The sequence below is a fragment of the Cibotium barometz genome, chromosome 38 (genome assembly GCF_041138505.1).
Source record: "Cibotium barometz isolate CiBa-2024 chromosome 38, ASM4113850v1, whole genome shotgun sequence".
Taxonomy (NCBI): Eukaryota; Viridiplantae; Streptophyta; class Polypodiopsida; order Cyatheales; family Cibotiaceae; genus Cibotium; species Cibotium barometz.
This window is the reverse complement of record NC_141083.1, coordinates 22028709-22100797: the sequence shown is the minus strand read 5'-3', so window position 1 is coordinate 22100797 and position 72089 is coordinate 22028709. Positions and strand designations below refer to the sequence as shown.

General features: G+C 42.9%; 2 protein-coding genes across 4 annotated transcripts; one reads left to right on the top strand and one right to left on the bottom strand.

Annotated features, from left to right (window-relative positions):
* Nucleotides 1-13156: 13156 nt before the first annotated feature.
* On the top strand, nucleotides 13157-23092 carry LOC147616483 (uncharacterized). 3 transcript variants are annotated; one of them, XM_086777551.1, is made up of 3 exons: nucleotides 13157-13356; nucleotides 21347-21448; nucleotides 21632-23092. In XM_086777551.1, the coding sequence occupies exon 3, from the start codon at nucleotides 21736-21738 to the stop codon at nucleotides 22639-22641; it is 906 nt and encodes a 301-aa protein (XP_086633677.1). In that variant the 5' UTR covers nucleotides 13157-13356; nucleotides 21347-21448; nucleotides 21632-21735; the 3' UTR covers nucleotides 22642-23092. The 3 variants fall into 3 exon arrangements, with proteins under 3 accessions (XP_086633677.1, XP_086633675.1, XP_086633676.1); XM_086777550.1 differs by lacking the exon at nucleotides 13157-13356 and adding an exon at nucleotides 20841-21245; XM_086777549.1 differs by lacking the exon at nucleotides 21347-21448 and having other exon boundaries at nucleotides 13158-13356.
* Nucleotides 23093-24545: 1453 nt separating this feature from the next.
* LOC147616482 (uncharacterized) lies at nucleotides 24546-39249 on the bottom strand. Its single transcript, XM_086777547.1, has 10 exons — nucleotides 39055-39249; nucleotides 38747-38970; nucleotides 37648-37723; nucleotides 30934-30973; nucleotides 29243-29301; nucleotides 29128-29165; nucleotides 28941-29004; nucleotides 25613-25666; nucleotides 25093-25191; nucleotides 24546-25002 (listed from the first exon to the last, which is right to left on the bottom strand). Exons 1-10 carry the CDS (start codon nucleotides 39247-39249, stop codon nucleotides 24952-24954), a joined length of 900 nt encoding a protein of 299 aa, XP_086633673.1. The 3' UTR covers nucleotides 24546-24951.
* Between the last annotated feature and the right edge of the window lie 32840 nt (nucleotides 39250-72089).

Sequence of the window (72089 nt, the reverse complement as noted above, 5' to 3'; positions counted from 1 at the left end):
GTTGTCCTTTCTCTTTCTACTAGCAAACTCTATTGGCGAGGGGCACTGGCAGTCCTACTCTGTGCATGAGCTATTGCCTCCTCACCTGGGTCCGCGAGTCATAAGATTCCACCACTTCCCCGTACATCCCAAGATCCAGATGAGGGGCTCCTCCTGTCCCCTACCTGTGAAATGCTCTGCCCTTGATTCTCCACCTTTTCGTCCAACTGGTTCATAAAATGTGCAATCTCGTTCCAGTTGGATGATTGCACTACTCTCGCTTGTTTAGCAACCTAGATTAAACTCCTCATGTGTCTGAGGGCCGTCTCTTTGGAAAAATTGGTGCCTCTTTGCTCCTTCTCACCCCGGAGCCTTTGTTGCATCTCTTCTTTTTCTGCTTTTTCTCGTTTCACCCATTCATGGAAGTCTTGGATCATCTTTTCTTTGTTCCGCACTTCCATGGCATGAGCTTTTCTCATAGCATCCATCTGTTCCGATCTCTTTTTTAGATCGGCATGAGCTGTCTTGTCAAAGCAACATTTAACTCATTAATCGTCACTTTTTTCCCTTTTTCTCTTGTGACCCTGGTTGCAATTGTTCCCACCTCCTTCTTTAGGGCTTTGATTGTCTCCCCGTCTTGTCTTTGATGCTTCTTATATTCTTCCACTAATCCTTTGTATTCTTCAATTTGGGCCCTCAGGGGGGCAGCTTCATCATTGGCCCTTTCTTCCAACCTTTTAGTTGCCACCCACGCATGCTCTTGCAGCTCATCATAGGGGATTATGTCCATTGATGTCCCTTTGTAAATTACTAGCTCCTTCCAATTCCCTTCGGAGTGCTCAACCGGTTTCTTGCCACTCTTCTTTAAAAGCATGAATCACTTTTTCCAGCCCTCTACCTCTGTTTCAACTGCTCAATCTTTGCCTGTAACTCTTTTTCTATAGTAGTTTCTCCCCTGCTGTGTCTTGCCTCCATGCCCATCTGGCTGTCTCCAGCAGTCCCCACAGCTCCTGTCAGGTGTGTTCTCTCGCTGGTTCTGTAGTATCTGGATTTTTGGATCCCTCGTTCGAATTCTTGCCTTGAGTCTAGAGAGGAGCTATTTTCTTGCAGGTAAGTGTGGGGGGGCTTGCATGGCCACTATTAACTTCCTCAAATATTCCCCCTACACCTCCTTTAAGTCCTCTATCACATGGTGCTCCCATTGCTCCATTTTATCTGCCTCTAGCTCATAGCCGTCAGGGAAATCTCCAGCGTCCAGAATAGCCACCGGGCTTCCGCCTTGAATAGCTCCACTTTATCCTTATATGCCCTGGCCTGTACTTCTCTTATGATTATCAAGTGCTCTTCCCTGATCATATTCAACTGGCCTTCAACCCTTGCTTGGTTTACAATAGCCATGTCCACCTCCTCTTGTAGCTGCATGTTTGTTTGTTCTATCCAAACCAGGGCTTCCCTCAGTACTCCCATTTCTTGTTTTATTTCTTCACCTACCTTTTGGAGCCTTGCTAATTGTGTTTGCATTTCCTCCATGCGGGCCGCTTCTGTTCTTCTTCTTCTTAGCTCCTCCTGGAGCGGTTCCTATTGACTTCATAGATCTTAGATGGTGGCCTCCTTTTGCCTGACTTCAGCCTGTAGCATAGTTATTTCCTTGGCCCCATTCATCATACACATTTGCAAATAGTTGAGTCTCCCCTGCACCCAACTTACATCAATATTTTCTAGAAAAATGGTAGGACTAGGTTTAGATGGCTCTACATGTGGTTGCTCGAGGTGGATGGGCTCTGTCACCACGATCCCCTTCTGTTAAGGTTCTGTGGTGGTGCTTTCCTGTTGTAAATGCAGGCAATGCGTTGAGGGGGCTTCTTGCTATTGTTCCTAGAGCTTTTGCAAGAGGATGGACTTCCCGATCCCGACAAATTCCTCCTTGAGTTCTCTGCTACTCTTCTCCTCTGCTCCCATCTTTCCTTTCTTCCCCTTCTTCTTTTCACCAAACTCGAATTCCCTCTTCCTTTCGGACGGTGTCTGTCTTGAGCTCCCCTCTTCTTGGCGCCTTGCAATAGTTTCTTCCTTGTTCTCCATGCTCTTCTTTTGACCTGCTTCCTCCTTGTTCTCTATGCTCTTCTTTTGGCATGCTTCCTCCTTATTGCTCTTTTATTCTTGCCCAGCTCCACCTATGCTTTAAATAATGTTATTATGTAGGGACCAATCTTCGTCTTAGTGTTCAGGTGGCTGACTTTTTCAATTTGATCCTTTATGTTATTGTACATGACCTCCATTATTGTACATGACCTCTGCCCAAGCCACCTTTGTTCCTGCTTCTGCTGCTTTCACTAGTCTGTATGCCTTCCTAGACATGCAATATGGCTTGTGGGTGAGATTGATCATCTCCACCACGATGCGCATACACTTCTACCGGTCCTCATCTGCCCTGTGATCTTAAATTATTTTGCCCTTCCGTCCAAAGGACCAAATTCCTTCATGAGGTCATCTTTGTCTTCTGCCTTGATCTCTCCCTCACCTGGAAGCTTGAACACCTCGACCATGTAGAGGGGATCAAAGGCCCTCTTCTCCCCCGATGAAAGTGTAATTGTATCTGTCTTCTGTAGCTACTCTAGCTACTCCACTACTTTATAGTTCTGCTAGAGCTCCTCCCATGGCAGCTTTGCGAACTTTTTGAGCCCCATCCTTTCCAGCCATTGTGCATGTTTATCCACCTCCTTGTACATCGTGGATGATAGGGGCTCAAACTCTAACACCATGTCTTCTTCTTCAAGAACACTGGGATGGCTTGGAAGAACGTAAAAAAATGAGTAGGGTTTAGTAGGAAGAGAGTTGAGAGCAGGAAGAGAGTCAAGCGTGCGGGGTAGCTTTTCAAAAGTTGATTTAGAAACTATGCGTTTGATGGAGAGGCATTCAGCCATTGTCGTGAGGTGCACCCTTCCCAAGGGCGGCCATAATTGCTTCATCTTTCCATGATTGCCCCAGATCTCCCTCGTTATTTGACCATCAATCCCTTTTGCGCTCTTTTTGAGGTCATTAATGGCCTTTACATGTCCATGCTCTCCTTTTTGTGGCAGCAACCTCAACTTTCCCGTTTGCACCATGTTGCTACCACCTGGCTCCTCGGTATCTGTACACACTATACACATTGTTATCATATTTACACATGGTTGATTTAATTTTGGGCTATTCTCTTTAGCATTTTTAAAATCTTTGGAATCTTGTCCTTCTTCTTGATCCTGGCCGGACACGGATTCTTGTTCCTCAATCAATTCTAGACCAGGATTCTGATTCTCTTCTGGACACTTTCTCCCTTCATCTGTCATCTTTCCAATAGTAGGGCTTTAGCCTGTATCCATTTACCAGCTTCCTGAGTTTTTCCCCATCCAAACTTGCCAGCTCAAAAGTTCATGTCCCCAGCTTTGTGACGATCCTGTATGGGCCCATCCACCTCATTCTCAATTTTCCTAGGCGGGTCCCATTCTTGATGTAAACAACAGTACTGCATCTCCTTCCTCAAAGATATTGAACCTTTGTGTTCTTATCCACCTGCAGCTTTCTTCTCTTTTACACAATCTCTACTGTCCAGGTACTGTGCAGTCTTCTTTCATCATCATGCTTCACAAGCTATTCAATCTTGTGCATCTTTGATTCTTTCAGGGAGAGCCTTTCAGCACTACTATTCTAAGACTCCGTGTTAAGAACTCCATGGGCACTACTGCTTCTAGTCCATACACCATACTAAGTGTGTAAGTCCTGTTGCATTCTTATAAGCTATCCACCATAATGCCAAGTGCAGTTTCTTGTCCTAGTCATTCCTATTCTCATTTACTGTCTTGATCAAGATTCCCTTGAGGATCTTGTTGGTGGACTCTACTTGCCCATTGGCTTGTGGATAGTAGACTGTCGACTTCTTGTGTATTATCATGTGCTTCTCTGTCAGTTCCTGATCACTTCATTGATGAAGTGAGCCCCTTGATCATTGACTATCTCTATAGGGCATCCAAATCTTGTCATTATGGTTTCATAAAGGAACTTTGCTCTACAAATCACTTCTTCCTCTAATCTCTTGACATGTACTGCAGAAAGGACAAGTCAGACACACGAATTGTAGCATTTTGTCATACTAGCTGGATCTTTCTCCTTCTGTGAGGAAGAGCTATGCATCTAGAAATCATCTTCCACCCCTTCTGGCTCTTCTCTTGTTTCCAGTCATGACATGAAGTCTGCATGCTTGTTCCTAGGGGTGTGCCTTATGTTGGACTCAATTCCTACGACAAGAGCATCCATCTGGCCAACTTCCTACTAGGCCTGGTATGTTTATTAAGTATAAGAGAGCTTTGTGATCTACATGAAACTCAAACATCTTACCCAGCACAAGTAGTGCTGCCTGAACTTCTTAATGAAGTAGATCATTCCCAGTGACTCTTTCTCTGTGGTGGAGTAGTTCTTTTTTGATCTGGATAGTCTCTTTCTTGCATAGTACACTGGTATGTGCCATCCCTCATGTGCTTCCTACATCAGGTCACTGCCAATGGCCACATCCGAGGTGTTGACAAACAAATGGAACACCAGGTCATAGTTGGTGGGCTGCTGAACGATGGGTGCTACTGATAGTATCTTCTTTAAATTTCGGAATGCCTCTTGACAGGATCTAGACCAAACATTTTCTGCGTCCTTCCTTTTTCTTAAAAAAATATATAATTTAACCCTCTCAATTAATTGTTAACTCTTTATTGTTTTTCTCTTTTGAATACTTCAAAATTACTAACACTTCTACTTGTTTTTCCTTTTTTGGACAGTCCACATTCTAACTTCTTCTTCTCACTACCTTTATTCTTGTTAACCTTTTAAAAAAATTCATCTATTCTCCCTCTCGACAATCTTATGCACCATGATATTTTTTATTTATTTATTTTTTAACGAGAGGAATCAGGTTTTTGTGATCCTCTTTGCACCTTTGGGGGCCTATAGCATTCTCACATTTTGTCGCATAATTTGATCACTCATCTTTGTATCCGCACTCCACGTAGATATAAGTGGATCATACTCTTACATTTTATACACACCATTTGTGTGCACATAGACACAAAAAGGTGGCCCATGCACCTTGATCACACATGGGCATTTTTTGCTCGATTATTTTTGTAATCTAGCATGGATTCATTAGTCTCAATACTTTATCAGCTACCTATCCCCCATGACCACACTTGCATCACTAGTTTCATGCAAATTATTTGACATTATGAGGATATTTAGGATTTGATTCCATTCTTGTAGGTGGCATGGGAGGATCTTGCTTGTGTGATCTTTGGGGACACATGGTCCGCCTATCATGATACAATGTATAGAGGCTCTTTATTGTATATGGCTCATTCATGCAAATTATTTGACATTATGAGGATATTTAGGATTTGATTCCATTCTTGAAGGTGGCATGGGAGGATCTTGCTTGTGTGATCTTTGGGGACACATGGTCCGCCTATCATGATACAATGTATAGAGGCTCTTTATTGTATATGGCTCATTATGGCCTTCGATTTTACCTCTTACTACTCTAGGCTCACATAGATTTTTTCTATCAAGAGCTTCACATGGATGTGTTACACCATGACACATATCTTGTGCCCTCGAGTGAGGTAGCATATGCGTTGACTAGCACACCCATTAGGTATCCAGATTATCTTACATCGGTGGGGTTGATCTGCATTTTCCTCATCCACATCGTATCATTTGGACCCAATGTCTATGGACACTATAGGAGCAGAGATAACCTTAACACCAACTATTTTCCATCCTATGGCTTGCTCTTTTTATTAGGATGACTTCTCTCTAATTAGTGATACATCCATTGAGGAGAAGCCTCTTGGTACACATTGTGATTCCATGCCTTGTCTGGAGTTATCAGCTCCACATGCATCATCAGTAGGCCTTATGATACATGGTACTTATACGTCTATGGCCTTTGCTAGAGCACCATCTTTAGCCACTTTCATCTGGGATCTAAGATCCACTTTGGATGCTCCTTGGACCATATCCTCACCATCGACATATGCTTCATCGGCCACCCCTTTTACATTGCAGTTTGCTAGGGCACCCACCTTAGAATCATATGTTTGGGATCCATGCATACACTCATGGGCACCTATTAAGTTCCTTATCTTCATTTGGGATCCTAGTGGATGGGCTACACATTAGAGGTGAGGGATCACCTCTCGACCTTCCTATACCTCCTCCTTTGACGTAAGCTTCATTAACACATCTTTTGATCTTCTTCAGCTGATTATGTTTCATCATTTTATTTCTTTTTTGTACTTTCCCCCTTGTACTTCCACCTTAGACATACTTTCCCACATTTAACGGGATCGGCGTGCGGATATATATCTGAGGTGGGGAACGTTAACCCCTTCTGGGGGTAACATTAGACATACTTTCCCACATTTAACGGGATCAGCGTGCGGATATGCATCTGAGGTGGGGAATGTTAATCCCTGGGGGTAACACCTAGGCTAACATGAGCCTCGTTCACCACTCTAGGTGTACATGTACATTGCACACATTATATTATTTATTTAGTGTTACACATTACACACATTATATTATTTATTTGGTGCACATAGTCTAAGGTATTTGCCTTATGTAATAGGGATGATGGGCTTGTCCACACCTCATTGGTTGTATTTTGTGTGACTCTGCTATGCTTTCCATGTGGCATATGGATAGCCTTGTTTTTGCTATTTAATAAGAGCATGTGTGAGGGAGGGCTCATTCCCCTCTACCCTAGAGTTGGAATCAACTCTTGTGTCTCGTCCTTGAGTGAGAGTGTGAGCTTCCTCTTGTGCAAAGTCTTCTCTTGTTCTCCTTACCCTCTTGTTAGTTCTTATGTGTGTGTGAAAGAGTGTGTTGCAAGGGTGGAAGATCTCTTGTCCCTTCTTCTTGCCATGTAGCTAGTGAGAAGGTGTGAGGTCGTGTTTTAAGAGGGAGGTTTGTGTGCTTGAGGGTTTGCATCTTGCTTGGAGGAAGATGGGGAGAGTAACTATCCTTTCTTGGGTTCCTGATTCTTAGGATTTTTCATGGTGTTTGGGAGAGAGGGTTATGTCAAGGGATTTGTATAGTTGTGTGTAAGCTTTGATAGATTGCTTTGTGTGTTTGCTTCTTTATTTGTTTATTTCATTGATTAGGGTGTTAGGGAGTGATAGATTGCTTTGTGTGTAAGCTTTGATAGATTGCTTTGTGTGTTTGCTTCTTTATATGTTTATTTCATTGATTAGGGTGTTAGGGAGTGTAGGTTTTCTCCAACCCTCACTCTCTCTTCATTGATTAGGGTGTTAGGGAGTGTAGGTTTTCTCCAACCCTCACTCTCTCTTCATTCCTCTCCCGGAGAGCTTGTGTGAAAGATAAGAATTTGGGGCTCATGCCTCCTATGCATCTGGTGTGTGCGAAACAATGTGTAACCTTTTTGCGCGTGTTCGCATGCCGATGAAAGATGCATAGGAGGATTGAGCCCTAAATGCTTGTCTCTCACACAAGCTTTCGGGGAGAGAAATGAAGAGAAAGCGAGGGTTGGCTCTATTAAAGGGTTACAATTTGAAAATGTATTAGGTAGTTAAAGAGAAGAAACCTGAATGAAATTAAACTAAACTCTAATATATAAATTTTATAAGTGCTTTGGGTAATCAAATAAGTTAAGCATAGACATGAATATCAAAAACCCATAAAGGAGATTAGCCTTATTATACACAAGTTAAATTTTTTTAGGGGGGATGAATACTTTACATCACATAAAAAATCTTAGCAAAATCATCTTTACTAAACCTAAGATTTATATGAAATATATGAGACTTATGAAATTATAAGAGGTATAAGCGGGCATCTTAATGCCTTTCTTTCCTGCGAAGGGCAAGAGGAGAAGGGGTGACTTACCTTCTTGGAAATAGTCTGGTGGAGGCTTCACAGAATGCTTGTAGTTAAAAATTCTTATGGGGGATGAATACTTTATAGCACGTAAAAATCTTAGCACAAACACCTTTATTAAACTTGAGATTTATATGAAATAAATGAGACTTCTAAAATTATAAGATGTATAAGTGGGAATCTTAAAAAATGGGAAAAACTAAGTCATTTAATGAAGAAGACTTTGCCATCAAAGGAGCTCTTAAAGTTTTAAAAAATGTATACAAGTGGTAAAGTGGGTGGGATGGCTGTGTGCCTTGCTTTAAATAGCTAGGAACGATATGCTATTTTTTGAGACCACTAAGGCAGAAGGGAGAGTCTCCTTTTTTTAACAAGAACTATTAAAGTTTTTATAGTATTCTTGTGGTCCTTGCTTTAAATAGCTAGGGTAGAAGGGAGAGTCACCTTGCTTTAAATAGCTAGGGTAGAAGGGAGAGTCACCTTTTTTAAACAAGAACTATTAAAGTATTTATAGTACCCTTGTGTTCCTTGCTTTAAATAGCTAGGGAGATATGGTATTTTTTGGACCACTAAGACAGAAGGGACCATGATTGTTATTTTTTATAGTGGCATCTTATTCCCATCAATGCTTGGTAATGATGCTGACTCACATCTCCATCCAATATTATTGAATTCAGCAATATAGTATTTATTTCATCACCTTCATGGTAATGCCCAAGTTTGTTGATGGGTACTTTTAGAAAGTTGGTGTATGCTTAGTGGGACACTATGGTCACTATGGTTTGGTTTTTGAGCCAGGCTTGGCACCCACTTAAATCTTTCTTTCTATCAAGTTACAAAGATCCTTCCATAGGTTTGGTTTGCCTTGTAGGCAAAGACTCTGATGATATCACTAGAAGGATACCTGCTCTTGCTAGGAGGTATGATTGGACCCACATTTGTATACAGTAGGGTGAGCATCCTTTTTTGGCCCCGCATTTATACAGTAGGGCAAGCATCTCTTTTTTCCCAAGACATGCTCAGTTCCTTATAAAGATCTAGGTCAATTTCATACTCTTCTCTGGAGTAGTCATTGTATGACTCCTCATCAAGATGTACTCTACCCATATAAAAGGGGTCATTTTCAAGCAATGGAAGTAAAGCACTTGCACATATCTCAAGTCTCTCTATGAGTCCAAGCTAATCTATCTTGGAACCTAATTGATTTGAGTCTATTGCACATACACATCATCATGGGTGTAATTAGCACCATCCACCTTAGCGTAGTGTAATCACTCATCATTACCATGTGATTAGCTTAATCAACTTGTATTAGTGAAGGTACCATGGATTTTAACATGTTATCAGAGCTTCTCCTCACCTCGTGAGCTTCTCTAACCCTCCTTTGCATTAATCTCAACTTATATTAGCATTAATACCCCATTAGCTCCACTAATCCCATGTTATCCTCTTCTCACCTCTTGTGGCCCAAATTTGCTGAGTTGATTGATCTCTATTCTCTCTACCATTGGCCAAATCCTTTTATGAGCACATTGTTCATGCTATTACTAAGCCACACCTCTAAGGATTTAGTCCGAATCGATCCCAATCAAGCGCAGCAAGCGAAAATGGTGATTTTCTTTTCCTTGTCCATTCTCCCTCTCTACTCACAATTGGTTTAATTCCTCTTAGGGGATTTTTAGAAATGTTATGAGCTATCCACAGCCCAAGCCTCATGTCAAATGATCCACCAATTGATCTGCAGTAAGCACATTATTAGTCGGGGCCTTTCTACTAAATCTCAGTGATTTTTGCATGTTTCAAGCTGTTTCTTGGGCTCTATCCCTTGCTCCTTAAGAGCACTAAGACTATACAAAAAGCTTCAATTAGCTCATTGAATACTCCAAGTTTTCAACCTGCTAATAAATATATGAGGCACTAATCATGTAATTGACAAGTAATTAGTAGTAATTGGGGATGTAATAAAGCAATTGGGGATGCAATTGGATGCAATTGGGGATGCAATAAAGTAATTGGAGATGCAATAAAGCAATTAGGGCTTTATTTAGTGTGTTTACGCATCAAAAGCACTAACTTTGCATTGGGGCTACCCTCAGGAAGCTCTAAAAGCAAAAATTTAAAAATTGAAAGCACATGCACTACTTGCATTTCATCTTGTTTAAAGCACCTACATTTTCCAAGTTGTACAAGGATATACACTACCAATTTAAGCATCATAAGCTTATTGGTAAGACCTTCTTATTATGGCAACATCAATAAGCATCACTTCGCATGTAGAGAAGTTCAATGGGGAAGGGTTCCACACCTAGGCTACACAAATGAAGTACCTTCTAATGCATAAGGAATTGTGGAAAATCATTAAGAAAAATGTGCCGGATGAACCAAGTGAAGGGTGGGTTGAAAAAGATGAGTAATCATTGTCGCTTATTGGTTTACACCTGGGCACTAATCGTATTCATCACATTGACTCTAAGGAACACACAAAGGATGTGTGGGGGATACATCAAATCTCGTGTTTGGAGCTAAGGCAAAGAACCAAGAAATTCACTTAAAGATTGAACTCTATAGTCTACAAATAAACTTTAATAAGTCTTTGGCTCGTCAGTAAAATGAAAAGTATCATGACCTAGTTAGATGGCATAGATACTAAGATTGGAGTAAAGATGCAGTTGCAATAATCTTAAAAAGCATGCCAAAGGAATATAATGCACTTGTCACAACCTTGAAGAATTTGCCAGAGCCAACAATTAATGCATGTGTATCCTCCGTCTTGGAGAAGGAGTGAGAATTAAAAGGAAGCAATCTCAGCACCATTGAGCATGTATTGTTCAACAAAAGCAATGTGAAGTGTCACAATTGTGGCAGGAAAGGACACTTTCAAAATGAATGTAAGTTCAAAGATAAGCCAAAGTGTAATCACTACAACAAGTTTGAGCACAAAGAAGAAGATTGCAGATTGAAGAAAAATGAAGGCAACTGTATGGGGACTACTTCAACCACCCAATAAGAAGAGATCCCTAGTGATCATCTCTTCTAAAGAGAAAAGAGGCAAACAGCACCCAGTAAGAAGAGATCCCTAGTGATTATCTCTTCTAAAGAGAAAAGAGGCAAACACCACCACTACCCTAGCCATCTGTAAAATAGGGGTCACCATATGAGTATCTTATCATTTCATCTCGTTTATTGTGTATATCCACCTAACCACCTGAGAGTAGCCAGTTGAGCACCCAGGGGGGTGGGGTTTTTTGGATTTAAGGTAATATTTGTATTATTGTTGCACACTCTGATGTGTCATGATCGAGAATTTTATAATAATAGTAGTATAATTATACTAGTTTAGGATATGGACAATGTGAGTTTGCGTGACTATGTTGGCAATGTTTATATCGCATTTGGTCCACTTGTTTGAAAGGGTTATAGTGGTGGTGTTTGATTTTCATCCCCTTTTTCAAATTTATTTCGAAAGTTTTCAAGCAAGGCTATGTAGAAGTCTGTAATGACATTTCATATATCTCTTTGTCCCTAGCTTCTACCAGTTTAGACGAGGAATCCATCATGTTGTTGTTGTCTAAACAAATTGCTTCTTTACAACAATGATTTTTCTTTTTGTGGATTTTGAGACTATGATTAGGTTGTGCAAAGTGTTTCTTTTCCTTAGAGGAAACATCCTTTCATCGTGTGTCATTAAGTTTCTCCCAGTTCTCACATATTGAGTTTAAGGTTTTCATGTGCAATATGTAATCCCTTATAGATGTTTTTGCTCTATCATGTATAGTTTTGGTGCTGCACTCCACCTAGGGCCTTGCTTAGAGCATCCATAGATAAAGGTTGTCTTAAAAGTTTTAAAATTTTACCTTTCGTATGTATAAAGGTAGCCCCCATGAGTCACTTGGGCCATGTGCACCTCTTCTTGAGTTTAGAGTATAGTAATTTGGGCATCTAGGGGGGCTGCAAGGGTTTTAAGTATTGAGTCCTAACATCTATAGGAGATTGAGACTCATTATGGGTGGCAAAGGATTAGTAATTGGGGGAATAGGGATCAGTAAAGGAAAACAAATGTAAAACCAACTACCTAAGGCAAAACAAAACAATGCTTTATTTATGTGTTTTTGGGTGGGTTTGTAATAGAAGCATCAACTTCCTATAGATGTAAAGGAAAAAAAATACAAAACCAACTGCCTACTACGGCAAAACAAAACAATGCTTTAAACATGTGGGAAAACGAATGTAAAACCAAATTCCTAGAGATGTAAAGGAAAACAAATGCAAAACCAACTACCTAAGGCAAAACAAAACAATGCTTTAAACGTGTGGGAAAGCTTCTATTGCAACCTAAGGAGGTAGAAATATAAGATTTCTCACAGATTTAAATCTTAGTAAGTGCCTTCTCACACTAAGAAAAGGAGTGTTCCACTTAGAAACACCCCCTAAAATTGCCCAAAGAGATTCAAAAAAGTTTGAATAGAGGACTCAGAGACAGCTCCTCCCATCACATTGTTCATAGAGCTAAAGAGCATCTAAACATTCTTGAAGCCACTCTTAATAAAAGGAGTCAAACAATGACTACTCCAAAGAAGAGTATGACATTGACCTAGACCTTTATAAGGAATTAAGCATGACTTAGGCCAAAAAAGCATCTAAACATTCTTGTTCATAGAGCCAAAGCATGTGGGATAATCCAATTTTGCCATATGGCTTCATGCTCACCTCCTCACTCCCTGCCTCTACATGTGCTCTATGGCACCACACTTCTCAACATCATAAGCATAATGATGGGATTAATTTCATTGATATGAGAGCCTCAATATATAGGCTTGAAGTACATTGCTTGTGACATAATCAATGATGTCATAACACCCCTAGATTCTCTCAATCAGCCCATGTGACCAAAGTCAACATTGTGGGCTGTATTTAATACTTGGCATTTTATTCTCCCAGTTGCATTTTGTGAGTAACTCCTAGGCTTTTACACTTGGACCTTTGCTGATGGCTTTTGCCCGATCAATCCCTAAGACTGTTGGACATATAAACCCATATGGATGGACACACACACACATGGCGGGACACGTAGAAACACGAGGTGGGAATGGACACGTAGAAACACGATGTGGGAATGCACACGCGAGACTCCAAAATACCCAAACACATTAGTGTGTGGAAGAGGCCCTTACAAGCGTTGGCTCTCTTTCAAGCAAGGTATATACGCATAGGTTAGGGCCGTGTGAAGGGGCAGATTGCTTTTGTTAGAGGACGGCCAAATATACATATGAGAGAGAAGACATGGGTAAGAGAAACTTGTGGGGGGAGAGAGAGAGAGAGAGAGGGGGGGGCGGGTGAGAAGAGCAGAGCAGACGAGAGGAGAGAGGAGGAGAGAGAGCGCTGCTTTGGTGGTGAAGAAATGCGAGCAAGCCAGTGATTTTTAAGCTCAGCAGGGATTCAGGTCGATGCGCGCTTCTTTTTCAGGTGCCCCTCTCTACCCCCCTCTCTCTCTCTCTCTCTCTCTCTCTCTCTCTCACCCTCCTTGCTGCCTCTCTCTTCTCTCTTATCCTCTCTTTCTTTCTCTCGCGCATCTCCCTCTCTCTAGCTCCCCTTTTTTCTCATTTCCCCCGATTTCTATGTAGATCTATGCCGCCATCATACCCCCTTAAACATTTCTGAGCTTAACCTGCGGTATCCCACCATTACCGTCGCCTCTTTGTTTTATTTTCTTATACCTTTCGTGCAACCCGCAGCGGACACTAACCCTACAAAGCAAGTATCGAGCTTGCCTCCTGCTAGGGATGTGAGAAAATCAGACCCAGTTGGTACAGATAGAGACTATCAATTTGTGAATCGTAGAGAGAGAAAAGGCAAGCTTAGCATCAGACAAGCTTAAGCGCCATGTCTGACCGCCTGGAGAAGCTACTGTTTAGACCTTAGATCCACTATTTAGTACATGATGTGAACCTAGATTAGGTTTTAATACCATGGCATGCCACCATCTGTTCAGGGTATTGATTCTGTTTTGTTTGGTTACAGAATTTCAGGTATGCTGCAAGGTGAATGCACTCTTTCTAAGTCACCTTGAAAGCTACCCATACTAGCATGACTGCCCAGTCATGTATGGGTGACACATATAGATGTGTCGCGGTAATTTGAGTGATTAAGCATGTTTGGATAACATACTGAGATGTGCCAAGATGCTACTTACAGTGTGTCAGAGGAAGAATTCTGCAGTGCACACTCGCCCAAGGCCGGGTGCTTCACTTGAAGAAATCAGCTCTGTTGGCCAACAAGCTAACGCCCAGCTCTCTGGCTCCACGTGAAGCAGCTCACGCCAAAGTGCAGTACCAAAACTTGGAACTTGCACCTTTACCTGCCCTCTCATGGACCTTGGGCACTGATAACGCATAAAATCATCAGAGGTTTGTGATTCTCGGTGCTAATATGTGTTGGGTCTGCCTAATGAGGAGGGAGTTGAGTCCCAGAAATCCAACCAGGGTACTCGTAGGCTGTTTGATCAGAAAAAAAATACCCCGACTTTCATATGTGCCAGTCAGTCAAGATCGTCCCACCCAACTGCTGTCCTTTCAAACTTGTTGACACCTGTTTGGGCTGGCTTGGTGGCCCATGTTGGTGCCCCACACGTCTGCAGCTACATCACAAACCCCCGCTAAAATCGCAGTTATTGAAAATCTGTTTTGTGTCCAAAACATTGTAATTTGTGAAGCACAAAGTTCCTGTCACTTCCTCACCCACAGTACTGGATGTAAGTGTGAAAACAGCATTGTGTCCAGCCCTAAAAAGGGAATTTTCTGGAGTTTTTTCTTTTTATTCGGTTTTTTTGTCTTTGCTGCTGGCCAACCAGCACCCCCACACAATTTGCCTCATCATTCACCATGTGTACCACTTCATTGCACATATCCGGTACCATCTGCTGCTGCTGCTGCTTCTACTTCTGCTGGGCTCTACAACACATTGCTTCATCATCATCACCTGACAGGACAGCACCTCAGCGTTTTATCATCTGGCCACATCTCGGGACAGCAGCCCACTCTCTGCTACAGGCCACACTGGTGGGACAGCAGCCCTCTCTGCCACATTCAGCTCAGCGTTTACATCAGGGCTTACATCAGTGTTCACATCAGCGTTTACAACAGCACATCATCAGCGTTTACAACAGCGTTTTACCACAGCTTATGGGACAGCAGCCCTCTTTGCTACAGTAGAGCATATCAATGTTTTTTCCTCAGCTCTCACCATTGGGACACAGCCCACTCTCTGCTACATCACACCATCAGGACAGCAGCCCACTCTATGCTTATCTTCACCATCGACACCCTTAGGGTACGCAGCACCCTGTCACCAAAGCTTGCACCACTTGGGACGACAGCCCTCTCTGCTCCTCACCACCCTTACGGTATGGAGCACCCTTGTCACCAAAGCCTGCATTCCTCATGTACGCAGCACCCTTGTCACCAGAGCCTGCATCCTTCAGGTCTTGCAGCACCCTTGTCATCAGAGCTTGCACCACTCGGGATGGCAGCCCTCTTTGCTCTTCATCTACCACCTGAGGTACTGCAACACCCTTGTCACCAGAGCCTGCATCACCTCATCTTTCACTGCCACTACCACCTCGGAGTGCCTCTGGAGTCTGCATCCACCGACGCGAGCCTTCGACATCGACCACCTCACAGAGTGCCTTTGCCTCACATCGACGTGAGGCTTCGTCATCGACCGTGCTTCAGCTCTGACATCATCTCTACTTCTACACTTTTCTTTCTACTCAGAGTCACCTCACATCAAAGGTCTCTTGTAAATATGTTCACTCACCGTTATATATAGACTCACTCACATATTTCATGCTGTGTTGTTTTGCTCTGATCTCTCATACATTTGGTCCTTTTGTCCTTTTGTCCTCACATGGTATCAGAGCTATCGTGAGCAAAGGGATTGAAGACCTCGAGAGCACACAGCATGGATCGTCTACCCGCACTCCTAGAGGACCAATTCTTCTCACTAGAAGTTGATTCGCCAAACTCTAATCTAGACCACATGAGAAAAGGAACTTCTTACTTAGTGGAGAGTCCCTATTCAAGATTTTACTTTGGGAGACGATCAACCCATCTACATCACCTCATCTTCACCACCTTTGCCATCACAATCCCTGAAACCGGCCTTCAGAAACTTGACAAGCGGTGAGCACACTTAATCACACTTAAAACTCTTTATGAATTGAAATAATAAACTTGGAAGAAGAAGAAAAAGAGGTGGAGCTAGAGTGCTCCTGCACATGTACAATTCCCGAGAAGAAATCTCCTTGCTCCACGTAGAGGAGATCTCCTTGAAGCTTTCACCCAATTTGTGTTCTTGGATACAAGAGCCTTGGCTCCCTTTTTATACAAGTTTGGGGGTGAAAAGCATAGCTTTTCCCCCCAAGAAAAAAAACTACTACAAGTGTTTCACTTATTATTATTTTTAATTTAAAAAATACTGGGCGTAGCATTTTTCGAAATCCACGCAACTTTTCTTTTTTCGCGTTTTTGGTTGCTCGGTGTTTCTCTTGCGCTTTTGCTGCCCGGCGCCTTTTCCTTGCGTTTTGGGGATTCGCGTGTGCGCCTGCCCATGTCAGTTGACTGCCGCCTCACGCGGGCCAGCTGCCATTGCCTGCGGTCCACCATGCTTGCATCAACCGCCTGTGCCACGTCAGTGCTTGCAGTCCAGCCACGTCAGCACCTACATCAGCCGCCGCCAGTGCCACGTGGCAACGCCACATCACCTGCTGCGTTGGCTGCTAACTGGCTACACTTGGCCACCTCTACACTGTGATCCGGCTGCCCCTTGCTGGACTGGCTGCAACCCCTTCTGCAGGGCTTCTACTGGGCTGCCCCCTTGGTGACCCCTATGTTGTCCCATAGGTTGTCTCGAGTTCCCAACAGAAGAAGGAGATCTCAGTTGTTGCACCTGCAACAAGGAAAGAGAAATACCCAAAAACATATACATGCACATGTACAATCATATGAGCATGCACACACATGTACACACACACCAAACATGTATCTGCATCCACACGTGTACAATCTTACACATGCGCATACATAATAAAACATGATCAGTGAATGTTAAACATGCTTAAACATAATCACAGTGCTTAAAGAGGTAAAATACTATGTCCTGTAACAATCGCCCTCTCTGACTTTATCAAATTTTGTTTCTAGAGGGGGATACGTTCCTTCTGCCAGTGTGTCAGTGTGGGACCCTAGCATCCATCATCTTCTCTCATGGTTCCCTCTTTGGCTTGAGAGGGGGTGTGTGAAAACAACATTGTATTCAGTCCTAAAAAAGGATTTTTTTGGACTTTATTCTTTTTATTTGGTTTTTTTTTGTCTTTCCTACTAGCCAACAGCGTTTAGGCTGGCCGACCAGCACTCCCACACAGTATATATAGGTTTGTCTCATCATTCACCAAGTGTACCACTTCATTGCACATATCCGGTACCATCTGCTTTTGCCGAGCTCTACACCACATTGTTTCATCATCATCACCTGACAGGACCACCTCAGCGTTTTATCATCTGGCCACATCTCAGGACAGCAGCCCACTCTTTGCTACAGGCTACACTGTGGGATATCAGCCCTCTTTACTACATTCAGCGCTTACATCAGCGTTTACATCAACATTCACATCAGCGCGTACATGAGCACATCATCAGTGTTTACATCAGCATATCATCAGAGTTTTACCACAGCTTATGGGACAGCAGCCCTCTTTGCTACATTAGAGCATATCAGTGTTTTTTCCTCAGCTCTCACCATCGGGACAGCAGCCCACTCTCTGCTACATCACACCATCAAGACAGCAGCCCACTCTCTGCTTATCTTCACCATCGACACCCTTCAGGTACATAGCACCCTTGTCACCAGAGCTTGCACCACTCGGGACGGCAGCCCTCTGTGCTCCTGACCACCCTCCAGGTATGCAGCACCCTTGTCACCAGAGCCTACACCCTCCAGGTATGCAACACCCTTGTCACCAGAGCCTGCACCCTTCAGGTACGCAGCACCCTTGTCATCAGAGCTTGCACCACTACACCACTCGGTACGGCAGCCCTCTTTGCTCTTCATCTACCACCTCGGGTACTGCAGCACCCTTGTCACTAGAGCCTGCATCACCTCGTCTTCCGTTGCCACTACCACCTTGGAGTGCCTTTGCATCCACTGACGCGAGCCTTCGACATCGACCACCTCACGGAGTGCCTTTGCCTCACATCGACGCGAGCCTTCTTCATCGTTCGTGCTTCAGCTCCAACATCATCTCTGCTTCTGCACTGGTCTTTCTACTTAGAGTCACCCCACATTAGAGGGCTCTTGTACATATGTTCACTCACCGTTATATATGACTCACTCACATATTTCATGCTGTGTTGTTTTGCTTTGATCTCTCGTACATCTGGTCCTTTCGTCCTTTTGCCCTCACAGTAAGTAGCAATGTGAGACTGAGACCGCTTTGCGTCCTATTTTGAGGCAAATATTCCATCCTTTCATTGTCAACAGAAGAACTGGCAAATGAATTACAGGACCAAACTTTTGAGCAAGCACCTCACCATAATTTTCTCTCCTAGTTGTTATTGATTGGCCTTCCTCTTTAGAATGAGAATGTAGGAATTGTTATATCCGGTAGTGATACCACCATTAAAGGAGGAGATATGGTCAAGTGCACTGGATCTATTGTGGATGTTCCTGTAGGAAAGGCCACGCCAGGTTATGTAGATGATGCGTTAGAAGTGGCTTTATAGAGAGAGATGCTTGCAGGACCTAAGTGTTAAGACACTAATGTGTCTTGTTCTCTCTCAAAGCGAATTCACGAGTGAAAACGCAAAGTGCGTTTTTTGTAGCTACGCGTTTTCGTAGCTTCTTCTAGAGAAAAGGGTAAGCGCTTTCAAAACTTATTTTGAACCTGGGCTTGAACTCTCATGTGGGCTTTCGCACCCACGTTGGCTCCCGCTCCCATGTGGGCTCTCATCCGTGTCTTCACCCCTAAACCAACACTTGCCACTTGTCAACACTTCGTGAAGAAACACTAACCCCTAATGAGTATCCTCCCATACAGGTTGACAGAGACCTTAATTATTCACTTAATTAACCACAATGCAAAGAATGAATAGATGGAAGATTGGTGCTCATGTATGCCCGGTATATCATTATGTATGTATGTGTGTGTGTGTGTGTGTACCCTAACCTCCAATTTGAACTCCATAAACTAGGTTGACCTTCAAAATATGTAATAGAAAATAGTTGCTTCTTTGCAACCCCATTTTCTAAGAGGCCTTCTCTAGAAGGTGTGAAGGGCTTTGATGCCCTCTGAAGGCTTCAAATTTCAGCATTGCTTCTCGGGCCCTTTTTGGTTTCTTTTAATTTATTTCCAAAAGGTATTTTCAAGTACAAAACTTTGCAGGTACTTGTGGACAAATTTCACCTAAGATACCTACTCGGATCATTGAGATAACCCAAAACACAATTTTCAAAGAGCTCGCCCTAACGAGGATCCTCTTGCCCAAGTGTAATAGGGGCGTGGTTCCCGGAGACCTTAATTATTCATTTATTTAACCACAATGCAAAGAATGAACAGATACAAGATTGGTGCCCATGTATGAATGCGGTGGATCTGTGCCCAACATATCATGCTAGGGGCTGAAGATGGGCCGCCTCCCCCTTTTTGGTGCCCATGTATGAATGCGGTGGATCCGTGCCCAACATATCATGCTAGGGGCTGAAGATGGGCCGCCTCCCCCTTTTTATTACTAAAAGGGATTTATTTTTTTCGAAAGCCCTCTTTTGAGGGAATGTAGCCGAGCTAGAAGCTACACCACTGACACGCACAACCCTATGGTGTCAAGGCTCAAACCCACAACCTCTTGTTTCGGGTGGGTCGTGATGAGCTGAGCTACTTGGGCAAGTGCCCACTGACACCAAAAGGGATTTTGAAGTACAAAGGTTTGTGGGTGACCAAGCTCCTCCAGGGCTGATCGCCAACAGATTTGAGGTGGGAACAGAGCCCTGAATAGCAGCAGAAGAACAATGGGCAGCAACAACTGGTTGTCCACCAGTAGATACATGTGCCAGGCTGCAGGTATAGTGTGCTGACAAACAGCAGGTGGTAGATATAGGGTGCATACCAACAGGCATGGGGCGCCACCAGCAAATACAGGGTGCCCGCAAGTAGACATAGGGTGCCACCAGCAAATACAGGGTGCCCACAAGTAGACATAGGGTGCCAGTAGCAAGCATGAAGCGGGTGCAACAGGTTTAGATCATCAGGTTGCATCGGAGTAGTACGGCACTGGTAGGTAACAGGCTGCTTAGTACAAAAATGGCATGTTCAACAGGTTTAGGGCGCTGCTTAGCATGGTATCAGGGTGTACAGCGGACACGGGCGTTGCTCTTTGACAGGCATCATGCCCCATTTCAGTATTTTGGCTGTAAAATACAGCACCTTATCCACGTCAAAAATCAGCCTTGAGCCGATCCATACAACTGCAGGTACAACTGATTGGGTGTAATCTGTACGGCAGGGAGTCAGCAGGCTACAGAGAGTGTTGAGAACAAAGTGTCACCAGCTGGACATGTGCCATGAGAAGGTTCCCTTGGACATGTTTATGAGGGGTTGCCCGAGAGCTGGACATAGAACCCCCTTAGAGGCATGCACCATGAGGAGATACCCGTGTGCATGTTTCACTTATATAGTGCCCACTGCTGCTATAAATAACTAAACTGTTATAAATAGCCAATACACATGGATTTATTAATAATAACCTTAGCCACTCGTATTAATTAGCCTACGCTCTCCTAATCCCAGGGCTCCCCTTGCCAAGTTAGGCCACTAATCCTGAGGATTAGCACTAGGCACATAACAAGATCACAATAGTATTGTGCAAATATAGGTTAACTGTATGATTACTTTACCATCCATGGCATCAGGGATGCCATACAAGGATCTCTTAACCAGCTTTGTCTACAAAACTCACACTTCAGTTTTTCGGCCCTTTTTGGAGGAATTGGCAAGCTCACCGCCTAGTTATGGCTGCACCTCAGAGTTTGAGACACTCAGCATAGCTCCTCACTCAAGCATGGGCATCCTATACAACCATACTCTCATAACTTGTAAGGCTCAAGTGAATCAATGGTTCAGTCAGAGTGCTTGCTCCATACAATACCTCCCAAGAAGATGGCTTCAGCCCGCCCCCTCCCCCAAGGAATAGGCATTGACAGATCTATGGATGAAGTGTTGTCTAGGGAGAAAGTGGCTTCAAAGTGCTGCCACCTAATTGTTTGGAAGGACTTGGATACGCAGCTCTCTTGTGAAACCTCTTTATGTGTGTTTCCTTGAGATCACTTTACACACATTTATCAACTAATAATTCTTAAGGCATGTTTAGTCCATAAGCATTAGTCTAATGTCATCATTAAATGCCAGTGTAGTTGTCTTTTGGGGAGAAATAGTGTGGCGCCCGGCAGGTTGCAGGATTGAGAGCTCTCATTTTTGTGGGTATCAAGGTACTTCTATGCATAGTAAATGGTAAGCCTGAGCTTCTCTTGTTTCCCAAGTGGGGAGGGTTGTGGTAGTTGTTTTAAAATGTTCAAGTTAGTTGCGCTGTGCCTGTGTTTGTTTCCTGCTTTTTGAGGAAAAACTTGTATATACAACTCCAGATGTTTTGATGGACCTGTACCTAAATTCAAGTTTGCGTGTTTACTTCTGAAGGACAAACTGCAGTTTATTTGGCCTCTTAATTGCGCACAAGTCTTGCTGTGTACAACTTTTCTGGAGGATAATTCTGTCTGAATATCATCATTTTCAAAGGCTAGATGGAAGACCCTGAAAGAATGGATCTGCGCCACTGGGCTAGTTTTGATCCAAATCATCTGAAAGGTATATTCAGGGACCATCCTGCCCTAAAATTGATGGATGTTCTTGCGGAAAGGGATGTTGCTATCGTCGAACGTGACACAGCCATGGCAGAAAAAAAGACTGCTTATGCGGAGCGTGATGCAGCTCTGTTGCAAAGAGATGTTGCATATGCAGACCGAAATTCTGCATGGATTGAGCGTGACACGGCAATAGCCGCCCTTACAATGATAAGAGCCAATAAGGACAATGCTGAAGCTGCTGCAAAGCTCATGCAAATGGTCAATGTTTCCGTGAACTGCTCATCTGTAGAGCCGATATTAGCTTTGCCAATCCCAGACTGTGAACTGGGATGCCTTACCGGAGCCAAAAAGCAGCAGGTTAAGAAAGCACATGAAAGTCCTAAACGGAAAGTGCCGGCGGGGGAAACCAGCCACCACAGCAAAGCATTCGAGTCCTCATCAAAGGAGGAGATGAAGCAGCAAATGCAGCTGGAGGCATCATTGAAAGTTGAAAAAAGCAAGCAAGATGATATCCCGACAGCCAGTTTTGCGGCTGTGGCTCCATATGATACATCATCTACGTCTATTCCGTACTGCTCTTGCACAGGAATCAATCAACAATGTTATAGGTGGGGGAGTGGGGGTTGGCAATCAGCTTGCTGTACCAATTTTCTTTCTGTGTATCCTCTCCCGATGAGTCAGACGAAATGCGGTGCTAGAGTAGCAGGCCGTAAAATGAGTGGCGGGGCATTCAAGAAGATCTTGGAAAGGCTAGCTGGAGATGGAGTAGATGTTACCATGCCTATCGACCTGAAGATTCACTGGGCAAAACATGGTACTAATAGATATGTCACCATAAAGTAATGTATTGATTTCTCTTGTTCATGTTAGAATAGGGAGTTGTCAAGTGAGCACTTGGATATTCATCTTCATAAAGCAATTTATTATGATTATAAGTTGTGAAAGAGATGGGCTGGGGAGGATTGCTCGACAAGCTTAGGAGCTGGATGCTATGCTACACACTTCATTTTGCTCTTGAAGCTGCACTAAATAGGGGCCATCTGAAGCCTTGTGTTCGTGAAACATCTTGCAGTCTGGTCCTGAAAGTGCAGACCTTGCAGAAAGTTCATTTTTTGAGGTCCTGAGCAATACAAAAGTTGAGCATCTGCACCCCTGTGCTATTGTTATAGCTAGCATTCTGTGAATCACTCGTCAGACAACAGCTTTTATTGACCTGCCCAACTAAAAATCTTAGGTCTTATCTGGCATTGTAGCCTTCATTACTCATCATCTGATGCTGTGGAAGTTAATGATTTCCATGTTTTCTTGAGAGGTTATTGTCTACATACACGTGAAAGTTGCATCTGAGGAGGTTTGAATGCAATGCTAAACTTCATAATTGAGTGGTTGAAATAATTAAACAAAGATTAAGATAATGAACACTAATGAAGGCTCAAAACCATGCAAATTTTGTTAGGTACATCACAATGGATCAAATTTTTCCCACAAATGACTGTCTTTCCATATCCCAAAGATCACTCCACATCTTCACAACCTTGAGGAAAATTTTGGCTACCTCATTGTGAATCTACACTTGACCTTGGTAGCTATTCTTTTTACTTCTTACATTTATCTCAACATATAATCCTTGACCTAAGACTCTTTCGGCCTTTACACAAATGTTTCTTTCTAAGATGCACTCTCTTCGTCATTCTACATTCATCACTTGTTTTACAGCACTCAAGTGATAAATCCCTATCATCGTACATGTGTTGGGCTTATGCTCTTAGTCATTTGCTAGAGGGGTCGTCCTTATTTTGCCTCAAACGAGGGTAAGAGTAGGATTATTAACAAAGGTAAGATAAGTGTCCTTTACACTTTGCAGCCAATTTTAGTAGTCACCTCGTGTTGGGTTTTTCGACTTGTTTTATACTCAGAGACTTTGACAGCTTGGTCAAGCAAATAGGTAGATTCTACCTTATGCATTTTAAGACGTAGGCAAAGAGACAAGGCACCACATAAACATCCAACACAAATTACTATTTTTTTAGCAGCTCCCAAGTGAGTATCCTCACCACCCCACACAACAAGACACCCGATCAAAACACCCGAGTTATCAAGGAAACCCATTGGCCTCTTGTACTTGCGGAGTCATGTAAGAACATGTGCATGCAAAGAAAAGTCTCTTTTGACAATCCCAATTCATAGGACTCATTAGAAAAAGAGTCATTAGAGTAAAATACTACTCCATTTTTTAGAAACACAAGTTTTAATCATTTACTTAATTTGAATATTTGCTATTGCATCTATTGAATTGCAAATAAAAAACCCTAGTCAAAAGAGAAAAAACTCCAAGAATATTCTCTAGCATTTGATGGATCAAACTCCCTCGTACCACCCATAATCAACTGAATGCATGCATTAGTGGATCACACCAATCTCAATGCATAAAATATCTTAGTTCTACTTGGTGGAAATATCAGCAAAGATGGAAGGTGGCACATCAGGCAACTATGACAAATAGGTCTCGTCAATCCTAATTCTCAATGACTTAGTGGATTCAAGAGCACTTTCATTTGAATGTGGACACATGCCACAAACATTTCAATTAGCAATCTCATGATTATAAACTCTTGTTTTGGAAGACCAAAGGCCTTAGAATTTGATACACTATCTCAAGGAACATTTGCCAACTCATGATAATTAATAAAATTTCACTAAGATTTTTTCTTTCCACTCAAAATATTTTGATATTTTTAAGTATTAGGTCTAACAAACCATATCTTCTTTATTACCAGAAATGATACTGTACATCACTGTTCAAGCTACAAGCGAGCAATGATAGGTGAAGTAGGCATGCAATGACTTGTAAGGTGAGGGGCCCATCTTGTGTGCCAAGGTTGAAGGCAGTTAAAAAACCAGTTCATGATGTGCCATATGAAGTTTTTACTGTATGTTGACACACTTGCCAAAATGCCAATCTCAATGTGAAACCTCATAGTTCTTTAAGGAGAAGGTATGCATGGCATCCTCCAAACACAATCAACAAATTTGAAATATTTGCTTGTCTGGAAGGGCCATTTGTGCCCTAGATAAGCTTTATACCACCCATTGATGGATGGGTTTGATTATACCCATATTCTAACCGAAACCGGACACCCAAAAACCTGATTGTCACTTGAACTCCAAGATGACTTTTTGTAGTGCAGGTTGATGTTGCCAAACCTGAACCATATTAGGCCATGTTATTTATGGTTTACTTACACGGCATAATCCCAGAGTTGACAGCCTTCCTCTAGCTTCAAAAAGACTCACCTTAACTCCCGCCATACACAGCAGCTTCCGTGATGCAATATATGAACAATCTGATGAAGAGCCCTTGCCAATGAAATAAACTACTTCAGCTACTCCAGCCTGCAAAAAGATCCATTCACAAGCACAAGAATTCTTGGCAAACAATAATCAAATCTATGCACGTTATGATTTGCTCTGCTTGTGTATAATCTGAATGTGGGAATCCAAATGTGGGATGAGCCATTTAATCTCCCAGTTTGATTTGATTGTACTCCCACGGCACAAAACTACTGACTTTTTCAATCAAAATCCTAAAGACAGCTATTACAACTATGTGAGACATACAAATGAATATACATACATACTTGCATAATTACTTACAAACATACATGCTTACATAAATACATGCATACTTGCTTCTTTCCTTACATATATTCTACATACATACATGCAAGCCTGTATTCTCTCTCACACACACATGCGTGCGCTATAACATGTAAATGAAATGGAACTCTGAAGTTGTTGAGAAACAGGCAGAAACCTGTATGATGACTTTGGCACATTCGTTGCAAGGAAACATTGTCACATACAAGCGCTGAGACAAGAAAAAGTCAGCCATAAGAAAAACTTTGCACAACTTGCAGCAGAAAGAGCACATCAAAGCAGAAAAGTTTCCTATTACAGAAAAACACAATCAATACAAAGAAGGATCTTTTACTGACCCCATGCAAGCACCAGTGGACTTAATGGTAAGAGGCAGGATATCAATTGTCAAGGCAAATGCTCGTCTTAGTACAACATTAGAAATTGAGGTGATGGACGTGTATTTCAAGGGAAGCATAGTCCTTTGAGTTTGTTGCCAAAGGTTACATAGTCCTTTGAGTTTGTTGCCAAAGGTTAAAAGACCTAAGGTTATTTGTTGATTGGTGAATGTAAAAGTGAATGAGAAAAAGGGAAAAAAGTGTAGATACTAGAGATTCTCGATGATTTAATGGATGATGTTAGATGACTGACAAATAAAAGGGTTTTATTTGTTTGGTACAAAGGGGGTAAGTACATTGTGTGGTGTAAAGGATTGCTTCCCCCACCTCTCTCTATCAAAGAGAGCCATTTGCATCTTTATAGATCAAGGATGATATCTAGTCCCATCAAACTTATCAGATTTGTCTAAATATGCACCCATATTGGAAGACATAAGTTCACAAGAAAAAAATGAGACACGATGGGGGAAGGTAATAGGAGAAGAGAGGAAACCTAATGGCAGGGATCCAGCTACAATGGCCAAATGGGTCACAATGGATACAAAGGTCTCATTTATCATCCATGGCTTAGCTGATAATCAGATACACCAAGTATCTAGTGCTAAGACCTGAAGGCAAGCATGGCTTCAGTTGAAATCCACCTTGGGCAGACAAATGCAGCTGCCAGGCTTTTTCTGAGAAAATAAGCTATACAGGATGGAGAAGGCAAATGACGGGAGTGTGGAAACACGCATCACTTACGTAAGTTGTCTAATCGACCAAATAAGTTGTGCAAGGGTAGGTATTGAAGAAGAAGAAGCTGTCTTTATCTTGTTAGCTTCTATGTCCCCTGCTTATGAACACTGTGTTAGTTTAATTGCTAATCAGCCAAACTTCAGTGGCGACATCTTTGATTCCAGAAGAAACTAGGTTGAAGGCTACAAAGGCTTCAACATCAGCATCTCCATTGCCTTAACAAGATGGGCAGGAACAAGCTTTGATAATGGAGAAGAAGAAGAAGAAGGTGCCTAAATATTGCTACTATTGCAAGAAAAAGGAGCATCTTATAAAGGACTGCTACAAGAGAAAGAAAGATGAAGAGACTAAGGACAAAGGCAAGAGCAAAGCAAAAGAGGATATCCAACAGGAGGCCAATCTCATAACTGACTATTGTTTCTAGTATTGAACCTTGGAGGTTCAACCTTGTAATAATCTGTGTGATTAGTAAGCCGGTGGGCATTTTTTACTTTTCACTGTGTGTGTCTTGATCAAGCATGCCCTGCGTGGTTAATTGCTTGATCAAGAGAGTTATAAGGATGATCAAGCATCCTTGGAGTGCGAGTCACTTATTTTCCTGGGTGTAGTCTTATTTTGCGGGGGGGGGGGGGAGGGTGGGGGGGGGGGGGGGGGGGGGGGGGGGCATCTTCTTTCTATTGTTGGGGAGCTCACATGTAGAGGTGTAGGTTCACTTATGGAAGACAAGTGTTGGGTGCCATCCTCAAGGGGTGAGATTATAATGGCCACTTCATCACTCATTTGTGGGTGTGAGAGATAGGAGTTCTTGTGTAGAAAATTGGTGATGACTAATATAAGCTTAGTGGATCCTTTGTAGACAATTTCTCTTGTCTCATGCTCAATAGACTCTAATCTTGCTTTCTGCTTAATGTGATGTGTTATGAGTCTATTATATGTATCCACATACATACATACAAACAATATATATATATATATATATATATATATATATATATATAAAGTCAATAAGAAGTCTAAGGGGATTCTATCCATGTGACTCGTCTTTAGCATTCGTAGACAGACAGCCAGCTGTGCTCACAGACAACACCAAAGTGAAACCAATTCAGCCATGCTAACCTAGTCCTCCTCTCCACAAGGCAGCTCAGCTCAATCTTCACCAAGATACTTTTAGCATCCAAGTGGCACCGGCACCAAGAATAGCCAACAGTTCTAGTATCTGGGTGGAGTATTTGCAGGCACTTCCAACCCAATCTGGCAGTGGTTGCTGTTGAGAAGCGCTAAGCACTCAAATCATTAGCAATATATTAAGTGCAGCTGGCAATGTATGTAGCAAGAGCACTTTCATGATGGCCTCATCATGTACGGTAGACATTGCTCCATTCTCCCAAAGGTCATGTCCCTAGCTCTGCAGAGCTTACCAGCTCAACATTGGACTCCAACAAACAAAAAGAATCTCTTTTTGATGTAGGGTTATGCTTTTGTGGTGTGAAAAAATCTTTAGATATAAATAAGCTCAAACACTAAGGGCTAGTGTAAAGAGACCCTAAAGAAAAGGTATGGTCTAATGATGACATTTTCATTATATAAATCCTCAAAAAAGTTGACCTCATTGATGCAGAGATCTATATTGACAAGTGCTCCCACAACAACAATATCATCATCATCATCATCAACATGGGTGTCATCAAAACAATCTACCTCAACCTTTGTTTCCACCAAAAAGCTTGTGATAATTTTCACTGTACTCATACCCACCATGAGCAAGTGAAAGGAAGAGCATGGCTCTGATCCTGTGTCCGTCTGTCCTACATGAATCCTACCTTGTGCGTAAGGATGTCTAATTGTCAGTGAAAGTGGCCAAGATCCAGGACCTCCACCATTAGGGCAGTATGTTTAAGCCACAAGTTTGGAAGATAGGCCCTAGTATGCATCAAATGTTACAAAATCCCATCATCAGGAGGAGTGTTAGAAATTGTGGTGATAGACGTGTATTTGAGGAAAAGCATAGTCCTTGAGTTTGTTGCATGTTCAAAGATCTAAAAGGTGTAGCGGGTGAGAAAAAAAGAAAAAGTGTAGACATTTCTCGATAATGTAAAGGACGATGCTAGATGAGTGATGTCATGAGCCATGTGGGCTGATTGAGATATTCTAGGAGAGAATCATGGAGACACTTGTGGATCTACATGCTTTGAAGCTATAAAAGCATGTATTCGGGGTCTCAATTAAAGAGTGATTTGATGAATAGATTGATTTGATGCCTTAAACCCTCTTCCTTATTCTTATACTAATTATTGTTTAGTTATTTTAATTATGGAGGTATTCATGTGCTTTGACCCACCATGATTTTGCACATACAGTGGCACAAATGTATACCTGACCACAAGCTGAGGCATGATTCTTGTTGAGAATGGCATTAACTTCTGCATGGCACACATATCTGCATGAAATTAAGCCAAGTAATAGTATAAGCATGACTGAAAAGCACCTAGTTCTACATGATTTTGAAAGTTCAAGCTAAATTCTGAGTCACAGGGACCACTCCCAGGTTCTATGCACTTACGGATATTTGGTTAGCAGTGGATCACAATCAACCGACATCTGAAAGAAAGCTCAGCATTAAGTAGAAGCATGGTAGCTGCTAGACTGTTCAAAACGTTTTAAAGTAATAGATATACCTTTGCCCATGGAAGTGCATCATCAGAACAGCCCCTAGGAAACCCATTATAACCAATCCCTGCATACATATATTTGAAAATCCAAAAACCCTTTGCCATCAGAAACATTTAAAAACAATTGAAAATGCCTTTTACTCTTGAAATACACCTTAGAAATTTCTCTGAGGAAAAACTAAGACCTGGTTTAACGTCCTCCAAGGTTAAGAGTGAATGGTCACTAAGAAAAAACAACTATACTGGCAACTCGATCTGAGATGAGATGAGCTAGGAATGGAGCAATGATCTGTGAAGACCTTTTCCAGAAAGCAAAAACCTGATGCAGTCTTGTCTGGAAAAAAGAAAGAAGAGGCAAGTGTGCCCCTATTTGGCTGACGGGCTCGTCCGCCAGCCCACCACGACCAGCCAAATAGCAATTTTCTTTTTTGTTTTACGATGCTCAAATGAGCTTCCACATTTGCCCCGCCCTGGGAGATGGGGCCAGATTGCCCTGCTGCATATACCCTTGCTGATCTGATTTTTTATGCTCCTTGACCTCCAAAAGTTCTGACCCCAGCACCCTCAAAGACCAAGTAAGGTTTTGCATTTCCCTTGCAGCATGTGTGCAGAAGCTGAATCAGATTAACGTTAAGCACATGAAGAGATTAATGCTAACCTACCTTGTAAGACATCATAGAGAACGAGAGAGAGAGAGGGGCCTAAACCACTATATGTTGCAATGAGTGGATATATACAATGATAAATGCAAATCTAAGATATAGATCTGAATCATGCATGCTATTATGCAAACCTAGCTACATGCATACCAAATCGTTGTATTGTTGTCCTCTAAAAAAACACTCAATAGAACTACCTTTCGATGCTCTGTCTGCTGCCAAGGGGTTTGGGCATTGCAAACTCTGGATCACGTCTACTCCTCCTCATCTCTGAATACCCGTAACCCACGAATGACCTTATTGACCTCCTTTATATAGGGATCTGAAGGCAAGTCATATTTAGGTAGACCATTCATTTTCAGGTCATAAAACATTATCAAAAATATAAGTTTCATATCCTGCCCAACTTGCATCCCAACCATTGGTCCATGTCTTGGGCACCTATTCGGCTGTCAAAACTGCCCAAATCTCAGACCATATTTTACACCTAACCTTGCCTAAGAGGCTGCTGAAAGTAAGATCTATGTCCATGTGCATCCATCATCCATCATCCATGTCTTGGGCACCTATTGGGTTGTCAAAACTGCCCAAATCGGACCATATTTAGCCCCTAATCTTGCCTAGAGGCCACTGCAAGTAAGATCCATTGTCCATGTGCATCCGGGTTAAGGCATGTACATGATATCCCTTCACAAGAGCGTGCCAATTGTAATCAAATCCCTATCTCACAACACTAGTGACATGTCCCTTCATCATTGGGACTCACAAAGTGGCCTGATGTCTCTCCTAAAGGCTAATACTAATCCAAGGATGCCACAGCAAACATGACACGTGCAAACAAGTGTAAGGGGAGTTGATGCATGTGCTAACTGATAAGGATAGATCGCATTCAAGCTTACTTCTATCCAATTACAAGCTCCAACAAACGGTGTGTTAATTTGAACCAATTCAAACTATGAACACGACACACGATGTGCTAAACAACCAAGAAAAAGTATCAGTCGGTCATTGCTTCTAGGTGGCATTTGCAGAACTCACCAAGGATAACCCTGTCTTGGCTTACCAAGCAAGCCCCAACCTACAAAAACAACCGCATATTTTCATTTGCTTTGTTAGACATAGCCAATATTAAGTACAATGATGCAAAATTAAAACGTCAATATATTTAAGTGCTAGTAAGTCCCGACTCTATGTGTGATTCAAAACCATATTTGCCTTTAAAATTTGAACATGATGATCGTGAATGCAAGTCAACAAGTCAAAACAGCTTGAAAACCCAAGATCTTGTAGGATCGAGTTTAGGTTAGTGCTCGGATCCAATGCCTTTGTAATCCCATAGCTAAAATATGAGATTCTATTTTTTTAAAGAAAAGCTTATTCTTCTCCTCTTCTTCTTCTTCCCCCACTTTCTTCTCCTCTCCATCTCAATTATCTTAAAAACCCATAATAAAGATGAAACAATGAAATAAGTGAAACATTTCTTGTGTCTACGTGTAATAGTCCCAGAGTTTCACTTCTTGGTCAATTTCACCTAATTTCACACCAAATTGTTGAAATCACAAGAATTCCACTCGCTCTCACTTTCCCCCAATGCATAAATCCCAATCTCATCCTTTCTACCTCAATGTTTGAAACACCATTTTACCCAAATTCAACTTCTTGGTTAATTTTATTAGATATCATCCCCTACTTGCTGGCTTCCTATTTGGTGTCCTATTTTAGCCTCTAGGGCTGACCGTGTTAGTCTGAGGGGCTCATCACCCCTCACATGTATTTTACCCATATTTATTCCCCATTCATGGTCCTGGGTATTTTTCCCAGTTGTGGAGATATTTATCACCAGTCCGCTACCTTCATGTAGAGGTATATATAGCCGGCATGCCTCCCTCATATTTCATTGCTTGCCTAGCTTGTCTAGCTACAGTCCCTCACTTACGAGGTTCTTGCCTCTTGCTCGGGACATGTATTCCTTTTGATGATGACATTGAGAGCAGGTTCTCACCTGTGTTTCCTCTCTCTCTCTCTCTCTCTCTCTCTCTCTCTCTCTCTCTCTCTCTCGTGTTTCCACTTTCCCTTCTTCCGTTGCACATTCTATCATGGTATCAAAGCGCCGGTGATTTTCAGCGTTGGATGCTCCCTCTTCTACCTCTTCATATCTGCGTTTTTCCGCCCATGGACAGATCTGTGTTTTTTCTCCAGTTGAAGCTTGCGTTTCAGATTTTCAAGGGCTGATTCATCACTACTTCAGTGGGCTGCAGTTTCTTCTCTTCAGGGCGTCAGTTTGCAGCCTGTAGGCAGGCTGACGGGTGTTTTTTTCTAGACAGCATACCTGCCCATCTTGGCGGCACCTTCCAGGGGTTCTCAGGCATTTTTTTTCAGGTCTGGACAGCAACATAGCTGTCCCAAACAGGCTGCGTTTTTGGCCTGTTTGGGCTTGCTTTCCCAGCCTTGATCTTGGAGCTCTCTGGGCTCCCTTTTGCCTGTCTTTCTAGTTATCTTGTGCCATCCCTCCCACCCCCTGATTGTTCTCTACAGTAGTTCTTGATCTGAGGCTTCAGCGTTTCCATATTCAGCCCCTTATACCTCTGTGTTTTCAGATTTGCAGCCAAGGTTGCTGCGTTTTTTTGAACCGATTTTGCTGGTAGCTCTACCTTCACTTGGGCTTCATCTGTTGGACCCGAAGGTACCTTCTCTTCGGCGTTTTTCCTCATAGGAGGTGTGGACACTGGTTGGCCTGAATTTTCAGGTTTGTGGCCCTTGTTTGGCTGTGTTTTCTTCACTAGTGGACACAGATCACTTGCATGGGGGGTTTCTTGATTGGATTGTGGCTTTGGAGGCAGTTTGGTACTTGAGGAGGATTCTGAATTTCAGATTTCAGTCAGCGTTTTGCTGATTTTGGAGCATCTCTACCTGTGTTTTGTTCCTGGCCTACACGGTTTCCCGGTTTCTTTATGTTCCTTGCCTTCTGTTGGCGGTGGAGTACTTCACTTGAGGATCAGTTTCAAGAGCTATGTTGTATCTGTGGAGACTTTCTTCTTTGACAGGAGTTTATAGTTATTTGGAGGAGAGCAGTGATCTTTTTAGAGATCCTGAGCAGAGTTTATTTTGTCCGAGCTTGTGTTCTTTGCAGTATTTGCAGAACAAGGAGGGTGTTTTGCCTTTTTGCGGTGTGATCCTTTCACATGGATCTTTTATCTGTTGCTGATTCTTGGGATCTGGTTCTACTTCTGGAACAGTCTTCTGCTATCTGTGAAGCTTTTGAGGACTTTGTTGCCACTGCAGTTTATATTCCTCCTTCCTTTCCTCATTGTGAGGAGTCTATCTCTTCATCTCTTTGTGATGCTTCTGAGGATGCCCCTCCCCCTGCCAGTTCTGCTGGCTTGTTTTGGAGGATGGTTTTTTGGACCCAGTGGGATGCTTTGGATCTATGGTTGCTAACCGTGCCTTGGGCACAGTGGTACTTCCAGAGTTTTTTTGGATTTGGATCAGAATCAGGTTGGACTTATATCAATCCGACGATTATTTTTTTTTCACAGGGGATGTGGAGTCCTTTCATCTTGCGATGCCCACCTCAGTGGCGTGTACTTATGTACAGCATTGGGCAACTCATGTTATGGAGTTTGAGGCATATGGATCCCATCTTTTCTACAGTCTTTCCATCTTGCGATGCCGACCTTTTCAAAGGATGCTTTTATACAGCATTTGGTTACTCTTGGTACAGAGTTGGAGCAGATCGACTCTTTCTTTTGAGGGTTCCAGTGAGGAGCAGTTTGCTTCTCCCAGGATTGATTATCTACAGGATCTGATCTTGGTTGGTTATGAGGTTTTTCATACCTTCTACAAGCTAGATACACGACATTCGACTTCGGGGAGTGTTCTTACACTTGGGTTTGGAACCATTATTTGGAGCAACACGTCGCAACCTACATGGTTGTTTTCTTCCAGAGGAGCGATGTACCTAGCAACTTGTTCTGGTGCTTTTGTAGCTGAGTTGCTGAGGAGATTGCTTGTGGAGCTTTCTTGGTACCTGTTTCTGCAATCTTTCATCTTTGATCGAGGACGGCGTCTCTGGCTTCTTGGAGTTTGCTCAACATCCGATGCTGAGGAGGTGTTAGATATCATCCCCTACTTGGCTTCCTATTTGGTGTCCTATTTTAGCCTCTAGGGGCTGAACATGTTAGTCTGAGGGGCTGGTCACCCCTCACATGTATTTTACCCATATTTATTCCCCATTTATGGTCCTGGGTATTTTTCCCGATCGTGGAGATATTTATCACTAGTCGGCTGCCTTCATGTAGAGGTATATATAGCCGGCATGTCTCCCTCATATTTCATTGCTTGCCTAGCTTGTCTAGCTGCAATCCCTCACTTACGAGGTTCTCCCCTCTTGCTCGGGACATGTATTCCTTTTGATGATGATATTGAGAGCAGGTTCTCACCTGTGTTTCCTCTCCATCTTTCTCTCTCACTCTCTCTCCTGTGTTTCCACTTTCCCTTCTTCCACTACACATTCTATCAAATTTCACCTAATTTCACACCCAATTGTTGAAATTTCCGAGGTTGAGACAAAGGAGCATTAACACAAGGTAAGATTGCACATCTGAGCAACTGGAGCTCCCCCCGTTTGCACGCCTGACCTTGCCATCGCCAACTTAGCTGCCCTCCACCTTCCCTCTCTACCTCGCGCTGCCGCCTTTGCCATCCCCTGTTCCTTTCGCCATCACCCCCTTCCACCTAGTGTCGCCCCTTGTTCCTCTTGCCATTGAAATTGCCTCTTGCCCTGCTCCCCTTTTGTCTAGTGCCGCCCCATGTTCCCACCTTCTCTTCTCCTGCCGAATGAGCCCCTGCCTCATCGCTTGTGTCCTATGCCTTAGTGCAGCCTGCCCAACCTCGTACCCGCTTCCCCTGTCCAGTTTAGCCCTGCCCTGTCTCCTGTTCTAGCCCCCTTTCCACTAGCCCCTTCCTCCTCGCTTTCCCCTTCTTTCCCACCCCCCCCACCCGGGCGCCTCCCCCTGCTGGTTGCCTTAGCCCTTCCCTGAGGTGTTTTTGCTTTCGAATGTTCTTTCTTTTCGGTGAGTGTCAGCAACTTCTAGTCTTCAAACCTCTAGGAGGACTCCATGGTAGTTGCTCTGTCATCCCCAACCGAGGCCACCATCCCTTGCCTTTCTTTTTCAAAAGAAGACCTCTAGCTCCTCACCTCGCAAGCTTCCACCTTGGTCTGCAAGATTGTGGGTAGCCACCCGGCACGTTGACAGCTCATGAACCTTTTGCAAGCAAACCTTATCGACGAGCTTGGGCTGATATTCATCCTTTGGGACGTGGGTACTACCAAGTTGAATTTGATTCGCCTGCAACATCGAGCAGAGTCATGTAGCTAAGCCCCATCGCTGGCCCTTCTTTGTGAGGTGGCAGCATGGCTTCGACCCAACACCAGGACCACGCCTCAGAGTATCTCCATGCAAGAGAGTGGCACGCCACTAGCCTAAGGCGGAACCACCATCGGCGGACTTCCAAAACAGACGTTGCCAAGCGCACCAGTCTGACAGGCCACAGGAGGATACTGTTTTGTCAGAGAACTCTTACGAGCATTATCTCAGTAGCCCCCCGACGGTGATGCGCCTCCACCCCACCCCCAATTACCCTCAAGGAACCTGTCGGCTGGCCCTCCCTTTCTGGAGACCGTTGCCTCGTCACGATCCTGCTCAAGGCATCCACGAGGCCCTCTGGCCCTTCAAAGCCTTTGGCGGGCCCGACCTCACAACCCTTGCCCCTCCCTCCCTCACAAGAGAATCTTTCTCCTCCAACCTCCCTCCTCAACCCTCGTCCTCCCCCCCATCATCCCCCCCCCCCCCCCCCGCCCGCAGCTCCCTCCACCCCGACTTCATCGGAACCACCCCACCCCCCCCTTCTTCCGCCTCACCGGAACCCTCTCACCACCAACCGACTGCACTTGACCCGAAGAGAAGGCAACAAGCTAGTTTAGTTCGTCCCTTGATCCACCATTTCACAGAGCCAGTAGCAATGACCATCGTTGCCTCAACAGAAGAGTTGATTATGGCTATGAGGGGACAGGACCCTTGGCATCTATCGAAGTTTGGATGCAGCCCCAAGAGTCTGTGTTTCTCAAGATCCAACAAGAGGAGTACAAGCCCTAGCCTGTCCAAATTAGAACGGTTTTATGTAGATGAGCTAGTCGATTTGATAAAAACGTACGAATATATGAAACGCGCTTCATGTGTTTGTACGTTTACGAAACGTTACGTACGTTTCAAATCGTATGAAATGTGTTTCATAACTACTATGCACGCAGAGTAATATACCATTGCCCATGCCTCAAATTGACCCAAAACCGCTTGTGCACATCATTGGTACACCCGCAAAGAAAACTCCATTGTAGTGTTTCCATTGCCAAGGACCCCATCGAGTGGCTAAGAATCCTACAAAGAACACTCTGATGCCTCAAAGAACGTACCATTGACATCGCCGTATCATGGTTGTGGAGTAGATCATTTCTACATAGATTGCCCCTTCGCAAGCAACTATCAACTCCACAATCGAAGGCTTACCCACGACAAACTTGAATGTGTTAAGAGCGTTCACAACGTGACAAGATAACCACTATTCCTTTGAACATTCTAGTGGCAAAAAAAAACAACACTAAAAACACGTTGGAAAAGGTGACAACAAAGTTACCATATAGAATGGCTCTGAACAAAGCCAAGACCCATCATCCTCTTTTGAGAGTGACGCTAGTGAAGAGTCACTACTTAAGCGAGCGGTTGAAGAGGAAAAAGCTCCTATTGATCTAGATCATTTACCTAAACGCTTGGCAGAGTATGCAAAGCCCATTGAGAAGAGGAACAAGCTTGAGAAAGCCTACATTAAACCCAAAGAGCATCACACAAGATTGGTGAGGATTCCACTGGAACTAAAGCGTGAACTTGAACGAGAGGAGTATCGGCCAAGAATTGTGAGAACCCTACCTCCTCTTTTAGATTATTATGAGGCGGCAACAGGCCACCTATCCATTGGTGGAAGAGAATGGATCCAAGACCTTGCCTATGAAACCCACCAAGCAACTTCCATAATTGCTTGAGGCTATTCACGAGGACTCTGACAGAGAATCTGATACGAACTCTGAAGATGAATCCAATCGGGATTCAATAGGTGCATGCACAAAGTATGAAAAAGTGTTCCATGAAAGCATATAAGATGAGATTGAGATTCCTTACACCATAGCTGGCCCAAGTCATGCACCTAGCAAAGGGGAAAACAAATGAAGGGACATTGGTGATCTCTCGTTTCCTGTGCTCTGAAATCAAAATTCCCATTGACACGTTGCTACGTGCAAGTCCAAGCCTATGGAGGATCTATATGACTGGATGGATGGCAAAGGTGGAAGAGACACAAGAACTCCTGCCAGATCACAAAGAGACCCATAGTGCCGCATCAAGCACTAAGAAAACTGAGGTGTGCAAAATACCAGTTAATAAACTTGGGCACTATTTTGAAAGTGATGCCACAAATGCTAGATTGTCATTGTTTGCACTCCTTGCATAGGTAACATTCATGGAAAGATTTATTTCTTCCCCTCCCATATATACATACATGTAAGTGTAAATTGAGCCCTACCAGCTGCCTATATGATGAAGTTTCAAAAAACAACCTTACAATGTTTAAAGTAAAATATGCATAAAAGGGTGAAAAAACTAACTTTATAGACACCAGCTCAACAAATACACCACACCACACCTGACGATTAGGATCTTTGGACCGGTGTGCAGAGAGAAAAGCTATTGCCATGAAATAATCATCCCAAGACAAATACCTGCGGCAATTCACACCAAGATAAAAAATGATAATATGCAGCATATGGCACTGAGAATAGTTGGGCTGTAAAGCAGAAAATCAAAGTTGAGATCTGTTTTAGAACTTACTCTTAAACCTTTTTGGAGGATGAAAGCATTCTTAAGAGGTTTTGCTTGAGAGCCAGCAAGCTTTTAGCCAAGTTGTAACACCCTTACCTGCCAATTGGCAGGTACAAGGCTCGAACCCCGGCACCTTGATAAACTAATTAATCCCCTAAAAAAAAGAGGCCTTGTTTGGCAGGCCCTTGCCCAAGGGCATCAATTCGAACCCCAACACCTAAATATATTATATACAGCTCGCCGAAAAAAAGGGGCCTTGCTTAAGAGCTTTGTTTCTAGGAGAATGTATCACAACTTTCGGTAGAGTATGCTATGGTAGACCTTTCCTTGAGTCATGCCGTGTCATGAGTAGAGTGCCAAAATCTTACAATAGCGTGACTACTTTCCATGTCTTCAAAACAATGAATACACCTGTGCTTAGAATGAGCTGGCCAGTCACACAAATGCTCCTCAGTCCTAGTTGTCCTAGTTTAAGGCAAGCAAATCACCCATTCAAGGTGAGAAAAAACCCCTCCCATCTATGAGTCCACCTTGACAAAGCATGAGATCCTGACGAGGTAACACTTCACAGCAGGTAAAATCAGCCCCTCTCGATGGAACACGCGTGACTCATGTCCTCTACACATCAGCCTCTTAGGGGCTTACATGGTCCACCAATATAAGGGGAGATCTCAACCACCTGTCCTTCATAGGCGCATACATAAAGATATGAGCCCACCTTGTCAGAGAGTGCAGAGGTCAACCCATCCATTGACTAGGCATGCGTCCATCTAGCCCATTAAAATGCATGGTATCTCCCATACCAAGAGGCAAGGACGTATATAATGAGCTTTGGTGTTCCTATATTCTCGCCTGACGAGATGATATGGACATGACAGTGTCCAGTGAAATTTACTGGTGAAAAAACACAAAGTGATACTTACCCTTGGCGTTTGGAGGGATCAAATGGGTCTGGTTTAAGGCTGCCGTTTGATGAAGTGATATCCTGAGAGAGGCCATTGGAAACCAATGCATGGGCATGCACCTCGCTGCCCCGGCCGCCTGAGCCATGCTCTTCAGTCTTAATTCTGCCATCCAAGCAATGGTGTGCTACATCCAATTTCCCTTGACAGGAGGTGGAGGCGCTCCTTGTGCAGCCAAAGGCATGCTGGAAGACAAGGATGCGAAGAACAATTCAATTTTGTTTACAATGGTGACCATGGAAAAGGAGAGGGCATGGACGAAACCTGACCTTGAGGGTGGAGAGGGACCGAAAGGCCTTTAAGGACGCGAAGAGGGTCGGGTAAGTAGAGGAGACGATGCTGCCCAGAGCCAGGCCGAGAGCTGCAAAGACCAAGGAGAGCATCCAATCCTTTGCTTCAGCTGGCATTGTTGCTGCATTTGGCGCCAAAACTCCCTCACGGAGGCTCACATGAGGGCATGGCATTTTTTAAAGCCTCAAGTGCATCAATTAAACAATGCTAAAAATGGGGTGACTTATTAGAAACTAGAGATGTAGATCTTGCCTTCTCTCTCTACACGTAGATGGAGTCTTTCTCTCTCTCGACATGAGCGATCTTCCTTCTCTCTCCAGACCTGAGCGATCTTCCTTCTCTCTCTAGATATGAGGCGTGAGGCATAAGGCATGAATCATGAGGTGTGAAGCGATCCACGCAAGTGATCCAACTTCTTTAATCGACTATCTAGCTTCTAAGATCGTGGTCTACTAACTCCATCAATTCCACGTTTGAATTGTTGATTCGCCTTTCAAATCGTGGTGATACAACTCCTAGATTATTCAACTTCTTAGATCCTTGATCTTGAATTGTTGATTCGCCTTTCAAATCGTGGTGATACGACTCCTAGATTATTCAACTTCTTAGATCCTTGATCTTGAATCGTGGCAATCTGACTTCTGGATGATCCCACTTTCCAGACGATTCAACCTCTTGGATCATGGTGATCCGACTCCTGGATGATTACACTTTCCGGACGATTCAACCTCTTGGATCATCAATCTTGGATCATGGCGATCTGACTACAGACAATGGCACTTCTTCAATCATCGCCTTCGAGCTGTCAATTCATCTTTACAAATCACCAGACTCCTCAAATTGCCGCGATCTGACATTTAGATCACTAATCGGGTGATCAAACTTTTGAGATCGCCAATTAAACTCAAGTGCTTTTTTTTTATTTTTAAGTTTTTAATGTTTTGAGTTTTTTTATCATGCTTGGTGAAGGTAGTGACTATACAATTACATGGCAGGGTTACGTTACTTATATATATATGTGAGTAAGGATTCGACGATCTAGGGCGGAGAGTCACTTGCCCATCCACATGGACAAAAGCTTGGATGCACGGATTGGCTGGTGCGCTTGTCTAAACTTTGTCCTTCCAGCAGTTGGCAAGTTGATGTTTTTGCAGTGTGGTGCACATAAGTGTTGTGGAGTCGTGTGGCAAGCTTTTTGAGGTCTCCAGATTTTTTAGCAATGCCACATAAGTCTACGCACGGTTCTGTTTGGAGTTTGGCACCATGGGAACAAGGGTAGATAGGGTCACTGCACATGAGCAAGGTGTTGCCTCTTGTGCTACTCAGGGTCCACAAGCTCTTCCGACTTTTCTCAAGGTGGTCTTGACACATGAGTCAAAGTGGAAACCATTGATCTCCATTCTTGCTTAAGCTTTGGAGTTGGCATCACCCCCACAGGCATGACTTCGGTCTTCACACCCACTTGGATTTGATGTTTGAGGGTGCATTTGTGGGGTTCCGAATCTTGACACCCAAATGTGGGGGTTTCCTTTGTAGAATCCTTGTGCATTTAGCAATTTTGTTGGGATCTAATGAAACGTAGACTTTTGGGGTGGTACTAGTGGTACTAAGGCCATCGCCTGGATCTAATGAAGTGTAGACTTTTGGGGTGGTATTGGTGGGTACTAAGGCAATCGCTTGGCTCTTTTTAACTTTTATGGTTGTGTGAACAATGAGATTTTGGAGACCCAAATAGATGGTTTCCTTCGTAGAAACCTTGGGCTTCAAGTAGCTTAACGAGGATCCAACGAGCCTCGGGGTTTGGGTGAAACTTTACTTTGTTGCTTGGGGTTCCCACACCTGGCAGAGATCTACTCTGATTGGGCTTTGAACCAAATGGGCTGCATGGGCATCATATGTTCCTTGGCTAGCGAGGGTACTCTTGGGTACCCATTCTTTCTTGGTGACCTTCCTGAAGGATTATTGAGGTTGAGATTTGAGGGGTGGTCTTTGTCTTCGTCTCACGTTAGGGTTTTGGTGGATCTCCATAATGTTTTGAGGGGGTGGGTGGCTGTTGTCGATACGAGTGAGATGAGAGGGTTGGTTGGTGTTAGTGGTTACCTAAGGTGGTGGTTTATAAGTCGAGGGGAAAAGGCTTGGGATGTTAATAGGTTTGGAATGCCCTTATCCTCCAAGGGTACGATAACCATTCCAAAGGGGAGCTCGAGCATCGTAGTCCTTTTGTCCTTCTTTCCCAATAGTTAACAATGCAATTCGTGGCCATGATCCATCTCTTGAGGATGATGCTCTCTTTCAATGTACCTATGGGGGTCACATAAAACTTGCACAATGCAGGTTTAGATCCAATTAGAAGCTCCACTTTAAAACAACCGACGCTGGTCATGGATTGGGAGTTATTTACTGCAGTAATGGTTACACAACAAAAGGTGTGAGGGGTGGGTGGCCTAACAAGGTCCATGTCTCCCAAGACAAAACATTGTGGCTAGCCCTGGTGGTGTGGCAACCAAGGCTAGCCACACCATTAGATGATCTTCTTGGGAAAACTCTAGCTCAAGGTCAGCTAGTTCCATGGGTGTTTCTGTTTCAACCACATCATGAAGATCGATTACATGTACTGAGATTTGTACGCTAGGGGGCCTACGGCCTCTTTTAGTCTTTTTTTGTCGGGCAATTACTGTTATGGGCTACCACACCTCCAAGAGGGAACTCAACACATTCACCTAAAGGATGAGCAATAGATCACAATTGTCGTAGGGCACTTACCAATGCTTCGAATTGAGTCCCTTGAGGCCTCCAAGCTTCACCTCCACGCCGTCATCATAGAGTCGCTCACACCATCGCATAAGGCAATCACTCTCTCTCACTCTCTCACACACCAACATGAATCACACAGGCATAAAAGAGGAACAATGCTAGAATTCTCTCTCTCTCTCTCTCTCTCTCTCTCTCTCTCTCTCTCTCTCTCTCTCTCTCTCAATCTATCTCAAGACACAAGGGAGAGCTCTCTATAGCACAAAGGGGATTGTGTCTTTTCATTATGAGAAAATGCCTTATATACATTTGGCCCTTATTCACACTTGGGCGCTCAAAACTTACTTACTAGGCCTTGGGTGGCCAATATCTCATAATGTATAACTTTTTTAGTGTCGTTTCATGACACTTATTAATGTCCTCAATTGGAGGATCATGACACTTATTAATGTCCTCAATTGGAGGATCATGTTTGTTAATCTAAAACGAGATTAACATCCCCCCCTTCCTAATGTAGGTCATGAGTCCCTTGAGACCTCTAAAGACCTAGTCACCGAACTCATGTCGGTAGAAGTTCCTTCTGGATTGGAGCTTTTTGAGTGTGCGTAGGAATGCTGAGTGTGACCTCTAGAATCATGTATCCACCATGTCTTCGAAAGTGATATACATGTATCCTGGAAGACATCGCAGTCGGTGGTAGTAAAGCATGATACCTCTGTCGGATGGCCCTTGGTTCATGTCGAATTTCAGGCGTTCTACTTCATACCCATCATAGGGCTCCTTTGGTTGGTCTATCAACCCCACCACCAAGTTTAAAAATCTGACCGCTAGCCACAATCGCGGGGTCTGGAATTTTGCACCATGTCCTTATCCATGTAAGCATTTGCTATCTTTGCTTCTTAATGTTTGTAAATGTTGTTGGTGAGAAAATTGGGAAGTTGTAGCAAACATGTGAGTCGCGCCTTTTGGCTTCTTGAAATTCCAGCGGTGTCCATCTTCTTTTAACTGGCATGTAGAGAGGATCAACTCGCAATGTTGGTGGAGCGCCCATATACACATGGCTGTATTCCGGAATTGCCAAGTGCTGGTTTGCTTTCCTCCACCTTCAAAAATAGTAGCTGATCATGAATGTAATGATCCGTATCTCCAGTAGATCAGCTAACTGGGGGTTTGCCAGCTTTGTGTGCCTTGCCACATTCGCCCATAATGTACCCTCTCCAGCCAATGGAAGAATTTCTTCTAATTCAGGGTGGAGCTCGAAGAGGGTATGGCACATTGAGCTATTTAATTGGAGTGATTTCTGAATAAGCTTCTAGCATGATTCGTCTTGTGGGTTCAAATGGAATTATCTGCATGAGGACTTTGAACATTAACTTTGGCTTCAAAAGAGGGTTACCAGCTCAAATGAACCCCTCGTACTCTGTACCTAATAAAGATTCCAATATGGTATCATCAGTAAATGCTTCAATATTATCTTGCGAGATAGGATGTCGTATCTCTTGAGAGTGCCGTGGTGGAGATGGGTGAGGGGCCAGTATCTGCTCGGGGGCGAGAGTGTTAGTGGGAAAATCTATCTCTGGAGGATGGAAAGATGAGAAAATCCAGTCAGCGTCTTGAGAGGTGCTAGTAGTAGGTGGCGTGTTAGGATATGGGTTAAGTAGCTTACTAGCGACATTAGAATAGACAGGGTAAGTTGATTTTGAAAATGAAGAAGAGGATTCTTCTTGACCATGACCTGTGCTAGGGGGTGGGTGGCTAGGCTTACGAGACTTAATAAATTCTTGTAAGTCTGGAATTTCTTCCAAATTGATAGTGGGATATTCTATATGGGTAGCATCAAAATTGTATTGGACATTTGTTAGCATGGCTTCTAAATGTTTGTAGATATTAGAGTAGAGTTTTAGAATGCCAAAAGGATGATATAGAGTGGACTCACATAAATTTAGATGCTAGTGAGTGTCATATACTTCTAGCCACCCATGACTAATAACCCATTGGTAACTATGTACTACTACCTCATAGTTGGCGGGCATCTTTGGAATGTCATCTGGGACAAAGAGGTCTAATTTTTCGACACTGTTGTCCAGAATTTCTAAATTTTGGAGAACGCGACACGAACTATGAAGGTTTAGTACTATAGGATGTAGAGGGTAGAAAAAGATGTCTTGGGGATTAGTTAATACTAAGTCTCCTCGCAAAATTCCCATTATTATAGTAGGATCAGCATCTCTATCTGTATTTTGTTTAATTAATGTTAGTTCTCCTAGGCCTATATCTTTAGATAGATTGATGTCATACTGAAGTAGAGAGAGTGTTAGTGTAGACAAAAAACAAGGTAAGAGTTTGAGGAGGGGCCCGAGGAGTTACTGGCCAGCTGACCTAACTCAGAGGCACGCTCAAGGAGGAGGCGAAGATCATCGCTTGGCTCTGGCCACTGACTTCTATCTTGGGCTGCCAGCTAACACTCTAACTCTTGTAGGCGGGAGTCTGTGTTTCTAAGGAGGTTTGAAATTGACGTTTCTCTGACCATTGGGCCGTCTGGCCGTTGCTTCTCTTTCCTGAGCTTCGGTAATCTGTTGGAGCCTTTGGGCAACTAGCCTCTGAGTGTCGAGTAATTGTTGTGTAAGCTGCGTCACTGCCTCTTACTGCCAACTCTTTTCTTTGTGCTTCGGCCTGGCTTGCACTTATTGTTTCATTAAGTACTCTGTATGTGCGGATTTCCTTGGCCACTTCCGCCTCTAATCTCTGTGACTCAGCAGCTACATCCGGAAGCATTCCCCTCATCTTCTTATCTGTTTTCTTCTTGTGCCCCTTCTTGATCTGCTTCATGATTTCCTTGGTCTCCATCAAGATTGCCTGCCCTTCTTGCATATCTTTAGCTATTAGTGTGGGTTGGTCTGGTAGCAATGCCAATTGCATGTGCTCCTCTGGTTCGGGCTCCTTGAGCGGCATTTTTGCTACGTGATTTAGAACCTGTGTGAGGAGGTATGGGTTACAAATTTTTGATTGGTGGGCTTTTAAGTAATTCTCCATCTCCTTATGGACATAGTGTGCCCAGTCGTCTTCTTTCTCCTCATGTGCTTTTGCAATCCTGTTTAGACTGACCCTGTTTTATCTGTCCACGGGCTTGACTTGCATCATCAAGGACATGGCCCTGCAAACTTTCTCTGTAGCCTCATCTTGGATATTTTCATACTCAGCCCCATTCGAGTTATACGAACTTTTCTTGAGCATGGCATCCAGAGGCATCTTGTCAATGGAGTGTGCGTGGACCTTGATTGCAGGCGGAAGTTGAAGGGCATCCCGTATGAGATCTTCTGTGATGAGGAGTTGCTCGGTAGTGCCATCTGCTTTGGTGATGGTTCCTCTCTTGGTCCCCTTGTCGTGGGTCTTGATGTACTTTGCGCATAATTCTGTGTCGATACTTCTTGGGAGTATCTGTGCCATCTTACCTAGACCAACTTTGTCCAGCTTTGCTTTAACCTCGGCCTCCTCTAGAATTTGTAGGCATTCCGGGTTGTGGTATTGGGTCGTGTGAGCTTCTTTGCTTAATGATGGCCCCATGGAAGGTTTGGGCATAAGGGCCCAAAAAGTTCATCTTCGGGTGTTGTGCTGGCCTCTTTCTGTGACTTGCTGGGGATCCAGTGGTGTTGCTGGCTTGAGTCACCTGCTAGGGTCTCGAGTGCTTCTGACTCCGAGGCCAACATCTGTACATACACCTCGGATTAGTCTATCGACGACTGGTTGGGTTGATATCATCTTTTCTTTTCTTTTTTCTTTAAAAAAATAAATTAATGGGTAGTAGGTTAGTTGGATTGAGGATCTTGTTAGTGTAGGAGCAATGGCGTGGAGGTGCATGGGTAGAGTGAGGTCGTGAAAAAGTCAGCAGGCATGAAAAAGTAGACGTCAAAAGTATGGCCGTGAAAAGGCAGACGTGAAAAGGTTAGTCATGAAAAGGTTGACGTGAAAAGTCTGCCCCCGTGAAAAGGCAAGACGTGAAAAGGTTTGTCGTGAAAAGTCTTATGTGAAAAGGCAAGACGCGAAAAGTATGGTCGTGAAAACGCAAACATGAAAAGTTTGCCCGTGAAAAGGCAAGGCGTGAAAAGGTTAGTCATGAAAAGGTTAGTCATGAAAAGGCAAGACATGAAAAGTCTTATGTGAAAACACAGACGTGAAAAGTCTTACGTGAAAACGTAGACGTGAAAAGTCTGCCCATAAAAAATGCAGACGTGAAAAGTCGAGTTTCCGTGAAACTGTAGGTTCTGTGAAACACGAAACTGGGTTTTCGTGAAACTGCAGGATGTAGTGTGAATCATTGATTATGATTTTTTGTTTATGAGGTTAATCATTGAAAGATGCACATGTGAAGATGCTATGAAGTCATTGTTTATACTAATTACAATGTTTATACACAAGATGTAATGAATCTTTGAAAAAAATACAAAAAGAAAACGAAAAGAAGAGGATCAACCTCCCACCTCGAAAGAGATAGTCGAAAAGGTCAAAATAAGATGGCGGGTTCAGGAGATGCACACGGAAGCAATGCGCAATCGATCATACAAGGCACACGATGCAAAATGATGAAAAAAGGAAAGAAATTTGACTTTATAACGCAACCGTCGGATAGGGCAGTTGCCTTGATGAAGAATACCACATGGCGCTGCGTGATTGGTCCGTGAGAAATTACCGTTTCATGGCGTGAACATTTTTTTTGAAATTTTCATGGTGTGAATCTTTGTGATTTTGTTCACGGCGTGAATGTTTTGGAATTTGTTCATGGCGTGAATTTTTGTGAATATGTTCACGGCGTGAACGTTTTGGAATTTGTTCACGACATGAACGCTTGCATAAGATCGATACCTTCTTATTTTTTCCTTCATGCTCAAGCAGTCGAACATGCACATGATGAGTGAATGATACCTTGCTTACCTCGTACCCATTGTGCAACCATTGGTCACCCTTTTGTTTTATTGCTCGAGAACCAAGGGATCACCTAGGCACTTTTTGGCATTCGTTGATGCAGACGTTTTAGCTCTATGTGGGAGTTTTTTATTGTTCCTTCCACCCAACTGAACAATGTTGTCTCACTGTGCCTTGTGGTGGAGGACTTCTGTTTGTGTGTCCTTGCTGAACTTCTTTGTTTCTACCTTTAGGTTTCTTGTTCAATTTTGTAACCGAAGTGGGTACTTTCGTTGCTTTGGCAATTTCCAACCCACTTGGCTGAGTTGTCTTTTTCCTCCACACAAGGGTTGGCGAGGTTCTTGCTTGAGTTGGGAGTTGATGTTATATGCTCTTACCACCCTCTTTTTTATGATTTGAACTGCTTGTGGTATTGGCCACCACTGAGTGGGGTTTGGATACCCATATTGTCGTATTGCCTTGGTAGTATCCTTGTGCTCACAGCAAGTCCTTTCGGATCCATTGCTTATGGAACCTTTAAGGTCCTTTGGGATGCTTGGGGTCATGCCAATCGGTTTGTGTCAGCAAGGTCTAATATTTGAATTTTTTGTAGATTCTTCTTATGGTCTTCATATCATTCATGGTGTCCTTTTTGTCTGGTTGATCTTTAAGTTGAATCTTGGGCACCCACTTCTATTATGTACCCTTTGATGTTGGGTATTGTGTGGCAAGCTTTGTGGGACGGATGTTGGTTCTGTTTTCTAAGGTGTTGCCACTGCACTCGGTGTTGTTTATTCATCGGTTATGATCTGTTTCCCTCAGTTTGTCAAGCTCCATAAGGGTATGTACATGACTTTGTCACCCGTGCTTAACAATGCTATCCTTTCTTCCCATTGGATATTGCATTTACTTGCATAGATCCAGGATCGTCCTAGAATCATTTTTTCTCCCATGGAACCTGCAGGCATGACAAACACCTTTCCAACCAAGGAATTAATTCTAATGGAAATATTACCATTTAAAATTCCCTCAGCTTTTGTGGTTATCAAGTGAACATTATATACTTGCGCATTAGTGGGTTCAAGGTGTGGTCTATCTAATGCTACCCAGGTTTCATATGAGATCAAGTTATGACTTAACCCCGTATCTATTAATGCAGTGCCTGTTGCATGGCCTTTAGCTTTAGTAAGTCCAACCTTGAGTCGTGCTGGCTCAATGTTTAGTTCCTCTTCGTCCAAGAGAGTCACAGAAGCCATGTTGACATGTATCACTCTATTGTGCAGTAATTGTTTGTTGGCTTTGGCCTCCCTAGCCTTAACCTCTTCTTGAGCTACTCGATTTTTTCCTTTGCAAGCTCTTTCTGTTGTTTTAAGAGATGTTCTTGCAAGAGCATCTCTTGGGTCAGTGGTCCAAAATATTTTTAAAATTTACTTCCATTGACGTATCCCTCCATTTGGACGCCGTCAGTTGTCTCAATTTGAATAGACCACTGAGGTGTGATCTCTGATACTCGGAATGGTCCCAGGCCTCGGTATTTGAGTTTTCCTGGTGCTTCCAACACCGTACATGAGCATAAGGTCCCCCATTTCCAGTTCTTTTTTCTTAAGGTTTTTGTCGATGTTTCCTGCATAGTTTTTCGACCATGAGTCCATGTGATGCTATCAGCATGGTCTCATCAAGCTTCTCTAAGTCGATTAGGCTTTCAGTCTAATGCATTCTCTGTCAGATGTTCTTGTACCGCAATCCTTAAGCCTGGGACTAAGTATTCCATGGGCATAATGGCTTCAACACCATAAGCTAAATGGAAGGGAGTGTATCCCATCGCTACCTTATATGCGCTATACCTTATATGATGTTTGCGCCCATAGGGCTGCTGTCAGCTTATGTTCCCAGTCTGTTCGACTTGCTTCCAAGGTTTTGTTAAGATAGTACACAAAATTTTGTTTGTACTCTTTGCTTGACCATTGGTCTGTGGTGGGTAATAAGGTGATGATTTTCCATGGACCACTAAGAATCTTGTAAGTAAATGATCAATCATCTCATTAATAAAATGTGAGCCGCGATCACTAACTAATTCTAACGGGCAATCGAACCTCCAAACAATTTGCTCGTATAAAAATTTTGCGATTGTTCATGCATCAGGTCTCTTTGAGACTTTGGCTTCTGCCCATTTTGTGAAATAGTTCGTGGCCACGATCACGTATCGGGCTCGGGAGATGGATGTGCTGCTAGACTAATAGGTCCCACAAAATCTATCTTACAATAATAGGGGTGAGCGGCATCTTGTCCTTTTGTTGTGGAATAGCAAAATGTTGACATTCTTCGTATCTTTTGACAAATTCTATGGCGTCTTCGAATAACGTAGGCCACCATAGTCCTGCTTGAAGTACTTTTCGAGCTGTGATTTCTCCAGCAAAATGCCCGCCTACTATCCCTGAATGAGCCTCTTCCAATATCGTGAGACAAACTCATCTTCTCTAACGCATATTCTGAACACGTTATCTTTTCTTGGTTTATGTAGTTCTCCCGCAATCAGTTGATAAGGTGCAGCAAGCTTAATAAGCCACCGCATTTTATCTTTGTTCAAAGGTATTTCCTGCGCGGGAAACTATAAGCTAAATAATTTGAGATTTCCTCACTCCATTCGGGTACCATGTCCAACTTGAACAAACAAGCATCAGGGAGATCATCATCAACACCAGTTGGTTCCCCATTTGGAATTCTTGACATGTGATTGGCTAACACACGCTGTGTTCCCTTTCTTACTGTGACTGTAAAGTCGAATTTTAATAATAATAGCAACCATCATGTGATTCTCCCTATGGTGCAAGGTTTATTCATTAGGTATAATAAGGCTTGATGGTCCATGAAAAATACGAATTTGTTGGCCAAGAGGTAATGTCAATATTTCTTAACGGCGTAAACCATGGCCAATCCTTCCCTCTATGTGGTCGTGTAGTTCACCTCCACATCATTTAGTTGACGACTAGCGAAGTAGACTGGATAGTTCAATTTGAACTCACCAGGCTGGGCTAGTACGCAACCAATAGCAAAATTTGATGCATCAATATGTACGTGAAATATGAGATCCCAATTGAGGGGTCGTAGAATTAGCGCGCTAGCCAATGCTTGCTTCAGTCCATCATATGCTTCTGGCACTGCTTAGTCCATTTAAAGACAATGAGGAGCTTGTACAAGGGTCTGGCTATTTTAACATAGAAAATTATGAAGTGGCGATAATACCCCACATGGCCCATAAATCTTTGCACACCCTTGTAGTTGATAGGCAGCGGTGGTAGCTCCAATATCAGCTTGACCTTGCTATGATCCGTGGATATACCATTCTTTGAGACAATGTGTCCCAATATCACACCATGCTTGAAACTCACTTCAAAGGGTTCAGGGATATACGATATAATGAACATCGCTCGAACACTTTCCTCAAGCAGGCCAAATGGTCTGCCCATCGAGAGTGTGCACACAGATTGTCAATGAATACCTCCAACCACTGTTGTAAGTAGTCCTTGAAGGCTGTGCACATCAACCGTTGAAAGGTTTCTGGGCATTGGAGAGACCGAACGGCATAACCTTGTATGCAAATGTCCCCCACATTGTATTGAAAGATGTCTTGTGCTGGTCCTCTAGTTCTATGGACACCTGATTGTAACTGGAGAATCCATCTAAGAAGCTGTAAGCTTCTTTTGTAACCACTCTTTCCAAAATATGTTCTGTATAAGGCAGTGGATAATGGTCTTTCCTAGTGGCTGTGTTGACCTTTTTAAGATCAACACATACTCAGCGACCACTGGGCATCCGTGGGTTTGCTTCGTAGTAATAGAGCATTTCGTCAGGCTATATGTCATTTCTGCTTTCGCCACCGCCTCTGAGGCGTTGAGCACTGGTACGGCCTTGTGCTATGGTCCCTTTTGTACTCAATGTTTCCTTTTATGATGCTTCATCAATGGTCTGCCAATTAACCATATAGATAGAGGTCGTGGGGATGGTTCTAGATTTCACATATTGGGTCCCCCTGGGTTGCATCACATCTATGGTGGCCAACACATGCATCCAGTTTTCATTGAAGTCCAGAGGAGGAAGTGACGCATACATTTTCATTTCCTCTTCATCCTTGGGATTTCCCACCGAGGGCTGGCATATTTGTACAAAGGTGGTTCGTTCCGTGTGACCGAATTGTTATCGAACAATTACCCTTCCATGGGGTGTGCTTTCCACGTTCTTAGCTCACTCTTTAAGATTTGCGAATCCCTAACGTACATACATGTGATCTAAGGCCCAATCATGCACCAATTTGGCTTCCCTCATGAAGGGTCTACCCAATATTATGTCATACGAATCAGGTTGGCGCAGGAAGTTCATGACCACAAATGTATGATGGTAGCGAAATGTAAAGAGTGAATTTAACATTCTCCAAAATTCCAATGGGCCTCGAAGATGTTCCGTCAGCCACTTTAATGATTAGATTTGTTTTTTTTAGATAAGGCTTTTCTCGGTTTTCCCAGTAACATTTTGTATGCTGTGATGATGCTAACCCATGCCCCACCATCTAGGATAGCCAGTGCTTTGGTACCCATTATAATGAATTGGAATTGTAGCATTTGTGTCATCGCTTTCGTAATAGCGTCCCAATTGATTAACTGGTATCTTAACGACTCGGGTTTTCCTTGTGTGTCTCAAGGTCCTTTCTACCAGAGGTGGGAGAGTCTCATCTATAGGATCGGCTGGCTTTAGTCCGCCTTCTACCCATTCTTTTATGTATGTCCATAGGGTTGGTGAATTGCGTAACAGTTGCCCTAATGGCATTTGCACAGGTGTGGACATCACAGCCTTGAGACTTCCTATGTCTCTGGGTTCCTTGGAGATAGAGGGTTCTCCCCATGTATGAGCCTCGTATTCCCCCATAGGGATGGAATGGATGGACTCCTCTAACACATTTTCTTCAAACATTGATAGTGTGTTTGCTTGGGACTCCTCTTCTATTTCTTCCGGAGGCACGTCCAATTCTCTATCCCTGGTTGGCTTATTTTGTGGATAAACTATATCCCTGACCTGGTTGGCCCTTATCTTGGCTTCATGAAGCCGTTGGCACTCTTTGACTAAGGCCCTCGACTAAGGCCTTGGGCGTCTTTGAGCTTTCTTATTTTATCGTCAGGCATTGGGGTATTCACCGACGCCTTTAGGAGTTGTTGGTTGCTCCCTTTGCTCTTCTTGGTCCGACCCCTTGTGATTGATCCTTTGATCCCCCTCTTCCTTTGATTAGGTGGATCTGGTGTTGATTGTATCTTCTTCGGATCCATCTTGGATTGTGACCCTTGTGTCACCCTTACCCACTTTTTTAACTCCTCCTATGGCCAGTTCTGGAAACAGTCGCGTCCACTCGATTCTTTCCCTTATCTCCTAATTGAGCTTGAGCTCTTGTTAGGATGTTGAGTGGTGTGATATTCCCAAGTTGAATCCCAATTGGCCGGATGGTGGCCTGATTAGTAGTAGAAGTTAAACCACTTGCGCGGTATGGACAATCCTTGATCAAATGATCAATCCCACATTTGATACAGGTGAGTGCTGACATGTCATTGGGCATAGCCGCCACTTGTTGGGGTTGGTGTGTATGAACCATATATTTGTTTAGGCACTTGGTGACTCGATGCAGTCCTCCGCAACCAAAACATTGTAGTGGTCCTCTTCTCAGGTTCGAGTTCATATCCTTGCCCTTCCATTTTACCGTGGTTTAAAACATAGGTACTGGCGTGTTATTCTATAGGACATAATATTCCGGCGTGACCTCCGTCGTCGTTTCTTCGTAGTACTCTCCGCTAAGTTCTATTTCCCGCACCATATCAACATCTTATGATGTCTCTTCAATCAATACTTGATTGACTTTTGCCTGCGGTGGTTGTGGTGGTAGAACTGGTGGTGGCAAAGGTGAAGCGTCTTGTACTCGAAACATCCCCCCTAGGTAAGTAAGAAGGGTTGGGTTGTCCAGCAGTAGCAATCATTTGTATAGGTGGCGCGAGTAAAGCCAATGGGGCTTTAAGTGCTGGTAGCTATGCAACATTTTGAAATCTTGGATATCTACACATTGATGTGTCATGATTTCCTAATTTTACACAGTGGGCACAATAGAGTAATGACATCGCTCTTAACTATGGACACTTAGTGGTAGTGTGATTCAATCTGCACATAGAGCACCACACCAATTCCCCTGCGGGGGTAAAGATGATTATGCCCATGCCCAGATGTTTCTCTTCCCTCCTTTACTTTCAATTTCTCTAATATGGCATTACTGAGCTCATCCACCGTCATGTTTTCGACTTGCTTGAATCGAGTTCCAATTTCTTGCTTCGACTTGCTTGCTTCAAGTTCCAATTTCTTGGTGACTCGATACATGCAAAGTCGTAGTTGTTGTTGAAGATGTTTTGACATCTTTCGGTTGCGGCAATTCCAACATATTGTCTTCATATTCGATTGCCAGTTTGCAACATGCATCAAGAGTAGCAGGTTGGGCTAGTACCAGGTAATCATGCATTTTGTGGTCTCTAACCCCTCTCCGAAAGCAAGGCAATAATTGATCATCAGTTAACCTCTCCCAAAGTTTGCACCTTGAATTTAAGTGCTTAAGACGAGACACATAGTCTCTCATCGACTCAACTTCCTTTTGTTTGATATTACGTAACTTGCCACATGGCTCCATCTGTCACCAAAACTGGGCACAAAAACGTTTTTGAGTCTTGTGAATTTAACCTTATCCTTAGGCTTGAGGGTTCGGAACCACTGATGAGCTTTTCCTTCCAAGGTCATCACTGAGAAGGCATGAATCATTGTCACATCACTGACAGGCCCGCAGGTTTCACATGTGGATTCAAAAATCTCTACATGTTGGATAGGATCTCCGTCCCTAGAGAATTTTTGGACAAGTTTGAAAATGATATGTGGTTTCATCTGGGAGGGTCGGGATTCTAGAGCAGTGCCTAGTTCTTTGACTATCCCTCACCCCATCTCTGCCACCATATTTAGCACGTATGTCCTTGTGGTTGCATTAAGGTCCATGTGTTTGGATCCATCCTTGGCCTTTGAGGAATTTCTCCCCCCCTTCCTAGACCTCGTCCCCTTCTTGTATTGGCTCTTCCAGGCATTTCTGGTCCATGGGATGGTCCAGCTGCTGTACCTTGGAGTGGCTCATCATCATTAGTCACCTCTGTACGTCTTTGTAGAATCAAAAGTTCCATGTCTTGTAGGAACGTAGGGTGATTGATCATCTGCTCAATATCCTTTTTGGTGTACAGACGGCGGTTCTCTACTTCACTCGTCACTCTTGCTAGGTTATCCTCCTCTTCTATGGTTGTAAACCCATCCTCCACTCTGGATTCCTCGTTTATGGGTTCCAAGTTTGGAATTTCTCCCTCACTTCTTTCCATAACCAATTATGGTTCCTTCCCTTGTGATTGGAGTGGGTTTAAACTTCCCGTTTCCTTTTGCTCAGCTCTCGCCCTTCGAGTATCGAGCTCTTGTTTCCTTAAGCTCAATTCTCGTAGAGCTGTTATTCCACCTCGCTACGTTTGAGGTCTAACTCTACTTCCTCGGTGGTGGGGAAGAATATTTGACCCGTCTTGCCTGCACTTTCCATGTCCCATCTTATTCGGGGGTGCCTGTATTTGACAGCCTAGAATTCGACGTTTGGATGGGCACTTTCGTGGACCGAGTCTAGCGGCGCTGATTGACGGACCCATGCCCGTAGATTGCGTTTCTTCGTCATGATTGGTTTGGAGACCAAAAAATCCCCAGGTGATATCAATGATACCATTGGACCTGGTTGGGGTGGGTGGTTTCTCCTCTTCCCCAAACCCAGTGTATCTTAGCCCTTCTTCCATGGACTCTTCACTACTAGTTTCAGCAGTGGTCAGGTTTCTTAAAACACTCAGAGGTGTGCTTGCGGAATGTCCAGATCCCACACTTCTTTGATAAGAAGATCCTGGGTGATTCGATGCACTGTCGTCAGGTGTAAGATCGTCTCCTATGAGTTTTCCAGGTCTTAAGTGCATGTATGTACAATTTGATAAGCTACTTTGTCAACCCAATTCGATTTTGCTTTCGATTCTATCGCTTTGTTTTTGAAGCTGTGAAATTGTAGAGAATGGTTCACGGCATGAAAAGTTAGAAAAAGGTTCATGGCATGAACGTTATTATGCACTTTCATGTGCTCAAATATTTTTGCCTTTCGGGTGAGACCCCCTCACTTTGCTTTCGATTCTATCGCTTTGTTTTTTGAAGCCGTGAAATTGTAGAGAATGGTTCACGGCATGAAAAGTCAGAAAAAGGTTCATGGCGTGAACGCTATTATGCACTTTCATGTGCTGAAATATTTTTGCCTTTCGGGTCAGACCCCCTCTCTTTGCTATAGCTGCTCTTTCGATCTTTGTGGCCTTGGCTTGACTAGAAAAAGTTCACGCGGTGAACACAAAAAGATTCACGCCATGAAGATTTATAAAAGGATTCATGCCGTGAAGATTTTCCAGGAAACTTTCATGTCGTCGTGAAGGTTTTATGGAAGCTTTCACATCGTGAACATTTTGTTGAACTTTCACATCATGAACATTTTGTTGAACTTTCACGTGATCAAAATTTTGGCAGACTTCGTGGCATCAGAGGTGTTAGGATAAGGTTGCCTATTTTTGGCAAGGCAATCCCGTGATTTGCGACGTTAATTACGGCACTAATTTCAAGAGCGCGTGAAGTTGTAGAAAATGTTTGCGGTGTGAAAGTATTTCTACAGTTTCATGTGGAACTCCCGCGTCGAAAGTTATGATTTTGGGTGTGAAATACTTATCCAATTGATCCCAAATTGATTGTGCCACGCCTGAGGAATGGAAGGCAAGTGTTTGGCTCAGTCAATGGCTCCTTATGTTTTTGATTTTTGTGAATTTTTGAAAAAGAAGAAAAACACAGCACTAACTGTTCATTCACGTTGGTGCTTCCAATTACAAATATCAAAATTAACAGGAAAAAACAGTGAAGCTCTATCCTAAGACCACTCCACCACAAACATACACAGCATCACAACCAATTTCTCACGATTTCTTCCTACCGCACAAATCTTATCCATTCATTTCCTACCGCACAAATCTTATCCATTCATTTTCTACACAATACACTACCAGAATGCAAGGGCAATCATGAATCTTGTGCAATGGGAGCTAAAACTCCAAGAGGATGGAAGAAACAAAGGTGTTTCCCCAGCAGCGGTGCCAAAAATGTTATGGGCTACCACAACTCCAAGAGGGAACTCAACACATTCACCTAAAGGATGAGCAATAAGGTTCCTATGGACCAATAAGTTAATCCAAGTGTTGGGACAAGATAAATCCAAAGAACAAAATTTAAAACATGTGATGTTATCCTTTCTTACAAATTTCTGCTTCTTGCTGGCGTTATCAGAATTTTTTGGTTTGATCCTCTTCTCTAGAAATCCATCACCACAATATGTGGTGAAAGCTTTAATCCAAAGACTCTTATAAGATACCTATGGGTTTGGTTGAGTTCCCTTGGCAAGCTTCACTACAAGGCTTGTGCCCTTGGTGAGATTATGCTAACACTAGCATCCAAGATGGTGGTGATAATACTAGCACCACCATCCAAGATTGCAAAGATCAGGTAACATGGCATTAATTTTGTCGCTTTCAAAATAGTGTTCCAAATTTTTCACGAAAACTTGAAATGCTCTCACCCATCACTCAAAATACACAGAGAGCCAGGGTTCAAGGTAGCAAAGTCTATGCTTCGGGCTTAGCCCCTCACCATGAAACCTATAAATTATGCTCTCTTACTTATAAAACAACCCAACAAAGGCACACAAGAGATATCATCATCCTCACTCTCTCCTTCTTCTTCCATAATGCAAGAACAAGAAAGCACAAAAGGAGAGCAAGAGTTGTGCCAACCAAGAGAGAGAAAAAGAAGAAGAAGCATGCACATAAAGGAGTCGTGCATAACCTCCTAAACCAACTCCCCTCTTTTCTTTTCTTTATATTATTAAAATTTGAGTACATCTTTTGGCATAAGGTCCAAGGACCTTTCATTTTTGCAACTAAATAAACTAAAAAGTATCCTCAAACCTTCTAAAAGTTGAGAAAACTCACACACAAATATTATTTGACCATGGCTTTTAATATTTTATGTGGATCCGCTATATTTGCCATGCTAATTTACATTGAATTTTTACAATAAATCTCATCAAATAATATGGAATCTTCTCCGATTCTGTCCATAAATCAAACACTTTATTCTCCATGGACCTACCGGTTTCTCTGTCTAACCTTCTTTCCACTTGTACTAGTCGTTCTGGAAACGGTGCTACTCCCACTTGGATTTGCAGGTTTTGCAAAGGGACAGGTAAGATAGGGTGATCCAAAGTTTGTTCTTGTGATTCGGACTCTCCTGGCTCAATGTTATGGTGTATGTTCTCCCTCACACTTACTTTCTTAGGCTCAGCTGTCACTTTCTTGTCTAAATGAGATGAAATACTTCCTACCTCTCCTTGGTTGAATTGTGAACGAGTCACTATGCTAATCATTGGATCTTTTGCGAAGGTCACTCTGCAAGGTAAAAATTTTGATTTAATGGTTCAATTGGGACTCTCACTTTCTATTTCAACAAGATTTACTGAAGAACTGGCTCTTTCACTAACCATGTGTTTACCCTTTTCATCTCAGCAGAAGACTTAGCTTTTTGTGGACAATCTTGTTCGTAATGCCCCTCCCCACTACAAGTCCTACATATAGGGGTGTAATCCTGATGCTTCATTTCATTGGGGAAATAAGCAACAATATGACCTTCTTGCTGAAAACGATAGCATATTATCGGACCTTGTGGCCTATAACGATTTCCACTCATTCCGCTATGCCCAAGATTTCCAAAGTTTCTTCTGGAAAGGGGAACCTCTCTACATATTTCCACTATTGTTAGGATATAAGGTTCTAGGTAATGAAGGTTGCCCTTATGCAGGCAATCCTCTTTGCATAAATGGTTGTGGTGGTGGGCCTATCTCACGAGTAGCATTTGACCTATCCATGAAATTGTAATTCGTTTGTAAGCCCTGAGCTTGCCTTTCTTGATGATTATGTTTGACAAAGCATTGGTCTTCTGTATGATTGGTTCTCAGGAGGAAATAAGCACAAAACAAACTTCTAGGTTGGTATGGAACTAACCTCAAAGTGGTTTCACACTCAGCTGCGCTAAATGGCCATACCCATGGCACTTTCCACACTAAATATTTGGTCTAGGTGGATTTTGCACATTCACAAGTGCATTTTGTGATGCCACTACACACACCTCTTTCTCTTGGACAAACTGCATTAACAATTTCTCCTTTAAACTTTCCTAATGAATTTGCCACTATTTCTATGACTTTAGCCTCACTCAAAATTGGTTGAGGGGGGGTAATCGTTTGCACCATATAGGCAGGTGCCGTCACATAAGGATTTAGTGGTAAATAGGCCGATGGGTTAGGATTTACTGGTGTAGATCCTTGTATACTCATTCTAGCCATGGAAGACATTCCATAGGATTGTGGTTGGTCGATTGGTTTTACTTGAGTAGCAAAAGTTGGTTGGGGGACTCTAGGATCTTGTAATAGCTCACGTCACCTTTGTTGGCTCAATTGCACTTCCTCCTAGTATCTAGCTTCTTGTTTTGCATCCCCTAAGGTGACATGTTTACTTAAACTCGCATGAGAGCTTCTATGTTGCATAACCCATCAATAAATCTACGCTTTTGGGTCTTCTCATTTGGGGCGTTAGCTCCCATTTTCCTTACAATCGTCTCCATCCTCTCGATGTAATGGTTTATGCTCTCGTTTGTTAATCCCGTTTTAGATTAACAAACATGATCCTCCGATTGATGACATTAATAAGTGTCATGAAACAACACTATAAAAGTTGTACATTATGAGATATTGGCCACCCAAGGCCTAGTAAGTAAGTTTTGAGCACCCAAATGTGAATAAGGGCCTAATGTATATAAGACATTTTCTCATAAATGAAAAGACACAATTCCCATTGTGCAATAGAGAGATCTCCCTTGTGTCTTGAGAGAGAGAGAGAGAGAGAGAGAGAGAGAGAGAGAGAGAGAGAGAGAGAGAGAGAGAGAGAGAGAGCATTCTAGCATTGTTCCTCTTTTATGCTTGTGTGAGAGAGTGAGAGAGAGAGAGTGATTGCCTTATGCGACGGTGCGAGCGACTCTACGGTGATAGCGTGGAGGTGGAGATTGGAGGTTGGAGCTTAACAAGCGAGCTTGGAGGCCTCAAGGGACTCAAGTTTGAAGCATTGGTAAGTGCCCTACGATAGTTGTGATCTATCGCTCATCCTTTAGGTGAATGCATTGAGTTCCCTCTTGGAGGTGTGATAGCCCATAACATTTTTGGCGCCGCTGCGGGGAAACACCTTTGTTTCTTCCATCCTCTTGCATAAGATTCATGATTGCCCTTACACTCTAGTAGTGCATTGTGTAGAAAATGAATGGATAAGATTTTTGTGGTAGGAAGAAATCGCGAGAAATTGGTTGTGATGTTGTGTATGTATGTGGTGGAGTGGTCTTAGGATAGAGCTTCACTGTTTTTTCTTGTTAATTTGATATTTGCATCATTGGAAGCACCAACGTGAATGAACAGTTAGTGCTCTGTTTTTCTTTTTTCTTTTTATTAAGAATTCACAAAAATAAAAAACATAAAGAGCCATTGACTGTGCCAAAATCTTGCATTTCATTCCTTAGGTGTGGCACAATCAAATTGGGATCAATTGGATAAGTATTTCGTACCCAAAATCATAACTTTCGACGCGGGAAGTTCCACGTGAAACTGCAGAAAAACGTTCACGTTGTGAACATTTTTTACAACTTTACATCGCGAATCGCTCTCAAAATCAATGCCGCAAACGCCGCAAATCATGGGATTGCCTTGCCAAAAGTAGGCAATCTTATCCTGACACCTCTCACACCACGAAGTCTGTCAAAATTTTGATCACGTGAAAGTTTAGCAAAACTTTCATGACGTGAAAGTTTCTAGAAAATCTTCACAATGTGAATCCTTTTGTGTTCACGACATGAACTTTTTCTACAGACTCACGGTTTGGTCCAATCCAATGAATAGTCAGGCCAAGGCCACAAAGGTCTCTAAGGGAGGGCAACCTATAGCAAAGAGAGGGGGTCTGAACCGAAAGGCAAAAATCTTTGAGCACATGAAAGTGCAGAATAACGTTCACGCCATGAACCTTTCTCTGACTTTTCATGCCATGAACCATTCTCTGCAGTTTCACGGCTTCAGAAAAAGAGCGATAGAATCGGAAGCAAAATCGAATTGGGTCGACAAAGTAGCTTATCAAATCGTACATACATGCACTTAAGATCTGGAAAACTCATCGGAGATGATCTTACACCTGCTGACGACAGTGCATTGAATCACCAAGGATCTTCCTATCAAAGAAGTGTGGGATCAGATCATTCCGCAAAGCACACACCTGAGTGTTTTAAGAAACCTGACCACTACTGAAACTAGTAGTGAAGAGTCCATGGAAGAAGGGCTAAGATACACTCGTTTTGGGGAAGAGGAGAAACCACCCTCCCCAACCAGGTCCAATGGTATCATTGATATCGCTAGGGGTTTTTTGGTCTCCAAACCAGTCATGAGACGAAGAATCGCATTCTACAGGCATGGGTCCGTTAACCAGTGTTGGACTCAGACCACGACAAGAAGTGCCCATCCAAATGTCAAATTCTAGGCTGTCGAATACCGGCACCCCCCCAAATAAGACGGAACATGGAAAGTGTGGCCACAGGACGAGTCAAATATTCTTCCCCACCACCGAGAAAGTACAGTTAGACCTCAAACATGCGAGATGGAATGACAGGTACAAGAATTGAGCTTAAGGAAACAAGAGCTCGATACTCGAAGGGTGAGAGTTGAGCAAAAGGAAATGAGAAGTTTAAACCCACTCCAATCACAAGGGAAGGAACTAGAATTGGTTATGGGAAGAAGTGAGGGAGAAATGAAGGGTTGAGACCAACCAGGCAGAAACCATACTAGATGAATCCTAAGTATGCAGCAATTGTAAAGGAGGAAATAGACAAGCTCATTTGCAGATTTCATCTATGAAATCGAACATATGGATTGGTTGTCACCAATTGTGTGATAGTGCCAAAAAAGAATAGAAAACTTAGGGTACGTGTTGATCTTAAAAAGGTCAACGTAACCACTAGGAAAGACCATTATCCACTACCTTATACGGAACATGTTTTGGAAAGAGTGGCTGGGAAAGAAGCTTACAACTTCTTGGATGGATTTCTCTGGTTATAATTAGGTGTCCATAGCACCAGAGGACCAGCATAAGACAGCTTTCAATACAATGTGGGGGACATTTGTATACCGAAGGTTATGCTGTTCGGCCTCACCAATGCCCCAACAACCTTTCAATGGTTGATGTGCACAACCTTCAAGGACTACTTACAAAAGTGGCTGGTGGAGGTATTCATTGATGATCTGTGTGCACACTCTCGATGGGCAGACCATTTGGCCTGCTTGAGGAAAGTATTCGAGCGATGTCGATTATATCGTATATCCTTGAACCCTTTGAAGTGTCAGTTTTGGGTCAAAGCATGGTTTGATATTGGGACACATTGTCTCAAAGAATGGTATATCCATGGATGATAGCAAGGTTAAGCTAATATTGGAGCTGCCACTGCCTACCAACTACAAGGGTGTGCAAAGATTTATGGGCCATGTGGGGTATTATCACCGCTTCATAATTTTCTATGCTAAAATAGCTAGATCCTTGTACAAGCTCCTCATTGTCTTTGAATGGACTGAGGAGCGCAAGGAAGTATATGATCAACTGAAGCAAGCATTGGCTAGCGCGCCAATTCTATGACCCCCCAATTGGGATCTCAAATTTCACGTACATATTGATGCATCAAATTTTGCTATTGGCTGGTACTAGCCTAGCCTGGTGAGTTCAAATTGGACTATCCAGTCTGCTTCGCTAGTCATCAGCCAAATGATGTGGAGGTGAACTACACCACCACAGAGAGGGAAGGATTGGCCATGGTTTACGCCATCAAGAAATATCGACATTACCTCTTGGCCAACAAATTCGTATTTTTCGTGGACCATCAAGCCTTACTATACCTAGTGAATAAACCTTGCACCACGGGGAGAATCACACGATGGTTGCTCTATTATTGTTGGAATTCGACTTTACAGTCACGGTAAGAAAGGGAACACAGCATGTGCTAGTTGATCACATGTCAAGAATTCCAAATGGGGAACCAACAACTAGTGTTGATGATGATCTCCCTTATGCTTGTTTGTTCAAGTTGGACATGGTACCTAAATGGAGTGAGGAAATCTCAGATTATCTAGCTTATGGTTTCCCACAGGAAATACCTTTGAACAAAGATAAAATGCGGCAGCTTATCAAGCTTGCTGCACCTTATCAACTGATTGTTGCGAGAGAACTATATAAACTAGGATAAGATAATGTGCTCAGAAGATGTGTTAGAGAAGATGAGTTCGTCTCACCATATTGGAAGAGGCTCATTCAGGGATAGCAGGCAGGCATTTTGTTGGAGAAATCACAGCTTAAAAAGTGCTTCAAGCAAGACTATGGTGGCCTATGTTATTCGGAGAGACACCATAGAATTTGTTAAAAGATGTGAAGAATGTCAACGTTTTACTATTCCACAACAAAAGGACAAGATGCCGCTCACCCCTATTATTGTAAGACAACCATTCGAGAAATGGGGGATAGATTTTGTGGGACCTATTAATCTAGTGGAACATCCATCCCAAGCCCGATACTTGATTGTGGCCATAGACTATTTCACAAAATGGGCTGAAGCCAGAGCCTCAAAGAGAGCTGATGCATGAACAACAACAAAATTTTTATACAAGCAAATCATCTCAAGGTTCGGATGCCCATTAAAATTAGCTAGTGATCGTGGCTCACATTTTATTAAATGAGGTGATTGATCATTTACTTGCAGAATTCTTAGTGGTCCATAAAAAATCATCACCTTATTACCCACAGGCCAATAGTCAAGCAGAGAGTACAAACAAAATTTTATATACTATCTTGACAAAAACCTTGGAAGCAAGTTGAACACATTGGGGACATAAGCTGACAGTAGCCCTATGAGCATATCGAACATCATATAAGGTAGTGACGGGGTACACTTCCTTCCATCTAGCTTATGGTGTTGAAGCAGTTATGCCCATGGAATACTTAGTCCCAAGCTTAAGGATTGCCGTACAAGAACGTCTGACGGAGAATGCATTATAGCTGAAAGGCTAATTAACTTAGAGAAGCTTGATGAGACCAGACTGATAGCATCACATGGACTCATGGTCGAAGAACTACGCAAGAAACATTGGTTCAACAAAAACCTTAAGCAAAAAGAACTGGAACTGGGGGACCTTGTCCTCATGTATGATGTCGGAAGCCCTAGGAAAAAGAAACTAATACCAAGACCTGGGACCATTCCGAGTATCGGAGATCACACCTCAGGGGTCTGTTCAAATTGAGACAGTTGACAGTATCCAGATGGAGGGTTATGTCAATGGAAGTAAATTAAAAATATATTTTGGACCATTGACCCAAGAGATGCTCTTGCAAGAACATCTCTTAAAACAATAGAAACAACTTGCAAAAGGAAAAATTCTAGCATGCTCAAGAAGAAGCTAAGGCTAGGGAGGCCAAAGCCAAACAATTACTGCACAATAGACTGATACATGTCAACATGACTTCTATGACTCTCTTGGTTGGACAAAGAGGGACTAAACATTGAGCTAGCACGACTCAAGGTTGGACTTACTATAGCTAAAGGCCATGCAACAAGCATTGCATTAATAGATATGGGGTTAAGTCATAACTTGATCTCATATGAAACTTGGGTAGTATTAGATAGACCACACCTTGAACCCACTGATGTGCAAGTATGTAGTGTTCACTTGATAACCACAAAAGTCGAGGGATTTTTAAATGTTAATATTTCCATAAAAAATAATTCCTTGGTCAGGAAGGTGTTTGTCATGCCTGCAGGTTCCATGGGAGAAGAAATGATTCTAGGACGATCTTGGTTCTGTGTAAGTAAATGCAATATCCAATGGGAAGAAAGGACAACATTGTTAAGCACGGGCGACAAGGTCATGTCCATACCCTTATGGAGCTTGACAAACTAAGGGAAACACATCATAAATGGTGAACAAACAACAACGAGTGCAATGGCAACACCTCAAAAAACAGAACCAGCATCCATCCCACGAAGCTTGCCCACACAATACCCAACATCGAAGGGTACACAGAAGTGGGTGCCTTAGATTCAACTTAAAGATTAACCAGACAAAAAGGACACCATGAATGATATGAAGACCACAAGAAGAATCTGTAAAAAATTCAAAAGTTAGACATTGCTGACACAAACCAATTGGCAGGACTCCAAGCATCCCAAAGGACCTCAAAGGTTCCATAAGCAATGGATCCAAAAGGACTTGCTGCGAGTACAAGGATACTACCAAGGCAATACGGCAATATGGGTACCCAAGCCCCACTCATCAGTGGTGGCCAATACCACAAGCAGTTCGAATCATAAAAAAGAGGGTGGTAAGAGCATACAATATTAACTTCGAACTCAAGCAAGAACCTCGCCAATCCTTGTATGGAGGAAAAAGACAACTCAGCCAAATGGGTTGGGAATTGCCAAAGCAATGAAAGTACCCACTTCGGTTACAGAACTGAACAAGGAACCTAAAGGTAGAAACAAAGAAGTTTAGCAAGGAGACATTGATAGAAGCCCTCCACCACAAGGCATAGTGACAACATTGTTCAGTTGGGTGGAAGGAACAAAAAAAAACTCCCACATAGAGCTAAAATGACTGCACCAACAAATGCCCAAAAGTGCCCAGGTGACCCCTTGGTTCTCATGGCAATAAAACAAAAGGGTGTCTAGTGGTTGTACAATGGGTACGAGTTAAGCAAGGTATCATTCACTCGCCATGTGCATGTTTGACTGCTTGAGCATGAAGGAAAAAATGAGAATTATTTGATCTTATGCATTCAAATTTCACAAACGTTCCCGTCGAACAAATTTACAAATATTCATGCCGTGAACAAATTTACAAACATTCACATCATGAACAAAATCACAAATGTTCACACCGTGAAAAATTCAAAAAAATATTCACACCATGAAACGGTAATTTCTCACAGGCCAATCACACAGCGCCACGTGGTATTCTTCATTAAGACAACCGCCCTGTTCGACGACTTCGTTATAAAATCGAATTTCTTTCCTCTTTTCGTCATTTTTCATCGTGTGCCTTGTATGATCGATTGCACATCGCTTCCAATTGCATCTCCCAAACCTGCCATCTCATTTCGACCTTTTCGACTATCTCCTTTGAGGTGGGAGCTTGATCCTCTTCTTTTCGTTTTCTTTTTTATTATTTGTTTTTGTTTTTGTATTTTTTCAAAGATTAATCACATCTTGTGTATAAACACTATAATTAGTATAAACAATGACTTCGTAGCATCTTCACATGTGCATCTTTCAATGAAAATAAAAAATGGAAAAATCCTCATAAACAAGAAATAATAATTGACGATTCACACTACATCCTGCAATTTCACGAAAACTCACGTTCATGTTTCACAGAATCTGCGGTTTCATGGAAACCAGACTTTTCACGTCTGCATTTTCACGTAAGACTTTTTCATGTCTCATTTTCATGACCAGACTTTTCACGTCTTGCCTTTTCACATAAGACTTTTTCACGTCTACATTTTCACGACAAGACTTTTCATGTCTTGCCTTTTCATGTTTGTGTTTTCACGTAAGACTTTTCATGTTTGTGTTTTCACGTAAGACTTTTTCACGTCTGCGTTTTCACGACCAGACTTTTCATGTCTTGCCGTTTCACGTAAGATTTTTCACGTTTGCAGTTTCACAGAAACCAGACTTTTCACGTCTGCGTTTTCACATAAGACTTTTCACGTCTACATTTTCATGACCAGACTTTTCACGTCTTGCCTTTTCACGTAAGACTTTTTACGTCTGCATTTTCACGGGCATACTTTTCAAACGACTAACTTTTTCACGGGCATACTTTTCATGACTAACTTTTTCACGTCTGCTTTTTCACACCTGACTTTTTCACGGCCTACAGATTCACGAACTCACTCTACCCATGCACCTCCACGCCATAACCTGACTATTAACACACACCCCCCCAGAATTACTCCTACACTAACAAACTCCTCAATCCAGCTAACCTATTATCCATTAATTAAAAAAGAAAAAAAGAAAAGATGATATCAACCCCACCAATCATTAGACTGATCCGAGGTGCATGTACAGTTGTTGGCCTCGGAGTCAGAAGCACTCACGACACCCCAGCCGACGACTCAAGCTAGCAGCGCCACTGGATCCCTAGCAAGTCAGAGAAAGAGGCGAGCATAGCACTCGAAGATAAACTTTTTGGGCCCTTATGCCCAAACCTTCCATGGGGCCATCATCAACAAAGAAGCTCACACGGCCCATGGAAAGGTAGCCCTCTAGTACCACAACCCGGAATGCCTACAAATTTTGGAGGAGGCTGAAGTTAAAGCAAAGCTGGACAAAGTTGGTCTAGGAAAGATGGCGCAAATACTCCCAAGAAGTATCAACACAGAACTATGCGTAGAGTACCTCAAGACCTACGACAAGGGGACCAAAAGAGGAACCATCACCAAAGTAGATGGCACTACCGAGAAACTCCTCATCACAGAAGATCTCATACGAGATGCCCTGCAACTTCCGCCTGCAATCAAGGTCCACGCACACTCCATTGACAAGATGCCTGTGGATGCCATGCTCAAGAAAAGTTTGTACAACTCAAATGGGCCGAGTATAAAAATATCCAAAATGAGGCTACTACGGAGAAAGCTTGCAAGGGACATGTCCTTGATGATGCAAGTAAAGCCCGTGGACAGATACAACAGGGTCAGTCTAAACAAGATTGCAAAAGCACATGAGCAGAAAGAAGATGACTGGGCACACTATGTCCATAAGGAGACAGAGAAATACTTAATATCCCACCAATAAAAAATCTGTAACCCATACCTCCTCACACAGGTTCTAAATCACGTAGCAAAAAGGCCTCTTAAGGAGCCTAAACCAGAGGAGCACATGCAATGGGCACTGCTACCAAACCAACCCACACTAATAGTTGAAGATATGCAAGAAGGGCATACAACCTTGATGGAGACCAAGGAAATTATGAAGAAGATCAAGAAGGGGCGCAAGAAGAAAACATATAAGATGAGGGGAGTGCTTCCGGATGTAGCTACTGAGTCACAGAGATTACAAGCAGAAGTGGCCAAGGAAATCTGCACATACTAAGAGGCACTTCAAGAGACCGGCCCAACAGGAGCCTCTGCAACAAATCACTCCCCCGACAAGCCTAGCACAACTAAATTTTACAAATCAGTCTCCCCTCAAAGAATCAACTATGGCAGACACGCCAATAGAGATAACGCCTGAACAAGCAGCACCAATACGGGCTGAGGAAAGACAAGGTGTTAAGGCGGCCACAACTCCAGTAGTACAAGAACCAGAGGCCCCCATTGACGCAAGAAAAAGACAAAGAACTCTAGAGCCATCCAGTCTAAGCAGGAGAAGGAGGTTGGAAGATGAAGAAAGACTACCCCAGCTGGCCTCCCTTTAGAACATTGACTATCAACAATTCTTGGAGACCATGGAAGGACTTGATGAGTTTCTCAACCAATCACAAACTGGGCTGCTGGAGGCCGAATCAAGCACAAATGCAATGTGGGAGGAGCGAGAACAAAAGGTTTGGCGGTGCCACCTCTTGACAACGCATATGCTCCATGACCGTAAAGCCACCCTCTGGAAACAGGATAAAGATGTATCCACACAAGTGCAAAGATTAAAAGCCAACTTGGAAGCAGCTGAAGCTACCCACAAGGATGTCATCATGAAGAGCTTGAAGGCCACAAAGGAGTAGGAGAAACGGTACAACGCCCTGGAGAATAATAACCTGGTCCTAAGCCAAAAAATAGTGGAAAGGATTAAGGAGAATGTGGACCTCAATGCCAAATTGGAACAAGCAAAGGAGCGGCTCCAGAAAGAAGTCACCCACACAAAGGAGCTCACTACACTTCATGCATAACAAATACAGGAGTTCCAAGCGAATCCCAGGGCTAATGAAGAAGATTTGCAATGCCAAATCCAGTAGCTAACAGCACAGCTAAAGGTAGAGGAGGAAAGGGCAACCCATCTAGAGCATGAAAGGGAATAAACAAACAAGGCCCATGCAGAAAAGATTAGAGCACTTAATGAAACAATAAATGCAAGCCATGCCAAAGCACAAAGAAAAGAGTTGGCACACCAAGAGACAGTGACGCAGCTTACACAACAACTACAAGACACTCAGAGGCTGCCCAAAGGCTCCAATAGATTACCGAAGCTCATGAAAGAGAAGAAACGGCCATGAAAGAGAAGAAACAACTACAAGACACTCAGAGGCTGGCTGCCCAAAGGCTCCAATAGATTACCGAAGCTCATGAAAGAGAAGAAACGGCCATGAAAGAGAAGAAACAACTACAAGACACTCAGAGGCTGGCTGCCCAAAGGCTCCAATAGATTACCGAAGCTCATGAAAGAGAAGAAACGACCAGGCGGGCCCAAGACGATGCAACACAAAGATTTGAAGAATTAGATGCTACAAGGATGGTCAAAGAAACGTCAATTTCAAACCTCCTTAGCAACACAGACTCCCGCCTACAAGAGTTAGAGTGTCAGTTGTTGTGGTAGTCCAAGATAGAAGTCAGCGGGCGCAAGCAATGATCTCTGCCTCCTCCTTGAGCACGCCTCCGAGTTGGGTCAGTTTGCTAGTAACTCCTCGGGCCCCTCCTTAAACTCTTACCTTGTTTTTGTCTACACTAACACTCTCTCTACTTCAGTATGACATAAATCTATCTGAAGATATGTTGAAATATACAAGTGAATAGGGTGTGTGCAGGAACAAGCCCTTGGCTAGAGGCTGTAAAAGGGAATCTGTAAATGTGAGAGAACTTGTGAAAAGGTGAGAAGAATCTACTGGGAGAGAATAAAGGGTAGCATGAGAAGATTTAGGAGGTGTGGAGATATTCTGGGAGGTGGAGAGAATTAAGCAAAAGAGGTGGAGTGAATCAAGGAGAAATCAGTGGGATTAGATGCTTGGATGTAAACTCTATAAATTGAGGCATTGGCCTAATGAGAACTTGCTAGTTTTTGATTATCTATGCCTACATTAAGCTATTAGTTAATTACTCACTAATCACTAATCACATCTTAATTATCATCTAATCACTTTGTTAATGATGTTAATTCTAGCATTTGATCCACCATAGCTCATCACATTGCTGTAATTTTAACATGGTATCAAAGCCAAGCCTAGAATCCATCAATTTGTGAGTCCATTATCTTGCTAATCACTTGGCTAATTAGGATTAGTAGAAAATTAATATTTTCACCTCTTTTTCAACTAACCTCTGCACCCCCAGCCAGTGGAGGAGCTCCCTCTCCTTGTAGGCTCAACATTAGGCCCATTGCTTCTAGCCACATACAGCCATGATCCCCATGCACCAGCCCATCTACTCAAATCGTCAAACCGCCGCTGGCTGCTCTGCTGAAAATCGCGATTTTTCAAGCGCTTGTTTCTGGAAGCAAAACTGAGATCTTGTCTTCCACAGATCAAATGGGTCTGATTCCTCTTAGCCCCGGGGGTTTTCAAGCATGCTTTACAAGCTGGTGAAGTTAGAATTTGATTTGATTAAGTCTACAATGAGATCCAAGCTCTTCATCAAATCTGCAGGTGACTTTGGTAAAATAGAGATTAAGCATTCAATGTTTGGTCAAATCTTGTGTTTCTTGGCTTAATCCTCTACTAGACTAATTGCTATTGATGGCCTTGAAAGGATTTGAGCTCATTTGAACTCTAAGGCCTCAGATCTGGGCTCCCCGCATACTCTGTTTTTTGCACACAAAACAGAGGATTAATTTGCTAATCAATGATTAATCAATGCTAATCACTATTTTTTGGTGCAATTGAGGGTTCAAATTAACCATCAGGTATCTGATATATATCCCTATAACTTCAGATTGCAATTCGGAGATGGTTTGATACTCCAACCATTCTATACAAATTGGTTACCCCTTGATTTAATGTAATTTCTGGTGATTTTATGTTGATAAATCTGTTGTAATCATCTCCTAAACACCAGATTGAGTTGTAAAAGTGTAGACACTACCCTTGAATCTTGAAATTGGATCAAGAGGTAAGACCCCCTTCACATCATCATGAGTACAGCAGCACAAGAGATAGCCAAATTTAATGGGGAGCAGTTTTACACATGGTAGACAAAAACCATGTATTTGCTCATGAGGAAAAATATATGGGGGCTAGTTGAAGGAAGAGATGAATGCCCAGAGGTGAGAGGGAAAAATGAGTGGAAGAGCAGGAATGAAAAAGCATTGGGACTTATTGCACTCAGTTTAAATGATGAAATCATTCATCACATCACGCGGATACAATGGGCAAAAGATGCATGGGATGAACTCAATAAATTATTTGGCACACAAGCTAAAAATTCAAAGATAAATTTGTTAATGCAATTCTACAAATTGGATATGAAGGAAAGTGAACCTTTAATCACACCCTTGAACAAATATAAAAGCATTAAGCAACAACTGGCAGCTATTGGCAAAAAGGTAGAAGATGATGAGGCACTAGCAGTGCTTCTTCTGAAGAGTGTGGACAAAGGTGAATATGAAAATATTGTAGCAACACTAAAGAATGTACCTGAATTGAAGCTACACGAGATAGAAGGAGCTCTACTAGAGCAAGAGAGCAGAGGCAAAGAGAAGAAATGGCTCGACCCAACAGCAGGAGAAGAAAAAGCATTCTTCACCCGAGGAGGATTCTCTCGAGGACGAGAACGAGGAAGAGGCAGAGTAGGAGGAAGGACCTTCACTTACCACAACTGTGGAAAGCCAGGACACATGGCAAGAGAGTGCTACACAGCAAACCCAGTGGAGAAGGAACGACATCGGCAAACTTCATGGAGGCTCCTAAGGAAGTGGAGTCGGATCATCTTTTCTGAGAGAGAGAGAGAGAGACCCCACAACCCAATGTAACCTGCCCTAACAAAGTAAAACCACCTCTGAGCCACCGATGATGTAGGCCATGTGGTAGATGTATGTGTGAGCACTTTAGTCAAGGTCACGGGCACTTGTAGTTTAGGGAGAGAGAGAGTGTCAAGGACTATAAGTTTAGGGACTTGAGGCACTAGTCGCGGACTATCAAGTAAGAGGGAAACTTGGTATAGGGTCCAAGTGTGCTAGGATTATTCACTTGAGGGGAGGTGTTGAAATATACAAGTGAATAGGGTGTGTGCGGGAACAAGCCCTTGGCTAGAGGTTGTAAAAGAGAATCTGTAAATGTGAGAGAACCTGTGAAAAGGTGAGAAGAATCTATTGGGAGAGAATAAAGGGTAGCATGAGAAGATTTAGGAGGTGTGGAGATATTTTGGGAGAGGTGGAGAGAATCAAGCAAAAGAGGTGGAGTGAATCAAGGAGAAATCAGTGGGATTAGATGCTTGGATGTAAACTCTTGAATTGAGGCATTGGCCTAATGAGAACTTGCTGGTTTTTGATTATCCATGCCTACATTAAGCTATTAGTTAATTACTCACTAATCACATCTTAATTATCATCTAATCACTTGTTGGTTTTTGATTATCCATGTCTACATTAAGCTATTAGTTAATTACTCACTAATCATATCTTAATTATCATCTAATCACTTTGTTAATGATGTTGATTCTAGCATTTGATCTACCATAGCTCATCACATTGCTGTAATTTTAACAAGATATAGGCCTAGGAGAACGAGAGGAGAACTAACATTAATTAAACAAAATACTGAAAGAGATGCTGATCCTACTATAATAATGGAAATTTTGCAGGGAGACTTAGTATTAACTAATCCCCAATATATCTTTTTCTACCCTCTACATCCTATAATGCTAAATCTTCATAGTTAGTGTCGCGTTCTCTAGAATTTAGAAATTCTGGACAACAATGTCGAAAAATTAGACCTATTTGTCCCAGATGACATTCTAGAGATGCCTGCCAACTATGAGGTAGTAGCACATAGTTACCAATGGGTTATTAGTCATGGTGGGTGGCTAGAAGTATATGACACTCACTAGCATCTAAATTTATGTGAGTCCACTCTATATCATCCTTTTGGCATTCTAAATCT

What these genes read in the sequence shown, in the direction of transcription:
- LOC147616482 (XM_086777547.1), bottom strand. Translation starts at nt 39,249, where the DNA reads ATGCCATGCCCTCATGTGAGCCTCCGTGAGGGAGTTTTGGCGCCAAAT. An exon ending in GGTCCCTCTCCACCCTCAAG is followed by an intron (nt 38,971 to 39,054) that starts GTCAGGTTTCGT and finishes CTTGTCTTCCAG; the next exon opens with CATGCCTTTGGCTGCACAAG. An exon ending in CCACTGCTAACCAAATATCC is followed by an intron (nt 29,005 to 29,127) that starts GTAAGTGCATAG and finishes AATTTCATGCAG; the next exon opens with ATATGTGTGCCATGCAGAAG.
- LOC147616483 (XM_086777551.1), top strand. Translation starts at nt 21,736, where the DNA reads ATGGAAGACCCTGAAAGAATGGATCTGCGCCACTGGGCTAGTTTTGAT.